Below are 66,075 nucleotides of genomic sequence, written 5' to 3'. Positions count from 1 at the left end.
AAATGTCGGCTTTTGGAATCGTGTGCAGTGGCGAGAATAAACAGCTGAGGCCGAAACGACAGCTCTTGTCGTTTCGACCTCAGCTGTTTATTTAGCCCATGACCTAAGCGTGATAAACAAAACTTTTCTAGAAGGCGTCTGCATGTGAAAAGGCCACTGCAGCCCCATCTGCTGTTGGAAAGGCTGCTCTGGTGTTATGTATTCTTGGCAGACCTCAAAGGCTGCCGTGTGGTAATGATTAACGAGGCAATATTTGCAGGATTCCAATAACCTGTTTTATAAGCAACCCTTGATAAGGAAGTGAGCTATATCAGTTTACTAAGGGAGACCTTTAGGTTGTTTTATCCTGTTTTGTAAATTAAATTCAGCAGTTTGAAATCAGGTGACACCCATCAGCCACAACATTATGACAGCAGAAATAAATAACATTGACCGTCTTGTGACAATGCAATGTTCTGCTGGGATTTTTTTGGCCCTGGCGTTCATGTGGATGTTACTTAGACATGTAGCACCCACCTAGACCAGACCAGGCACCCCCACCCCATAGCTATGACACTCCTTGATGGCAGCAGTCATCCACAGCAGCAGGATGCAGCCTGACACAGGCACATACACAAAAACAGTTTAGTAACAACTAAAAAAAAAACCAATGAAAAAGCATAAGGTGTTGACCTGGCCTCCAAATTCACTAGATCCCAAACTGATCAAGTAAAAGAGGCCCCTCCCCTCAACCCATTGGACCCAAAGACCCCTACTAACAATATTCTGTTGCCAGACACCACAGGACACCCTCAGAAGGCCCATGTCCATTCTCTGATGTGTCACAACTGTTTTGGAGGCACAAGGGAGACCTACACAATATTAAGAAGGTGGTCATAATGTTATGCCTAATTGGTGTATAATGTGCAATACTGGTTTATCGGCCAAAAAGTGATTGGAATTATGTAAATGCCACTCTTTCATTTTGAAATGTCTCTTCAGTATATAAAAGGGGATATTTTGCATTCTTCTTTCTAACCAGACTTTACTAGTAAGTATATGGTTTACAAGGTCACATGACATAGAAGCAGCATATTGTTTTCCGATCTGTGTTCATTTATTTCTCTCACAGCTCTAAAGAAAAAAAGAAAAGAGGTAATTTTTTTTCACCATCTTGCCTCCTACCTAGCTATCTAGTAAAGCTCATTCATAGTCCCACCTCCTAATCTCTAATTGATTGACTGTTTCATCTAAGACCACGAACAACCATTGATGCACACAGCACTGTTATGTGTTTTCATGTCTTTAAAATGCATGTCATGATCTCATGTCACGTCGGTCTTGATCTCTAAACCGTATCGTGTTTGGCAAAAAAAAGTTCCAGGTGTAATATTTTACATGGTGCCAAAATATCTCCACTTACTTGTTGTATCTTAACCACATGGGTGACAGTTTGCAATGGAAGACTCCATTGAGGTGATTCTGCAAGACCATAGCAAGGTCTTTCCCACCAGCAGACCACATCCAGTCCTGTCTGCCTGCACAGGGGCTGTGCTCACAGGCCTTTACGGAGTATGGAGTCTCTTTGCCATGCCCGGCTTCCGCAAAATCCCATACCGCCTCAAGGTGCTTGATATTTCCTGTTTTGTGGTGGTTGTTGTTGTTGTTGTTGTTGTTTTTTCCACCTGTTCTGACTTCAAATATCAAATGCTGCATGTGTGAAATCAAAGACACTTTGCCAAGTCAGAACATAACTTGCACGTTAATGCTAATTTGCTTATTTTGGAGCATAGTGCTCCATGTTAGCGACAAATGTGGGAAAAGAAGAAAATGGTAAGTCTATAAATCATGACAATATTTCATGAAGAACCGGACCATCAACTATATTCTTCTAATTTAAAGTGTACGTCATGCACACATTGTCTATTTCCTAAATATGATTGCTTTTGCTAATTTGTTTGATTTTCTTGTATGATGTTTCTTTTTAATTAATTTTATGATGCTTACTTACTGCTAACTGCTGTTTATCTTTCCAGTAATATAGCTCAAATAAAACATGATGTGCTGGGAAAAAAAGTGGATTTGTAAACTATGACAGATTAAACCCAGTTTACCACAACTAGAAACGAAAAAGTCTTGCAGAATTTGTAATTCAGACAGATGTTGTCCAGTTAGTGGGATATCAGACTCAATGTTATAGTCACACAAAGAGTAACTTTTAGGAGTACCTAATACAGAGACTATGAGAGTCAGATGAGAGTGACTTCATCTTCTTACATCCAGGCTTCCTGTGATGGGAATTGACGTGCTGTTTTCTTGCGTACATGTGGTCTAGGTTCCTTATTTGCCTTCCAGTAAGGATCAGACACTGAATGTTATGAAACTTCTTGAGGGGCGAACCGGTCGCTTAGCAGATCTGGGATCAGGAGATGGAAAACTGGTGAGTGAAGTGCACCATTTTTAGAAAATACCCAGATGTTACAGTCTGAATGCAACCGTGAGTGTGGCATAACTCAATACTGTGCACTGTTGTTCCTTTTTCTAGTTGTATTTCATGCAGCCTTATTTGATTTCCAGGTGTTTGCTGCCTCTTCTGCTGGTTTCCAGTGCACAGGGTTTGAGATTAACTCCATTTTAGTGGCATATGCCAGGAGCAAGGCCTCCTTCACAGGGGTCCCCTCCAGCCAGGTGACCTTTGTTAAAAAAGACTTCTGGAAGGTAAGATTTTAACGGAAATGGCTGCACCTCTTTATACCTTACAGTTGTAATTTGAGTACATGTGTGATTCTTTTCCTACAGACTGATCTATCTTCGTTCAACAATGTGACAGCTTTTCTTTGTCCAGGCGTGGTGAGTGGTTCTCCTATGAGTAATTTGTTCTTTCCCTCGCTGTAGATAGTTTGATGCAGTATAGTTAATGTAGCATTCATAACACTGATTGCTTTCTTGCCTCCTCTGTTGACAGATGGATGTGCTAGGTCATAAGCTGCTGAAAGAGCTTCCCGATGATGCACGTGTCATCGCTTGTCGTTTTCCTTTCCCTGACTGGCCACAACAATCATCTGCTGGCTCGGGACTTGACGAGACCTTTGCTTATGACATGAGCGCTGTGCGTTCACACCTGAGAAATGTATTGAACACTGCCGAGAAATAGGTCGGTGTCTCTTTCCTGCACTGTGATTCTCAACGTCTCTAAATCTTCTCATCACCATAAATACCAGATGAGGTGAAACTTAAAAGAATGGCATGTAAAGAGGTTAATCAGAAACACTGTTAAGAAAGAAATTGTTGATGTCAGTCACTTGTGAGCTCTGATCAAGAGCGATCTATCTGAAAGATGTCTGCAAGGATGAGAAGGACTGAGCAGAATGTCAGAAGGATTTTGACATCACTTTGTGCCTGCGGCATTTGTTCAATCTTTGCACTCTCAGAAGAGACCTAGTCTGTGCCATACTTCTGGCGCAGGCTAGGTTGGTCCATTTCTGTGCAAATGCTCTCATGCATCTACTATCAGTTGTCACAGTAGCTCTCTTTCTGGACTCTCTTCCTCTACAAACAATTGTACTTCTGCATTCACTAACAAAGATAATGCAAGGCAGTTCACTGGCAGACAGGACCTGAGGGAAAGAGGGGTGGAATGCAGAGATAAATGACAGTCTTCGGACGCCCAGGAACAGAGACTGAGTCCAATAACTTTCTGAAGGTGTTTAATAGCTATGCCCCACTTTTCTCTCGCATGGTTGCAGTTGCACTGATATGTTGAATTTTGTGTTTAATTACCCTCCATTTTGAGATTTTTAGGTTGCACATGGCCGTACCACAGGTTCATTTCAGTTCGCTTTTCATTTCAGTTTTATTTGTATTGTGCCACAGGTGATTTAATGTATATCTGCTCTGAAATAAGTAACCTGATCAAACTGTGGTTGCATGTAACTCTGTTTGTCTGTGTGGGTATGTCTTGGCTGTAAAATGTATATTTATAAATCATTCACTGGAAAGTCGGTCTGTTTGACAAGTTAAATTTTGGTTTGTCTCAAAATTAAGGATTTGCATTTTGAAATTAAACGCGTGGCTATTTGCAATTAACAATGTATGTCTTTTTTTTTTTGTTTCAATGTAGATATAAATGCAGATAAAAGCTGATTTTGTTGCCCCTGGGGCGGCATTTACACGCGGTATTGTCTTACCACTGAAAGTACCACGCTGTAGTCAAAAATGGGATAATACTGACACTTTGAGTTTGTACTTGAAGGTCATACAGTCGGCTTTATCAACCTCTGCAAAGAAGAACACACATTTTCCAGCGCGCTGCCACGTCCACAACCCTTCCACTCGGACTGCTGCTCACACCCTATCAGACAGTTCAGACAAGTGTCTGTATCCCTATTTACAATACAGTATGTAGTCAGACTTTGGTAAACATTAAGTTTTAAGGGCTTTAACCTGCACTGCAAATCCTGACCAAAACCTCCACCTGAGGGAGCCAGTGCTCCAAATTGAGCGGGTTCAAAAACAGGATGAGGGGAGCCTGAACAGAATACAGATAATGGTTCAGCTCTGCAGTGAACAGTTCATCAACCAAATGCACCACACTACCAACACGTTGACATTTATTTTGCACCAGAATGTAAAAGGTCCATTCACCTGACTGGATACCATGAGTAAACTATATTTAAACTACAGAGCATGACTGTCTTTATTCTTATTCTTATATTGAAGGGCGACTGGTGGTGCTGATTAAAAACTATAATCCTCGTCATCCGCACGCTTCTTTATGCATTTTTGATTTTATGTCTGTGCCCCAATCAACACATAATCGACATGAAAGGCCATCGAGGCAGACCTCATGTTCTCATTTCTCAACGTGACGTCAGAGAGAGGGTGGCAGACAGAGGGGTGGGGTGGATGCCAGAGTATAAAACCTCGCAGACGGACTCTCCGGGCTGCATTCTGAGTGCGGGACGAGACACAACCTTCCAATGGAAGTACAGAGAAACATCGCCCCCCAACAGACAAACAGCAGCGGCATGTGCGAGTCGACGCAGAGGTCCTGCGAACCTCGCCGAAAGAGAATGGATGAGCGGAGTGCACCCTCGGAGATGGCAAGGATAATCACTGATCCTGCCACGGGGAAGTGCTACTGCCGTGGAAAAGTTTTGGGCAAGGTAGCGCAAGCATTGATTCTGTATAGTCGACCTTTTGGATTTACCACTTAACCCGAAGACAAAGCATGTTTACGGTGTTTTCCTTTTTCCAGGGAGGATTTGCGAAATGCTATGAGATGACCGACCTCTCCACCAGCAAAGTTTACGCAGCCAAAATCATCCCCCATGCGCGCGTCTCCAAACCTCACCAGCGGGAGAAGGTAAGCGCGCAGCTCCGGTGCCTGTGCGCACTGGCGTAACTGGACAACAGATATCGTAAAACTGTCTTTAATGCCAGTCATGACCACTTATTTCTTTTTGCCCTTGATAGATTGACAGAGAAATTGAGCTGCACAGAGCACTGCACCATAAACATATCGTGCATTTTTATCACCACTTTGAGGACAAGGAGAACATCTACATCCTGTTGGAGTACTGTAGTAGAAAAGTAAGTCAATTTGTCACAGACGCATACGTTTTTAAACACTGTACTACCTCTGCAAATTTGGATAACACCTGCATTGCACCCAAAGCCAACGGGGCAGCACATAATGTATTCAGTGCATGTACTATAAAGAACTTTTAATTTTATTGTATAGGAACTCTGATTTTTATCTATTTTTTTATTTTTTTTGAGATTGAAGAAAGCCATCAAATATGATGACAAAGGAAAATATATATTTTCTATTATGTTGGAAAGCAGCTCTAATCATTCCCTTTTTCTGTGTTTTGTCCTTTTGCAGTCGTTAGCCCACATCCTAAAGGCTCGCAAAGTGCTTACTGAGCCAGAGGTGCGTTATTACCTGAGACAGATTGTCTCCGGGCTGAAGTACCTGCATGAACAAGAAATCCTTCACAGAGACCTGAAACTCGGTAAGGGATCTCTACGCAAGAGTGACACGCTACACTGCAGCGCATAACTTTACGCATCTGTGCAGGGAGAGAGGCTACACTTTCTTGCTACAAACCTGTTTCTCCAACCTGTTTTTCCTCAAACCATTCCTCTACCTGCAGTATTAAGCCTTTGATCCTGGGTTGAATATCAGGTGCTCACCGTCTCATTCCCTTTCTTCCCTACAGGTAACTTTTTCGTGAGCGAGTCGATGGAACTGAAGGTCGGGGACTTTGGTCTGGCTGCCAAGTTGGAGCCAGCAGGAAATAGGAGGAAGACAATCTGTGGGACTCCCAACTACTTGTCCCCCGAGGTGCTCAACAAGCAGGGACACGGCTGTGAATCAGACATCTGGGCCCTCGGCTGTGTAATGTGAGTAGAAAAACTGTAAATGTATCGTTAGGAAACTTCAATGGGTTTAGAAATATTAGTAATTATTATGAATTTTGAATGAATACCACGTTTCATGGACAGGATTATTCTCCTTGATTTAGAAATTGTCATTACATTTTTAAAGATGAAATCAACTCATGCATTTTATCACTCTATTTTGCTCCAGGTACACTATGCTGTTGGGCAGACCACCATTTGAGACCACCAACCTGAAGGAGACGTACAGGTGCATCAGAGAGGCGCGCTACTCTCTTCCCTCCTCCTTGTCGTCACAAGCTAAGCAGCTGATCGCCAACCTGCTGGCCAAGACACCAGAGGACAGACCCAACCTGGACCACATTCTGAGGCACGACTTCTTCACGCAGGTTAGACACCACTGACAGTTCCACTTGGTCCATATTTCCGTGAATATCAATGTGTGGGAGTTTAACAGTGACCTTCTTCCCACGAGCCGCACACTGACCCACTTTCCTTCCCTGCAGGGCTTCAGTCCAGAGCGTCTGCCGGCTAGCTGTTGCCATTCAGCACCAGATTTCCACGTCTCCAGTCCCGCCAAGAGCTTCTTCAAGAAAGCTGCTGCTGCATTGTTCGGTGGAAAAAGGGACAAGGTCAAATACTACGAGACTCTGAGTGAGTATTACAATATCCATTGAGTGCTTGTATACCACTTAGTGCACCCTCTGTAGCACCATCTTTTTAAATATAGTGGCCGCCAGAGGCTTCACCACTTTTTATTCCACATTTTCCTGCAAGCGTATGTAGTCACGCGCTCATTTTTACTCTTATGTTTCACAGATAAGTTAACTAAAGAAGAAGAGGAGATCTACAAGCTGCAGCATGACTTGGAGAGAACCGTCATCAGCCAACAACAAAGCAAAAAGATTTCAGAGGTAAGAGCACATCACATTATATATTTATAAGAGTGTGGGGGATTTTGCAGGTACATTATTTATGCAGCAATCCAGAAGACAAGGAGATTTGAGATATCATGTAGAGGAGAATCCAATGAGTCACTCTGATGATGTGCCAAACTTTACCGCCAAGCACAGTTTCAGAACTAACTGAAAGCACTTATTTTCAACCTTTAAGCCAGCCACTTTGCATCAGTGGGTGCCCGCTGACTCATAGTAGGGAGAGATGATCTAAACTCGCCGATTCTAAACCCTGTCGTCATTGATTCTCACCTCAGAATGGAAGTCTACTTCCGCCATCTGCCGAGAGCCCCGTTGCCCTGGCAACAGAGAGCCAGTCCCCGACAACGCAAGATACCATCCGCCTGATCGTGAGGGGGAGTCTGGGGAGCTGCAGCAGCAGTAGTGAATGTAAGTTCGCCCGCCTCGTCCTCAAAGAGACCGGAATAGATTTTACTGAATGTTCTGCTTTGACATGTAACTGAAAAATAAGTGTATGCATTACAGAGAGACTGGATACACACAGCTAGGCTGCAATGCAATTTTCTGGTAGTAATGAGACGTCATGCTAAATGACCCCCCCTCCTCCACTTTTGTTTTTAAAGGTCTGGAAGACAACACAACAGGAAGTGTGGCTGAGACTGTTGCAAGTGTGCTGAGGGGATGTCTAGAGAATATGCCTAAAGGTGAGTCAACTTACTTAGTGATCATCTCGCATAGTTATTGATTAGATCAAGTTTCATGAAACAGCTAAAGCACTTTATCTGTATTTGACCTTGAGATATTTTAAGAGACAACATGTTGTTGAGAGGATTCAGAATTCCTTCTTAAATGTTCAGTTTTTAAAGTCTCACTCACAGATTTTTTTAGCTTCTTCAGATCTAAGAAGTGCTCGTATTCTAATCCTCCTGCTCTTTGTTCTCGCCCTACAGCTGATGACATTCCTCAGGGCTCGAACAGCTGCAGTCTTCAATGGGTGACTAAATGGGTGGACTACTCCAACAAGTATGGCTTTGGCTACCAATTGTCTGATCACACCGTGGGAGTTCTCTTCAACAACGGCACTCACATGAGCCTCTTGCCAGACAGAAAGTACGCTCTGTTCTACGCTTTCACAAAATACCACCTTCAACATGCATGCTGTTAGTCAGTCACAACATTTAATGGACATGACTTGTTTGAGCTTGCTGCGATACACATAATTACTCTGCAGAATATCTTAGTGGTTTGATTTAAATTAAATTAAATTAATTTTCAATCAGAAATGTCAGAAAATTGGTGTATGTTTTGTTTTGCTGGTGTGGTTGTGTAACTCTTTCGCTTGTCTCCTTTTCAGGACCATCCACTACTATGCAGAGCTGGGCCAGCGCTCTGTCTTCCCTACCTGTGAAGTTCCTGAACACTTTGTGGGTCAAGTCACTGTGCTCAAGTACTTTTCTCATTACATGGAGGAAAACCTCATGGATGTAAGTTAATAATCTTACCCCCCCCCCCATTCAATTGTTCAGTTCCTGCAATCGTTAGTCTTTCCACGCCCTGAAGCATTACAAACAGTATCTTGCAAGTTACAGCCTGTCTAATCCTGATTTATTACTCTTTTGCTTTCTCAGGGTGGAGATCTTGGTACCATGACAGATGCACACATGCCCAGACTCTACCTGCTTCAGTGGCTCAAGTCCGACCGCGCCCTCATGATGCTATTTAACGACGGCACGTTCCAGGTAAACACGCACACTTTCACGGGAAACTTTCAGAGCAGTTGCTGGGCATGCTCAGAGTAACACCTTCGACATGTGGCAATGTTTGACACCACTTTCCTCAATGGAGTAGGAGATCTAGACTTCAAAAAATAAAAATTTAACTTTTTTTTCCCTCTTGTCTTTATAGGTCAACTTTTACCACGATCACACCAAGATCATTCTGTGTTGCCAGAAGGAGGAGTACATGCTGACATACATCAATGAAGACCGAGTCTCCAAAACCTTCAAACTCAGCTCCCTGTTGACGTCCGGCTGCCCAACTGACCTGCGAGATCGCATGGTGTACTCCCTCAATATGCTTCTGCAGAGGTGCAGCTAAACCCACGGTTTTGGACCTAAAAACAGACAAGCCCACACGTTGTGTTAATTGCTGTGCTACAGTAGAAAACAAGGATCCGGGAAGAGTCTGCGAAAGCTGGGTGGATTTCAATGATGGACTTGAGCAGAGTGAATTAACATTCCCTCACCGTTGCACCTTCATCACTCAGAGTCACTGCAGATGATGCAGTGCAGGTGAAAAAATAAAAAATAATGCAGAGAGACTGAAAGAGACTGAGAAACGTAGCACCAGGATTGTGGATCGAAAAAAAAAAAGGGCTGATTCGTGTGTAGGTTGTTTAAGCAGAGGAAAGGCAGAGTATGTTGGTACGAATGTGAATCCCCACAGATTTTTGGGGAAAAGAGAGATGTTCGGAAAGTAAAAGCAAACGCTGGGCTGGCACCGGCTTAATTGTATATAGTATAGTTCATTCAATCCAGAGGCAATCCATGAACTGATGCTCTGACTGTAAACTGAGCTAGACTGTGGACTATTGTAAATGATGTACAGTGTATGTCACAGCCAACACAGCAGTGCAAAGAAATCACTTGTTAATGTGTGGATGGTTTATCTGTATGTGTGCGTGAAAGAGAGTGGGAGTGGTGTAATGTCACACTAACTTTTAAAACTGTGATTTGTTCTCTTTACTGACAAATGGGCTCAACACATTGAGCTGGGAGCCAGAGGAGAGATGCGACGGAGGGGGGCCTGGAGGAGAGAATGAGAAAAAAAAATTGTACCGTTGATCCTCTAAGGATCAATTAAGAGCCATTATCATCTTGGTAAAAAATGTCCTAAATAACTTATTGTGTAAAAAAAGTGCAGTATTTATTTATTTAATAAATAAGAGCATTTTTTTAAAACTACAGTGTATTTGTCCTTTTCATTGAGTGTCTGTATACCCGTGTTTTATTTTCAGAAACAGGGAAGAGTCTGAAGATGCTATTAGTCGCTTCTGCTGTTCTTTACTCTGAGTGCTCTCAAAAATAGATGGCACATTTTAAGGACCTTCTAATGGACGTAGACCTGAAAATGAACTGTGTCCTGAAATTAGCGGTTCATGTACTGTACAGTGTGGTGAGAACCAGATAAAAAAAAACAAATCTCATATCTGTGCCATGGAATAAGTCAAAGCAAGTATTTTATCTTTATCTTTTAATGTGTATTTGCGACAGGAAATGGGTGCACACAGAAAGCGATGGTTAGATAGGACGGCATGTTTACAGTGAAGTTGTTTATACTGCAGTTCAAGGCTTCCAATTTAAGTTTTCCTGTGCAGTGATAAATGGAAGATGGCAGAGATGACTGGCTGTGCGATGTGGGCAACCTTGTCTCACAAACACACAGGCACACATTATTTTCTCATACAAACAAGGGCACCCGACAACACATAGTCTGGTCAGGCGGTTCGTAAATATGGAGGGACAGACAGCCAAACAGTGACATGCTGGCGACGAGGAGAGAGACCCTGATAAAACCGACAGACTCGGTCAAATTATATCAGTGATTGCATCAGAGCTTTTGAGGCAAAGTGACTACAATCATTCCTGGACATCCTTTCACGTTCACTGACTGTAACCATGGAAACAAGCAACTGCTGACCAATTTGGAGAGTCGGAAATCGTTGAAGGCTGCGTGAAAGACATCTGGCACGGCGTTCTCTCGCTGTAAGTCAGAACGTACTTGTGCTAAAAACTGTGTTCTGCTGCACTCGGTGCTGCTGCCTGCTGAACACCTCTTAACCTTTCATGCTTATGTAATGACGGAAGCCGAACATGGATGTTTGAGTCATCCCCTCAGATGTTCACTCAGAATATCTGTGCTCTTCAGAATTCAATAATGAACACCTCATGCATAAACATACCCACACTGACAGAAGCAGAACAGGAAGTAGCTTACCAGATGAAGGGGCAGGAATTATTCATGACGACACCTCCAGGTCTGAGTGTGTGTTTTGACAGTAATGGCCTCTGGAATGGATGCTTCAGTCAGACTGAAATAGACTCCATTGTTGAAGTGTTATGCCCTCCTAGGGCATTTTTACTCCAGGTCCAAACATATGAACAGAAGTGCACCATCTCTATCACATGATGCCCTGATTTGAACCAAATTAATAACAGACGACTGCTTACTCTTTCCAAGCAGGTGAGGGGGATCTTTCTCTGAGGTTCTGTCAGGGAAACATTTCTTAATCCAGTGTAGACTCAGCTTATATGTATTGTTGTTGTAGGCAAAAAAAGAAAAATTAATGATAGGTCAGGTCAGGAATGAGTCAGCAACTGATGAGCCTTTCTGGCCTCATGGGAACTTTCTAAACTTCTGTGAGCTGAACACCTAGACAAACTTGTTAGAGAATGCTGTGGAGTTCAAAAAGCAGAGGGTGCGTGCACACTTGACATTCTTAGTCTTCAGTATCACCCACACAAAGCTGCTACTCTTGGATGCCATGTTGACAGTGGGGAAAATCTTGTGCATACAGGCAAGCTTAGCGCTGGAATGAGTCTAAGCCTAAATGACAAAGGAGATCTTTATACCTCGACTTCTATCATAAAGTTCTCTGTTGGCAGAAAAATGACTCAGTTCAGTATTAAAGGTAATGGTAGGCATATTCTGCCAGAAGAAAAAAAAACATGCCTTGATATGTGCACACAGTGAGATGCACTTCGGGGATTAGAAGGCCTTTGCACATCAAATGTCAGCGCTCCTCCTCCTACTATGTAGACAAAAACAGATGCACTACAGAAAGAGCTAAGATGTTAGTAGCTTTGCCCATTCTCTGTTGCCGCCTGCAGTATCGACCACAAAGATGAGCAATGCACAGAGGTCGAACTTGCAAAGATGCCACTGCAAACTTAGTCAAATACTCCACCACGATGTGTTTCCTGAGTGTGTTCAAGCATGTAGGAAGACATGTGTGTGTCGGTGTGTTTGCTTCTCAGCACATTTGGTTTCCTTCCAGGTGTTTAAATACGTGTAATGTTGCGAATGAGTCACTAGGCAAGATGCCGTGGCCACTTACTGGCTCAAAAGTGTGACGTTCTTGTCCTCCTGCCTAATTCCTGTAATTTTCTACAATCAGCTTTCTGAAAAGGTGTTTTTTATTGGGCTGAACATGGAGCCTTGTGGACTGCTTGCATAGTTTTTCTTTCACTCATACGTCAAAGATTTGTGTAATTCTGCGTCCAAAGAATAAAGGAGGAAATGTCTTCTCTAACGCAAACATAATTCTGTAAAAAACTGCTTGTATTTATGTCCATTTTATGTTACATATTGCTTCTGTAGTTCCACTGTAGTTCAGACAAGCACAGAAGTCACCTTTTTTTAAATACTTACCAATCATATGTGTCCTTTATCTATGTATGACGCATTCTATATGAACATATCAGCTGCATACAGAAAGGTCAAGCACCTCACCCTCTATCGTCACCTGTCCAGTCCTTAAATCATAATTACTTAAATGTCTGCCCTTCACATTTCATTGAATCCATCTAATTACCACATAATTGCACGGGGGGGGGTTTCTTTATTAAGATATTCATCGCATGTGTCAGACGTACTCAGCTGGAGTGAACTGAGATAACCCGCTGCAGACAACCTACGTCACATTGCTGCTGGATTGTCGCAAACATGGATGAGCATCACAGGCCGGCCTTTGTATTTGAGTGACTGATATGTTTGTTTTTGTTTTTTTGTTCAGTTTCTAATAACGGACTGTCTTACGTCTGCCATGATTTCACCAGCACCATCCCCCATAATGTCAGTAGAAAATGTGACTTCCTCGAAATGGGGTAACGACCTGCTGATTTCTTTAATAAAATCATCACATGAGTGTGTGTGTGTGGGCAGCCTCCTGACTAAGGGCAGAGATAAGACTAAAGAGGAGAAAATGAGAAAAGTAATCCGCAAAAGATTTCCACAGTAATGCCAGAAAGAAAACATGTTTGTGACATTACTTCCTGTTGAACTCACTGAATGATTAACTGTAACGTTATTTCCATAAGGGATTATGGTAAAAATGAATGCTATGCTATATATACTTATCCAAATTTACCAGGCAAATTCACACACCACTTGCGGTTTCCCCCTTTCTCAATGTGAAACACCCCCTATTTATGCAGTATAGTGCACACCAGATCGTTCCATCAATTTGTTTCATGCATCCATAGATCAATTCAATAACACAATTAGCCAGAACCAGATTTTTTGCTTTTTGATTTTTTGCTTTTTGGTTGTAATTCCCGTGGGAACTACGGCTTGTCCGAAAGTCTTACAGCATCAACCTCCCCATCCTGTCATTATAGCATTGCAGCTTTACAGATGATCATTGAAATGTACTGGGCTGGGATATAATTACAGTTTGAGCTCTTCTTTGAAATAAACCAACCTCTGAATTCCATCCATACCAGCAAATGAAAGGTTGTGCTGTAGTGATTCTCCAAAGTTCCCTTTTCTCATATTCAAGTTATCGTTTGCAAAGTGTCAACTTGTCAGGGAATTTAATACTGGAGTCATTAAAATTTGAAACCTGCTAAATGGTACTAATGTTTAAGCAGAGTAACATTATGTAAAATTAATGTATAATAAATATTAACTTGTAAGTTAATGCTTAGGCTGTCAGAAGAGGAAAAAATATGTGTTCCTCTTTCCATCAATCAATTAAATGGACCATTACAGGGACGTGGTTCAAAGGCTACTTAAACTGGGGCTGTGTTGCCATCACTAAATGTGGAAGGCAGTGAAGTGTGGTGAGAGTTTAAACACCGCCCTGCCTTGCGGAGGGAGGAAACTCCACGGTCTTCAAAGCAGCATTTCAGCCCTGTGACTCACAATGGAGATAAAAAGACAAATCCTACACAACATGCTCATACACACACAGGTGGGGCTGCATTGCTCAAGACTTTAATGTGACTGTTCTGTTTGGCTTAATGCTGCAGCTTTCTAAACCATTGTCACCAGTAGCTGGTGCCATGATAATAATACATGCTGTCCAGTAAATCATTAACTATATATAAATATGTGTCAAAGTCATTGCTAACGGATGCAAAATTGTTGATACAAGGTGCTGTGATTCAGTGCTACACCTTCACCACATTGTCAAAACTTCCCTGTACTCGTTACTGCCAGAACACACTCACACACACTGCCTGTATTATTTTTTTTAAAACATTTGCATTTATATATATATATACACATATATAGCAATGAACCATAATCAGAACGAAAACACATATCACATATCACAAAAAAAAAAAAAAAAAAAAAAGATGTAGGCCTATATCCTACATAGGTAGTCACCTACTCGATCGTAATTAGAATTTATAGACTGGTCGGCGAGTCGATTAGGCGACTTCACGCCTGTACCATGATGCTTTAAATATCATGTCGACCAAGCCTTGATCACGTGATAATAACAACATGGACGCCTCGGAGACGATGGTTCAGGAGCCTAGTGAGTCATGGCAGCAAAAGAGCAGCGGTTCATCAAGTGTGTGGAAAAACTTGATCAAAGATGAACGATGAAGCCAATTACACCGTGAAATGCTAAATATGTAAGTTAAGCCTTGAAATAGGCTACAACAAAATACTGAAATGCAACTGAAACGGCATCCGCTAACGCTAGCAGAGGAACGGTTAGTTCTGTTGTGTTATATTAGTTGACATCGTCGATCCTTTTGATTGTTGATTTGTCCTTTATGTCAGTGAATGCACCATGTAAGAGACGGAAGTTGCGGCAGAGCTGAGAGTTTGCCGAGCGAGAGCCGCATATTAGAAGTGCCAATTAGGCTACAGCCGATAGCCCGTGTTCAAGCTTCAATAAACTTGCAGAAAAGCCTCCGTGACTGCCTTTGTATGAGACCCTACATTATACTCAGGTCAAAAATATAGATTTTATTGTTGTTAAGCATTACTTTTCTACTGTGTTGTTACAGTCATCGGCTACTAGTCAGACTTTCACCACAAAACGGTCGACTTTAAAAATTGGAAGTCGTTCAACCCCTACTCTGAACCCTTAATATAGCAAAACTTATCTATAGAAGGTTTCAAGATCTAAAATGTCTCCTTGAAATTTTCTCTGGAAAATAACAAGAGACTGTGAATTTTTAACTCTTAATTCTACAGTTCAAGACGTTTGGACTGCTGACTTGTTTGTTCAGATATTCTAACTGAAGAGTCTATGACACAACCTGTGCACCTTTGACATTTCTCCAAGCCCACGGTTACACGCCTCCGTCTGGTAAATGCCAAGCATGCTCTTACCCGAATAGCGGTTATCCCAGCATGCACTGGATGGATGCAGGGGTGGACGAGTGGACTGTGGTGCTGGACGGAGGAGGACAGGCTTCATAATGTCGGCTGGGGGAAGATGAAGGGCCAACCGGAAAAATTTTATAACAAAGTGCTGGCATTTCAGGACGCACGCAAGAGAAAACATGTTTAAAAGAGGTAATTCCAAAGAGAGGAGTAACATAGCATTTTAATGTCATTGTTTGATTTAAACCAGTTCAGCTGAAGTTTTTAATGGCAGACACCAGGCTATACAAAGCAACCATAAACAACATTTTATTCACGTTTTGTTAAATGCAGGTTGGCAGGTTAATGGATTCACAGAGGGCAAAAAAAAAAAAAAAGAGTGAATGAATGAGAGGTCCTTCTACGTAAATGCAGACGACAGTTTCACTGCAATCATATCAGTCTGTTCAACTCCTGCCCTCTCATTGTGTCTGGGTGCCGTCATTCATGAAAAATTGGTGCCTGCTCTTGCACCGAAAAAGAAAGAATGAGAGAGCGAGGAAGAGGGAGAGTGAAAATGCAGGGCAAATGGGAAACAGCAGAGTGTGTCATGAGGTTAATATGGCCAAGAGAAGCGCTTCCGGACACTCGTCTCGACAGCCCATCAATGAGCCAATCGGTGCATCAACTCTGATAATTGATCGTCGGTCTCCACTTGCTCTGCTATTGAGCTGAGTGGGAGACACACTAGTGTTACCATGGCAACTGGCATTCTCATCCTCATGTAAACATCCAGCTGCAGTTCATTTGGCAGCTCCCTCTTAGTCACCCTGTGTTGCGTTCACACCTGCTTTGTTAAACACAGTTATACTGTCATTTCTAAAACTGGTGACCAGGTCTCACCTTATATATTTGTGTCACTATTTGATTCAGAACTGTTGGGGGTGGGGTTACAATAAGCAATTTGAAATGTTTACTGTTTACTTAAAAGTTTTTATGTCAACGTAATAGCTTGATAATAGCATAAAGTGAGATTGGACCTGATTCCCGCAAACAGCAATATTTTCAGTCTTGCTTTGTCTTGCTTATTTCCTTAAGCTTATCTGCCTTATCGCTACTTTCATTTTGCACCGGTGATAAACTCTCTTTAGTGTTTTTTCCCGTAACACCCACAGGAAGTGTCCACCCAGATAAAACCTTTGCAAAGATATGTCATGTAAACATTACTGTTTGATCCATTTGACTTTATTTTGACCTTTTGAAAACAACTTAGACAACAACTAGCGTCAGACATTTAAACTAATGTCAAGCCAAAATATCAGTACTGCGAGAATGATAGGCTATTAGGTCAAATGTGTTTGACAGGTACAATCATTGTATTACAATGTCGTAGATCGGCTGGTTGTTCAGCTGCTGCTGCCATGATCACTGACGTAGGACTGATAGTAATAACCATTCCACTGAGGGACATGCGTTTATGAATAAACATTCAGCTAATGACACGGTAACTGCTGACGAACTGTCATGCCATTTACTGTTAACCAGAGGGAAGGACAATAGCCGTTGTCACTGTTTGTATTCCTTTCAGGGGACGTGAACAGGAACACATCCTACTGGATATCCTCTGTTTGGTTTGACGGATGAGATGAACAATAAACCAGATGAGTTTAGGGCTGGAAGGACGAGGAGGAGGTGGACTGCAATCTCTGGAAGTACCCCACTGAAATAATAAGACTCATGAGTGTAATGATACTAGAGTTTGAAAGTAGATAAGGGACGACAAGCTAATAAGGCGTCCTACAAATAGTCAAACATGGCCCATGGGCTCCAATAATAGAACAACACAACATGCGTTTACCAAATGTTCTTACAAAATATATATTTAAATCCATTAAGATGCAGGTGGCTGCTTTATACAGCTGATGTCAAGTATGTCTGATGTTTTAATGCAGAGGTTCCCTTAAGGGGTCCAGAGATAATTAACAGAGGGAAAAAAAAAATCACATGTTCTTTGCCTTCATTATTCCAAAAGGGACACTTGCTTTGCAGCCATGGTTGCATAATAGCTAAAATTAGTCATACATCAGTTTAGGACACAAGAAAATTGTGTTTGTCTAAATTTCAGACTGAATTGACATTGACATAATTTCTGGCCTATTTTCAATCATCATTTTGTCAACACGACTCAGGTGTACAATAAAGACGTGAACTGCGACGAGGGGGTTACAGCAGACTGTTTTGTTTTATTATGGTCACAAGCCAAAAATAAACGATCACTGTATAAAACATTTGATACGCAAATCCACTTTAAGTTTAATCACATACATCTACTTTGAAGACACTTTAACATCTATAATATCTATATTAAAATGCATCTTTACGTCTTCAGATGCTGAAGACCCATAAAATGTATCACAACACTGTCTATGTTTATATCCATATAAGGACTTGCTGCCTTCCTCCAAAATAAGTTTACACTACGTGCCTGGGAGCAGGTGTCATCACCTGCAGCGAGGCTCTCCTCAGTTCCCTTCTGTGATCTCACCAGATAAGTGCAACAACACAGACAAACAGCTTTACTCACCCTCCCATTTGCTTGATGTGATGCCTGCAGTTGTGAGTTGTGCCTGCGCATCTGTGTGTGCGTCAGCTAAAAGCCCACCTGCGAGCCCACATCTACGCTTGACTAACACCTTTTAAATGTATGTGTAGTGTCAGGTTCACTGCTGCACGGCAGGTCAGTGGATTTAAATCACATACTTGTTTACATGTTGTCCTGTGAGTGTATTTCTGCAGGCTTTCATCCCCAAGTGCTCCTTCGCAGGGCTAATACAGAGAGACAGACAACCAGTCACACTAACATGCACACCTATGGCCAATTTAGAATCACCAATTAACCTACCAAGCATGTCTTTGGACAGTGGGAGGAAGCTGGAGAACCAGAGAGAACCCACACAGACACAGGGAGAACATTAAAACATGACATGAGCTATTAAAATGCAATGCTTAATTGTAAACTGAGGGGTATATATACAGTATCTACTTCCAGTTAACCCCACCTCTGCCAACTAACATTAAAATCCTACCTACATCATTTAGTATTTTACCTAAATACCACAATACACTTCTATAGTAATGTATTTCTAGAGGGAACTGCTCATTGTGTTATAATGAATAACATAAATACAGATACACACATGCACATAAATTACATGCATTTTGCTGATAACGTGTGCCTTTGCAAAGTACCAGCTACTTTATTCACCGCTATGTATCCACACAAGAATGAGGTGGGTGTTTCTGCAGAGCCGGAAGTGTTGATTTAGCAATTGATTCATGTTCATTGTCAGCCTGTGGTTTTTTTTAAATACAATCTACAGCGCCCTTCAAGAACAATTCCGGCTCTCACAGCTGTCATAAACGTGATAAGAGAGGTAGAAAGCATTCTCCTTGACTATCCTTCAGCAAAGCAAATACAGTTTGAATGGAAATCATTTCCATAAGCAACCCTTTGCAGAAGTATGAGCAAGTCCAGGCATGCTTCAGATTTCAACCCTCGAACCTCCCATATCAAGAATGAGGAAGGTATTTTCAGCAGTTGGGCAATCGCTGCGCCTGATGGTGTTCCATTTGCAATCTGCCTCAGCAATCTCTAAGCAGGAGAAGCTGTTGTTCATTGTTCCTTCTGTGTCTTCATGTGAAGATTCATTGTCCAAAACCACTGAAAGATAATGATTTCCACATAGCATGTGGAGATGCATGTGGTTGAAGTCATGCGGCTGGCGCCGGCTATCTTCTTTGAGACATGGTGGATGAAATATCTATCAGGCCAGTGCAGTTAGATAGAGAGGGATATGTATATCGTGTGAAAGATTTTCACACAGAATAAAAAGTTATTGTCCTTCCAAACTCTATATTTTAATTTTCCAGTAAAAAATAGCAATAAAATGAGCTCAGTAATTATCATTGTTTGTTTTCCCCAGTCTGAAATTCAAGCAAAATACCACAATCAGCAAGTACTTCAAGTACGGGATTCTCAGTGATGTTATCTCTGATCTCTGATTCAGCACCTGAGAATGAAAGCTCTCATGGTGCACGTTTCCATTCAGTTCATTAAAAGATCCCACCTGATATGTTTATCGTTTCTCTAGGTTTTGAGTCGGCCCTCACACACTCATACACTCGTCTTGTAAAGTTTGATGGCGAGATAAATGACAACGGCGCATCTTTGCTTTGCATCTGACTTAAAGATGATGTCATTTCTTAACAGTCATAGGACACACACACCGATCACATGTTCACTCATCCTTTCATGGGTAGTAGACAAAATGAGATCACATGCCACGCCCCCTGCCCCCCAACCCACTGCTCCCCTCCCTCTTTCTTACTCAAGATAAATTAAATTTCCCCTCTGACACACTGGCTAGACGACATTACTCGGCTGACTTTAAGCATCAGTGCCTCGGCAGGAGACATTTTACTTACTGGGGCCTCAAGGGACTGATGTCTTTAAAAATACATTAGGCTTTTACTTGTGAAAGATTATGTAACATAGACGAGACACACTGTGTTCAGTCGCTGTACTGTGCTGTATATTCCAAGCCCTTAAGCTGTAATGCTAAGCTATGCCCGGAGAATCTGAGAAAAAGTTGGCAATACAATACCTCTGTTCATTTACAGTTGGTGTATATAATTTGTTTTGTAGCTGCGTGTGTTCACTCTCAATAAGCATAGTTATATTTATAAAACATGTGAACAAGGTGGGAGGTATTTTTCTCTCTGTTCTTTGTACTTTGTATAGTCACGTATGTAGCTACCATTCTACCAGAGGCATTTCTATAATAAACCTTTAGCATTTAAACTCTATTAATGACTGGACCGAAGCAGATCTTCAGACAGTCTCTTGATCTGTTGACAATCAGCTTTTTGTGCAGTGGCACCCACAGCCTGTTCATAGAGGTGTACTGTTTTCCTTCACTGTAAATCTCCTGTTTAACAAGGGCCCACAAGTTCTCAATATGGTTTATGTCAGGTGGGGAAGGGGACCATGCTGTTATTCTTTCATCTTTAAGGCCTTTACTGGCTAGCCACACAGTGGAGTACTTTGATGCATGCGTAAAAATCCTGGTCTTCTCGAAAGATGCACTTTTAATACTTATAAAAACTGGCAATAGGTTCGGGAGTTGATTTTGAGTCTATCTTCAACCCAAAAAGGTCCACCAAGCTCATCTTTATTAATACTAGCCAGTACCAGCACCCCACCTCCACCTTGCTGGTGTATGAGTCGAAGTGGAGCTCTGTGCCCGTCCATCTCGTCCGTCAAGAGTCTCTCCCGTCTTATCAGTCCATAAAACCTTTAAAAAAAATCTGTCTTCAGATATTTCTTGGCCCAGTCCTGACATTTCAACACATATGTCTTGTACAGTGGTGGTTGGGGTTCAGCCTTCCTTACCTTTGCCATGTCTCTGAGCACTGAACACCTTGTACTTCTGGGCACTCCGGGTAGTTTGCAGGTTTGGAATATGACAGCACTGGACGATAATGGGTTTCTGGAAGCTTCATGTTATTCTCAAATCTTTGCCATCTTATAATTTGCATATTATTCTCAGCATGTTCCTTGCCATGCTGTTGACAGTTTGCAATGAAACGTTTGATGGTTCTGTGATCACGCCCCATTATCTTGGCAATTTCAAGAGTGATGCATCCATTTGAAATACTTTTTACAATTTACAAACAATTTACAAATTATATCTCTTGTTTTTGGCCCATTTTACTCCAGGAAATGAAGCTGCCTAATAATTATGCAATTGATATATGGCAGTGAACTCCGTAGGTCACACCCACCCTCATTACACAAATACACATCAACCTGATTTGCTTAAATCCAATAAGCATTCAAGTTTACAAGACAAGATAAGATAAGATAATCCTTTATTTATCCCACAGTGTCAAAACAGTTAGAAAATATGAACTGCGTACACAGAGTACATCGAAACTTGAGGTATGACGCCGCCTCACCTGCAGTGTAGTGATGGAGTTGCAACAATTTTGTCTAATCAGTTTGAAGGTGATTATTTTCCTGAACGTCATGTGATTGGCACTGCCGCAGGAAGAGAGGAAAAAAAGAATTTAGGTCTGAAGGAGGGCTGACATCATAGTACTGTTACGGTTCTATGTGAGCGTCCAAAATAAAATGTATGACTCTTGTGGAATTGGGAGACGAGAGAACTGGTAGAAGAGGGGGCTGATTGTTGTGACTGGGTAGGGGACCGGAATGACGATGAGGAGGTGACGCAGCAGCCTCACAGCAGGATCCGTGTTTTCAGTCTGTTAGCAATCAACTCCCACAGCACAGTGAAAGCCTGCAAGCTACATTTATAGCAAACCAATTAGGGCAAAGGGTGTGTGTTGGTAAGCATATGCCTGCATGTGTGTCACTTCATTCATGTGTTGTTGTTTTTTTAGAGAGAGGGGCTACATGAAAATAATAAGAAAATGAAGAGGAGCCTTTTATGCACGTGTGGGGAAAGCCATACTTTTTGTATCTCTGAGATATACACAATACTTGACCTCAGAGATGGCAGTTTGAGATGCCCGGTGCCCGTAGGTAAATACAACCAAATGACAAGAGAGCAACCATTTGCTTGCCAAATCTTCACTGTGAAGGAAAACATTGCATAATCATGTTTTTTTTAAATCAGTGCCAGCCTTGTGACTATTAACCGAGTGCATCAAGAGCATTCCTTTTATTTCCTGGAATAGAATAGATGTGTAAGTTCACAAAAAGTGCAGCTCCGAGCAGCTCGTCCAAGACTCTGACAAGACATCAGCAGAACTGACAGCTCATTATTGAGCTGTGGGAGCACTGTTAAACTGTTGTTCGCAGCTTCAGTAGCTTTTTTTTTCTTTTTTCGTGTTTATGCTAAAACTTCTTGACTTTCCAGAAATGGGATGAGAGCTGAACTGACAGCTGACTGATAAGCACCCTTTTTTTTTTGCATTATTATCCACAGCAAGGACAAAGTACCACTTAACAAAAAAGCAATAATTTAAACATGTATCCTTTAAGTTTTCAATGATTACTTTGTTGTGACAAAGTCATTTTTTGGGTTGCCAGGTGGTAAAAGCCTGAAGGATGTCTAGTATTAACTGGTGACTTACTTCACAGCAGACCTGGTGATTCATTGCTAAATGAAAACATGATCCTGAGGCATCAAATCATCCACACACACATGCACAGATTCAGAAGAAAGAGAAAGGATATCCCCTGCTGAGTCTTAGTATTTTTTTTATTTTTTTGTATCAGCTGAAGCTACAGAGAAGGACTTGTACGCCAAAAACAGTTCACTCAGTGTTGGTTAAGCTAATTAGAACCAGGTAAATCTCTTTGGATTTTGAAGCACACCAGAATTTTAAATTCAGTTTCTGTGGCAACAGTATTGTGTCGACCACCAGTATCACATCAATCAGTAATTACTGGTTACTCGAGGCTGAACAGGGAGGCAGTGGTAGCGAAGGAGACTGAGTAGCCTACAGCAGTGGAGTATGCTACAGTCTGTGGTGGAGAAACGTGAGTCACAAATACAACTAAAGTTCCAGGAATCCAATCCAATCTATCTGGAAGTCAGGAACAGCGATAAATAAATTGATAAAGAAAAAGAAACGTGACTGTAGTAAGAAGAGGGATTATGTTCAAAATAAGAGTCAAACACAAATACACACCCTTCCGCACTGTCAGACTAATGGCAACTTCTTGAGAAATGGTGGAGGCTTTGAAAATTACAAATTTTTTAAGGCATAGAAAATTAAAACATTTCAGTTTAGTCAGGTTTTTATGTAATTTCTGTCATTTTCTTCCTGAGGAAATCATAGATGTTCACAATGGTCTCACATTTTTGTACATTGTGTCCCTCATTATCTTGATGAATAGCAACTATTCTCATGACATAAGGCTGATGTTAACGCTTGAATGCCAAGCATACTGTGTGCGTTACTCCCCATGTTGTGATCACAAGCTCATCAGTTTCATTGGAAGGCAGCATAACTCAGGGCATATGCTTTCAGTGGTATGCTTTTCTCCACTTTTTGGTCCTTCACATTATCATCCATCACAGTGCATTGTTTGGTTGTACTTAAAAGGGCCTGCAGCTGCAGACCAGCGAGTGCACAAGCAATCACACCTTTCCTTCCAGCAGGAAAGAGATGGCTGTCTAAGCACGGGGCTTCCTGCAGCCTAAATTAACCCGACAGTTCTTTTCCTGCCAGACTGTTTCCTGAGTTAATGAAGCATTGCGCTCCTCCTACAATGGAAATGTGCAGCTGCAGAGACCTTGCTTTGTGTGGTGCTTTCAGCAAAACTGCTTTGATGCGCATGAGTTTTAATGTCACTTTCCTTAAATAAATCTACTAAAAATCTGCTTGGTGATCCAAACTGAAGTGTCATTGCCCCGGGGCTGTTTATTAACAACTCACTCGCTCCTGCTTTCTATTGCAGTGTTTAGCCTAAAACCAGTGGGTGGAGCGGATTCAGCTACGCTTCCTGCACAACAGGAAACAGAGATCAGGGCAGGAGAGATGGGAAGGGTTCCAAAGAGTTGATGGATGGGCTCGTTTTTCCACCATTGTCTCCGCTTCCCTCAACAGGTGCAGTTCGGCCTCTAGTGGGACAACAAAATTTGCTTTTTGGTTAGATTTGATTTAAAGATTGAACATTTGATATGAAACATCTCTTAGTCCTTCTGCAATGAAAATGCAGTGTTCCTTTAAGGCTACCATGAAATATTAAATGAAACAGTACCAATAACAGTACTGTCCAGTTTTTCCAGTATGTGCTCAACCCTGCCATTTACCAAAGTATACTAAATGCATTGCCCGTCCAAACAGACTACCTGATAAACAAGTGCAAGAAGACGAACAGTGACATTGCATTCCCGAATTACACACAATAACATATATTCTCAGGGTTTTGTGGGGTACAAATGTACGCGCAGACTATTTAGAAATGTTCCGAAACCATCAATAGTAAGTATGTTTATTTGTGTTGACCTTTTCGAGAGCAGACATCACAAAGAGTTCTTCACAGAAGAAACAGGAACAGAAATAAAAAGGCAGAAGGTACATAATAATAGTAACAAAAGAGAGCGTGCCTTTGTGGCTGAATCTCAGACGCACAATCCAAACCTGAAGATGCATTCAGGCTGTCGATGTCAATTTAGCTCTCCTGCTTCAGCACAGGACAGATATTTGTATTTGATGATGAAGCTATGGTAACCAACGGCTTTATTCAGACTTTAAGGTTAATACCACTGCAATTCTCGGTCTGATAGATTTAGGGCTAAATGATGCATGTTTAATTTAACATTTTGTCAAGGTACCCTTAACCACAAAAGCGTAAAAGAAAAAAGAAATGCGTAAATGCGTCCTTTAAAATGTCTTTTAGTTGTTGCTTTGTTGTTGTTCTGGCTTAGACAAATGTAACCGTAGTAAAGTAATGGCATTAAAATCAGCCCTGTATCACGCTAGGTTGTTTTTGCGACTTAATTTTCAAAGTGTCTATTATCCCAAGACTTGTTCCAGCACATCAGGAACTTTGTGGTTGTTTGTGATATGTTACCTGTCTTGTAACAGGACCAGGCAGCTGCTCTGCTAAGGCTTAATTTTGAGCTGCAGCTGTGGAAAATGCCCAGGCATGTCTGACACGCAGTGTGAGAGTAAACGCCAGAATGAAAGCAGGAATGAATTCTAACTCTGTGTCATTATGTACCATATGTTATTATCTCCATAATAAACTGTCCCGAGATAAGCTGAGATATAAAAATGATGCAAGCTTGAACTGAAAAACCTTTTAAAAAAAGATATTTAAATGCAATTTATGTCCAAGTTCAGAAAACAGTTACTTTAAATTAAAATCATTTTAACACTAGACATTTGACACCTACAGTAGTTTATTGAAGCGAATGTCGCATAGTGTTTCTTGTAGCTTCATTATTGTTTTGAATGCCTTCTAACTTGTTCATACCAGTCATCAGTTGCTCAATGGCATACCAGCAATACCAAGCCTGACTCACTTGCTTCTAAGGCAATTAAATGAGAATTATGGTGAGGATGCGTCGAACTTTACTTGCAACATGTTTGCTTTTTCAATGAGAATACACTTTACTGCTTCTGAGCACAATAAATATACAAACCATCTAACCATTCACAGTAGCTACAGTGCAGTATTGTATTTTCCCCCGCAAATGACAAGTTAATTCAGCTGGCCAGAAGTGTTGCTTACACTCCAGGCTTTGTGCAGGGAATAGTTTGGGAGTGTAATTTGTCCTAGAATGTCACCGCACTCTCACAGGACAACAGCTCGAAATGACTTTGTCATGGTGCTGTGTTTGGAAGGCTTTGTGGGAATACAATGAGAAAGGGGGGAGAGAAATAAGTGCTTTGATTGTTTAGTGTTCCAGCAAATAAGTATAGCTAATCTAACAGAAGTGATGTTGGGGTCGTGCAGTGCATGGAGGCAGTAGCCTAATTCTGCTGCTGACGCAAGTGTTCATACCGTCTTTGTGCATGCCATGGATGGACCCAAGACTGCTTTATAATCAGAAGCACAACATGCACAGCCACAGGAGCACCACTTGAACTCAATGACAAAGTAATAAATGCAGAAGAGTAGAAATATTACTGAGCGGCAAGGTAATGAAGTTTACCGTGTACACTGCATTTATTTCTCAGGGCAGAAGTAGAGGAAGTTGGTTGAATGAGAGGTAAGTGGTAAGCTACTCTGGGACATTCAAAGATATAACGTTTAAGAATATCATTAAATCTATGTTTTGGTACTACTACTGAGTGCATTTCTTTGTATTTTGTGTTCAATTTTCATTTTTTCTTAGTGCATTTGATGGTTCATATCATGCACTTTGAATTGATTTGCCTTGATACTGAAGGTTTCATTCTTAGCACTGACGTCTGCTGATACTCTGTGGGGCTCACATTGCCTTCACACAAGTTTCACATGCCTCACGGTTTACTGTTCACACCCATATCAGAGCTGCATTGGTGTTAATTCAACATTTCCCACTGTTGCATGTTCACAAGAAGTACATTCAGTTTGTTAACAGTGTGTAGAGGCTGTGGTGGCACTGTGTGCAACTTGTGGATAATACTGTAATATCTTAAATACAGTAGTCATGGAAACAGCCGCTGATGTGATGAACATTTTGCTGTCCTGCAGTCTTAGCTAGCATAGCTAGGACATTTTCCACCTATGTCTTCAATGCCCTCTGACCTTATTCAAAACACCTCTTTATACAATTGTTATAACGCCACTGCTATAGAAACCATCAACAACATTGCATCGTATCTCATATAGCAAGATGAATGCCATTACTAAAGCGAGAAACTCACCTAAAACAATTCAAAAAGTCTCCTCTCAGTCACTGCAGCCAGCGCTGAGCTACAGCTGCGCACCAGTGCCACATCATACGTCAAATCCAGCAGAAACATCAATGATGACCCAATAAAATGGCAAAAATATACATAAAAGATGCAAATATAATTCATTTTACTCACCAGAACTTAAGAAACAATTTAGAGTTCTCCTGGGAGCCCTTAGACCAAGGGTAGCGCTCATAGTCGCTGTCCTAAAAGTTTTCCTGGCTAGATCAGGCTAGCTAGCTCCAGGATTGGGTGGCCTTTCCTCACAATATCCAGCTTTTCCTTCAAAGTGCGCTGTGAAAATTTCTAAGAAGATCTGCAACAGATCTCCTTCCACCTTAGTGGGTTAACAGGAACAGCTCGCAAGAGATGACCGTGAATTGCTGGCTTAAACGGAGCAGCATACTGAATATTAAAACGTAAGTTAGTGATTTTCATAAAGTGATTTCCATAAAGTTAAGGCTAGCAGAGAAGGCTTTGCTGGCCCAGATGGCCGCTACCACAATAATTATATTCATTGTTTTAGATTTGTTTTGTTCTGGGGTTGTGTTTCCTCTTTTATTTTGCAACATGTCACCTGCTTGTGTTTCTGTTAGTTTTACTTCCTATCCTTCTGATTGTTTTCACCTGTGTCTCGTTACCCCATCAACCCCTTTGTGTCCATTTTTTGTTCTCCGTTCTTTGTCTCTTGGGGTCTTTTTTCCAGCAGTTTTCCTTTGTGGAATTCTGGTGGATCTTCTTGGTGACTTCTTGGTTACCATTTTCTTCTACTGGACCATGTTTGGACTGATACTGTTTTCTCTATGTTGGATTAAACTTTTTGCTGGACCCAGTTTGGATTTATCCTGCCTTGTCTCTGCAGCTCCTTTTATTCGCAGTAAGTTTCAGAAACTGACTTTGTTATTCATCTAATTTGTGTCATGCATTTTTGTCCTATGCTTCCAACAGCTGTGTTAGTAACATTGGGTTTAGATTTTTAGTCATCGGCAACTAAGTGATGAAACGGCAGCAGCACACCACTGTGCATCAACATAAGGCACAAGTACTAGTGGTATATCCTCGTGGTGGTGTCTCTATAAAACAGTTTGAGAAGTGGTTGATGACGGTGGAAAGCAGAGAATCAGAGTTGCATGCTGTCATATTTTTTCCACTCTTAAAGTTGGGTGTTTAAGCTGGGTTAAAAAAAATTTTGCCATATGACTCAGGGCCAGGTTTAAAAAAATAGATTTTTTGATTCAAATTGATCTTGATTTGAAATATACAATAATAAGAGAATGCACGCACAATGAGCTTAGTCCACAAGAGAGGGAGATTCAAAACATGACAAAAGCTACAACTCTGAGAACACCGTCACACCTGAAAGCTGATTGGAAGCATGATAACAGAGAAGAGCCTTCGCAAAAGCAAAGCCATATGCAAGATGTGAAACCAAATCTGTTGAACCAGTGACAACATTCATTTTAGTTTTAAGTAAAATAGTTTTGAAACTGAAATATATCTCTAGTGCAGTGATTTTGGTTCAAACTGGGACCCTGTCAATTGGAATCGATTCAGGAAAATCATTACTACATGGGAGGCATTGTCAAACCAACCAGGAACCTTAAGGCCTTTCAGAGCTTAAAATGATTCAGTACTCGTCTGAGCAGCAGACAACTTGCGAGTGACATACTGTATGAGAACTGTACTGAAAGAGATGCATGGAGTAACTGACTGAGATCACATATGTGTGATGACGGATTGGACATCTGAAGAAATGTTTGGACTGTGAACTGATGCCCCGTGGGGCTACGGGGACAGAGTACGCCGTGTTGTGTTCCATATTTGTTCTGCATGTCTACACATTGTCAAGACCTACGACTGTTCTCGGTGATGACATCAAACCTCCAACCCTATTCAGAGTGATGACCTGAGGGGCAAAACGGCCCTTGACAGGCAAGCATTGAGTCATGGATGCTGCAGCAGCTCTGAAATGATAACATTTTTCAAGCTGAGGAGCTGAAGCACCCTCCTCGGCTTGATTTGGCATTGAAGTGAGAATTGGCAGATTCTGTTACACTGAATGTCTTGTAAATGTCTTTACAAATGCCATCTGCGTTACTAAGATACAGCAGTTATTCAGTGAGCTGCGGCGTAGTGGTTGGAGAAGCAGCTTTCGAACCGAAGGGTCACAGGTTTGCGTCCCCCACCTGTGTCCATTACTGAGGTGCTTTAAGCTAGCACATAACCCTGGATGTTACACAAGTGGCTGCCCGCTGCTCTGAGTGTAGCTGCCAGTGTGTGAATGAACAGATGGGTGGTATGCAGAGAACGAATTTCCCCATGTGGGATCAATACAGTTTAAATTATTATTATTATTATTATTATTTAGTTAAGGTGGAGTAACAGCATGAGATTCGTCATTCATCATGTACTTCTGCTAACCAGTAAAGTCGTTTTGATAATAGTGCTGCTGTTGATGAATAGTGTGCTGTGATTTTCGAGATGCTGTGCAGAGCTGGATTATCTATTTCTCTCTTTTTTTCTTTTTTTTTTGCTTTGTCATGCTGTGTTGTGTGTCGTGCTGCTGTAGAACGACACTGTGCTGTGTGTTGTGCTGTGTCGTGATGTCTTGGGTCCGTGTTGTCCTGAAGGACTTATCAAGGCAGACAGTGAGACAGGCTGCATTACAGCTCTAATGAAATCTGTCAGCACCGCCTGCACTCAGGGGCAGCTTGCCGTGCAGCAGCAGCAGCAGCAGCACTGCTTACCTCCACTCCACACAGGAGGAGGACAAAGATACAGAGGTGCATGGGGTGTATGGGATATAGAGATAGGTAGAGATTTAGCAGAGACTTCACGTGTGAGGTTACGTGTAATTAAACACTGATGAATAAAGCGTTCTGCCGTGCTGGGGTGCCTCACTCCAGTGGCTTCAAACCAGAGGAACAGACACTCACAGCCTCCCTGCTCAGACCAACTGGGACTGAACAGAATACTAATGTGAACAGGAGGCAGAGCAGAACAGGAGAGATAGAAGAGCCAGAGTGGTGAAGCGAGCAGAGACAGAGGAAGAGAGGAAAATCACAGGGTGGGGTATTAAGCACTGCGTACAAAGAGAAATCCTTTGAGAGGACTTGTGAAGGTTTTTTAGGAAGGGACTGGTTAAGTCTAGGAGTCATGGAAGTGAAGTGTGATTCATAAAAAGATTAGAAGTAAAATGCCAAGCATGAGCGAGTACAGGAACCATCAGAGCAGCATGCACGTGATGACGTATGGCTGTGTGACTGCTCACAAAGGCCACATCTTTCTTGACAACATCAGCGGCAAATGGCACTACAGTCCAATAAAGGCATTCATTATGGTGTCTGCGTCAAAGGAAATCTAGTGAGCATTAGTTAGAAAAGAAGAACATTCGGTTTGCTGTACACGTCAAAGATATATCTATATATTTTCTGACGTTTCCTCTATAAAAGCTGCCACGGCAGATGAAGTAATGTATGGTAGATGGCACAGATACAGGCGCAATTGAATGAGAACATGTGACACTAAAACAACAGCCTGGGACAATTCTGCCATCTCTCTCCGTCTGCTCACTTTACAATGTCTCAGCAGATGACCACTGAACGCAGTGCAACTCAATAACAAAACACATGGATGGTTTCTGGTCATTTTGCATACAGTGCTATGAATAAATGGCGCGTTAATGTTTTTTTTTTTTTGTGGCTCACACCACAAGGAACATTAGCATGCCATTCATTATCAGGATGTCATTTAAAAACTTATCACTACAGTGTAAAGCTGTCGAGCTGCATTCCATGAATACCAAGGTACTTTCTGTCGTTCATTGATCCAAGTATCATCCCCGGTACAGAGCGTGTGGATGATGTGACATTTTCTCATTCCAGATGAGTATGCAACATTTTTTTGGTGATTCACTAAATCCCGGGCTGCTCTGACATTTTATGCCCTATTACGAAAAGCAGCCCTTTGTTATTCATTAAAATGTGTGTGGCTGTATAATACAGCCGGATCCACTTTTCATTTCTGCTTTCAGGCCTTTTGTACGAGTTGCGTCCCCTTCGTGCTCTTGTGGCGATCAGTGCCCACCTGGCTACATTACTGTGACGCGCATTATGTAACTACTGTTTGTGGTCTTTCCCAAGGACCGGCCGATGCTTTGACATTCACATTTCCAGACACCCCTGAACTACGAATGTTTCATTTCATTCACCATCATCGAAGGCTGGCATCACTGTAAATTGTCATGAAAGGACACCACACAGGACTATAAGGGAAATTAAATCATGCCGTTTGGAGAGAATGTTGATATTTATCTCTGTTTGGACACAGTTGAAACACCAACATCAAGATTTGCTAAAGGGCACGGCTGCAGTATTAGACAATAAGCCCTTGATCCAAGTCACACTAAGCCCCTGCCCTCATCCACGGAGCACTTCTGCTGTCAGAAACTCAATGACTTTTCTCCTTACTGAAGCCTGGGTATGTTTCTTGGGTAATAAGGTGCTAAAAATAACCATCAGCGTCATACGTACTTAAACATATGTAACGCTAAATTCCATTATTTACGTCCTATTCTAGGGTGAGCTATTTATTACCAGAAGCATCACAGTGTCTGATATTATTTATCAGACTCTCTGATGAAATAAGTAATCCATTATGTCTTTTTAGCGCGTCATCTCATCGCTATGCAGCCATGTAAATGATCAGCAGAGGCAATTTACAGAATATCAGAGCATACTCTCAATATGGATTGAATTGTAGTGGAAAATAATCTCGTGTTGAGTACTCACCAACTGCCTGTTGCTGTGGCCAAGGGAAGAGTATTCCCTGTTATTACTCAGTCAGTGTAAAAGTAGTTCCTAGTGACTTCACATAGGTGGACAATGAAATTGTTGGTTTGCACTGAAAACACGATTTTGTGTTTGTTGCTGCATTTACAGACAAAGTTCTAACACTATTTGTCAATCGTATTTGGAGTCCAAGAGGATTTAAGGCTAACCTGCAAGAAGTCATGTTTGGAAACTTAGAAAGGGTTGACACCAACTATCACTTCCAACATACACCTATCCAATAGACCAACAGGCCACAGTTTCGAGGAGCTTTGAAAGCTGGCTGTCAGTATTCTTAGCTAAGTAGTTAGCATGTTGCCACCTCACAGGATGCTGATCGGTCCACACCACTGTGGAGCCACAACAAACATATAGATTAAAGCTTGGCAAGGTGGACTGTCCAGTGATTCTGTCAGTCCACAAGTCTTGCAAACCAGCTGCCCCACAAGTTAATTCTACCATTGCCTGGTGATTACCAAAAGTTGAGAGCTTAGCAAAAGTCACGTAGAATCACTTTAATAATTGTTTAATTTTGAAACTCACATGAATGTGTGTCTGTATCTGATAATTGCTTCTTCTGGTTTCTAAACATTGCTGCACAAATGTGGCTCCAAAGAGCTGTAGTTGCATTTGAAATACCAGGCTGTGATGTCAGTGCCCTTTTTTGAAAACAAAGCACCATTCATAATAACTGTACGCCGCGGTCTGCTCTTTTACAGTGTTAAACGACAACAACAAAACCCAATTGTAGGCAAAGAGAAAATTCTGAGAACTCGGAGGGCAACAGTACCTGGAAAACATACTCCACTCGTGATAGACAGCAAACTCACGGCATCATTAGAGTGAGACACCGAAAAGTAAAACTTCATCTAACAATGCCGTTAAGCCTCACCGCGCATCGCTCCGCAGCTTGTTACCATGACAAACTCCACCAACGTAAGTCACATCACCGTGCGTTAGTTTTAGATCATCATAACTCAGGTTTGGCTCGGTTCCTGTTGTGGTATCCATGGCGACACGCACACACACGGATGATGTATCAAGGAGACGTTTATTCTTAAGGTCACCCCGTCAAGTACAGCTTCCCCTGCTTACTTAATTCACTGCCGGTGCTGGCACTGCAGCATTTTAGCACTTAAAATGAAATAAAATACAATATCTGCTTGGAAAAAATGACAATAACACAACATGGAGAAGATGAGGAAAACTATTTAGACCCCTTATTAGTTTGTGAAACTGGAACAATCATTATAGCGATGATGATTACGTAATATATGAAGAGACTTTTAATAATATTGTGGAGATGTACACCGACCAGGCAAAACATTATGACCACCTTCCTAATATTGTGTAGGTCTCCCTTGTGCCTCCAAAACAGTTGTGACTCATCAGAGAATGGACATGGGCCTTCTGAGGGTGTCCTGTGGTGTCTGGCAACATGATATTGTTAGTGGGGGCCTTTGGGTCCTATGGGTTGAGGGGAGGGGCCTCTGTGGATCATCCCACAGATACTTGATCAGTTTGGGATCTAGTGAGTTTGGAGGCCAGGTCAACACATTGTTTTTTAGTTCCTAAACAAGTTTTGTGTGTGTGTCTTTGTCCGACTGCGTCAGTGTTATTCACTTCTCCTGTCAGGGGTCATACTGTTATGCTTAATTAGTGTGTAAAGAGAGCCACTGTCAGTAGTTCAGTGATGGCACGATGAAGAGGGAATATTTTCCTATGCCATTTTCTTTCAATGTTGAAATTTACAATAGTGCATTTTTACTAATTACAAACATTTTAAAAACCACTGTAAAAGGTTTATCCACATATGAAGCAATTTGCTTGTTGCCCATTGCTTTGTAGCTGATGGTGGTTTGCTTGTGTATGGACGATTCTGGTTCTTACTGCCAACACTGTACTTACTGAAAAGACGGTACCATTCATGCTGATGCTTGAAACCTGCTATCAGCATGGGGAATTTGGTGGTAGGAACAAAAGTGGTGGATTGTGTTTTCTTAAATATTTGGGGAACACAGTCAGTGTGTCGTCAGTCAGTCTGTATCTGTCGTTCCCAGCGATGAACACTAAAATTCCATGGTCACCACATCCCTGTTAGTCTCTTGCAGTGCAAGATTTTGTTGTTGAAGTGCAACCTGTTTTTGTAATATTTGTAATATATAATACACGAGGAAGTCATATGCATGAAATGCTTGCCACGCATGTGGTAACATCAGTGAGTCAAGAGATCAGCACTGCTGGTTAAATATCTGAGTCTAGAAGCCGTCAAGCAATGCACTGACAATTAAACAAGCAGGTAACTCAGTGGATGTAGTAAACTCAAAGTCATAACATTTGGGAGGAATTTCAAGGACAGTGTCCACATGGAGTCTTGTGAACTTGATAAGCTCAACCCCATTTGTATTGTGTTTGTGTATTGGTGCTGAGAAAGAGAACATTTCCCATGTTTACATCTTTGCGCAAGGCCTGTGTCTGAAAAGTTCAGAATAAGAATTTTGCAATTACCGACAACTCCACTGTAGCCTTGGTCCTGGCAGCCACATAGATACAGAACCACACAGACACTTTGTCAGGAATCATCATGTAACACCAAGCAACACTAGCCACCCTTGTCCCATGTGGCCATTACTTAACACTTTTGGTTAGCATGCGCGCGTGCGCACACGCACACACAAACACAAGCACAAATACGCGGTGACATTCACACATGCCCAAACACACCAGTTCACAGATGCATGCTGCACACACATCCACAGCATGTCCTTGTCCCTTAATCTTGCTTTTTTTTCTTTCACTGAGACCCAGACACACAAAACACAGAGGCACAGTGATTGCATTTTCACTCATCTACATTTGAAGGGGAGATGTTATATATATATTTACTAAATAGTTTACTGCCATAAAGCTGAGGAAATTGCCAAAAAGATATGCCCAAGACAGAGATTTAACTTCACATAACTGTGTCTTGAACAAAACCGAAAACCCATAGATAACAGGAATGAACACTTTAAGACTGAGCACTGCTTACTGCAAGCACATTTTACTGCCAACTTTAATTGCAGACTTCAGGACTTTTACATACACACACACATACACAGTGTCAGTCACTCCCACTAACCCCACTCCCCTGCCCTTGCTGACTGCTCTCTCCTCTTATCCAGATGGAGTAACATGTAATTACAAGGAGTTAAGCTCCCAGAATCCTCTCTGACTCTTCAGAGAGCTTGAAAAGAGTGTGCTTGTCTATTCAATCCACTGTCTAAAGGCCACACACTTTGTTCTCAGTCCTTTCTTTCTTTTTTATCTGACTTTTGCACACCTTCCCACAGCACAATTTCAAGATTATGACGACCTTCCTAATATTGTGTAGGTCTCCCTTGTGCCACTAAAACTGTAATCAGAGAATGGACATGGGCCTTCTGAGGGTGTCCTGTGGTGTCTGGCAACAGAATATTGTTAGTGGGGGGCCTTTGGGTCCTATGGGTTGAGGGGAGGGGCCTTTGTGGATCAGGCTTGTTCCAGTGCATCCCACAGATACTTGATCAGTTTGGGATCTAGTTAATTTGGAGGCCAGGTCAACACCTTGTGCTGTTTTTCATGTTTTTTTTTTTGTTTTTTTTAATTGTTCCTAAACCGTTTTTGTGTGTGTGCCTGTACCAGGCTGCATCCTGCTGGGGATGGCTACTGCCATCAAGGAGTGTCATTGCTATGGGGTGGGGGTGCCTGGTCTGGTCTAGGTGGGTGCTACATGTCTAAGTAACATCCACATGAATACCAGGTCCAAAAGATTCCCAGCAGAACATTGTACTGTCACAAGATGGTCAATGTTATTTTCTTCACCTGTCAGTGGTCATAATGTTATGCCTGAGCAGTGTACACTCACTAGTCAGTTCACTGGGTGCACTCTAATATAACAGTCCTGTGCTTTTAGCTGCATGAATGTTATGGTATTAAGCATTTGTTTAAAGTTACTGAGAGAACTACTGATTCTGTGTTTTCATTGTGGAGGCTCTGGTTGTAGTAGTACTTTTGTATGGTATTATGTTAAAGTGACACTATTATTTTGACAACCCCATTTCAGTCAGTGCATGGGCTACGCCAAAAAACAAACACATTATATTTAATTCAATCCAGTTTATTAGCACCACAAAGTAGAACCTCCAAAATGATCATACAATTGAATTACCATCCTTATGAGGCTGTTTCACCATAAACAGAACATTATAATACTCATTAAGAAGGATTTAGTGCTAGACTGTTATAGTAGAATGCATTCATTTTCACTAGTGTACCTAATATTTTGTCAAGTTTGTGTATTTCAGGAAGTTTAATAGAAAACTTCCTGAAATGTGTACAACATGTGTATTTGTCAGGTCAGTGGTCCTTGACTTAATCAGTGGCTTTCTGATGGGGTGAACTTTCCAGCACTTGCCACAGGGTTCAGGACAACAAGCCCCCGTGTGTCGTCTAGCCAGCTGCACTCCACGCTTTAATGAGGACACATGTAGCTGGGTAAACAGAGATGGGAGCTAGATGATGGGTTGAGGGTACGGAGGCGGCTCTCTCTCTGTAGTGCGTGGGTAAACACGATGGGGAAGCAGGCCTGAATAATGCAGGCTACATCAGGCATGGTCGCGGACAAATATTTACAAACCCAAGCTGACTCATTAAGCAAAGAAACTGGTAAAATTATACAACTATGCGTAATCTGTTCCAGGGATATTTAGCAAAAACAAACAAGCAAAGAAAAAAAAGTATTTTGCTGTGTTTCAACTGTATTTTAGGCATTATGTCTTCAAAAGTTCACACTCTGGCATGCCGCTAACACTGAGTCTTGGATTCAGCATGCAGATCAGACACTTCTGGGTAGATGATGCAACGTGTGTTAGATTTTTGCAATGATTTTATGAAACCTGCATGCCCTGATGCTTCAGGGTTTATGGATCCTTTCTCTGCAAAACTCTTTTGATCCTGCCACGCTGGCTCACAGAGATGATGCCATATTCCACCGAGGGACTGGAGTAATTTAATTTTGCGTGCTGTGCACAGAACGAAATCAGCCTGTGTTAACAAAATTGCCAGTTGCAGCCAATGAATAAGCACGACAGACTGTAGAGAATACAACAATAACAGAAAAAGTGACAAGGTGAATAAAAAACACACACTTCGCTGCTGGATGCAGTGAAGTGCAAGTGCAAGAACATTACACCCCCTCCCCCCCCTTCTCACTTCTCTCCGTTTCTCTCTCTCCTTCATAGTTATGCTCGATGACTCAGAGTGCACCGGAAGCTCAACGGGATACTGAGGGATAATGAGGAGAACAACGACGGTTAGTAAGTTCTGCTTCAGGCACTTGCGATTTCACTGAACTCTATGGCCGGACGTGTCAGGAAAAGAGTAAAAAAACACATTATTTATTATGATAAGTGTTTGGAACATAAAATACACACATGCAGCACATTGGCAAATGCATACACCTTTGTTTTTTTGTTTTTGTACTCCTCGTCCAACAAGGGACTACAGCTACAGCAGGAGCTTCGTGAGGCTGCCCTCACAAAGAACAGCAGTGCTTTAAACTAAATGGTAACACATTCATAAAGGATTTTCTCAAAGGGACATTTGTTAGATTGGTGGAAAAAAGTAGAACTGTAAAACTCTCAAAATTATGAGCAGAACGTGAAGATAGAGATCTGATGTTGGCATGCTGATCAGCCAACGCCTGCCCGTCATGTCATGTAATGGCATTTTGCCAGAGATGGGGAAGCAGATGTTGCGGCGCCGCCCAGAAACTGCAATTTAATATTGTTCTTTCCCCGCCTGTTTCATCGAGGACGCACTGGGAGGCAACTAGTGAGGAATCTGCAGCCAGGTATCTCAGAATGCATCTGTCCTCCCATGTCCACCTGTCCAAGTTCGAAGTTTGCGTGCTTGGTATTGATAAACGCCCCATAGTTTTTCCGAAATAAGGATCCACTGTATCCACCTGAAGGATATACCATCTAACATCATGTCAGTCATGAAAAAACGGCAAATGCATGAAGTCTGAAGCTTTAGGCAAATGACCTTCAAAAAGCAGAACTGACTATGGTTTGCTTTCCTTCTAGCATGGACCTCTGCCCTCTCTGAGGCTTTACAATTTCCATATTTTACCCTGATCAAGATACCAGATGGCAAGTTACCCAACAGGGGGATCGAGCATAGTAGGACCACATTTCACAGCAATATATATAGTAGCCCACGGTTGTCAAGAACTATCAACCTGGACCACAGTGGTGAACTGATAAACCAACCAACCAACCAAACACCAGGCCTTTATCTTAGCTGTGCTAATAGAAACTGACCTTCAAGTTAATGATTGCTGATGTCACGACAGTTTCACGTGATGGTTACCCTAACCCTAACCCTAGCCACATCATCCCGCAGGTGCTACGGCGGCTTTCCTGGGGGAGTGGTCATGTTTATGACTTTCACTGTGTTTTGCTTCACATCATTGTTTTGCTCCTCCAGCTGCACACAGTGGGAACCAAGGCCTGCGAAGTCCTCCCCTTCCTCTCCTCCCGCCCTCTCTCTATTCGCCATCCCCATCCCCCTTCCTCTATGTTCAAAACATCCCTGGAAGATTGTTTTTTTTTTTGCCTGTAAGAGTTACCTCATCTATTGTTAATGCTGCAACACTTGCTTAACTCACTGAGACACTGGATGACGTCTACCTTGAGCTGTACACAGTGTTTGTTGACAGAAACACAATAATGCCTGCAACACGTGAATTATTACCACTTCAACACTGGACAGTAGGTTAAGCCAAACTCTGTGTGAAGATATTTATGCCAGGAGATAATCCAGAGGCATTTATATATTCAAAAAGATAGGAATTACCTGCTTGCAAATTTAACCTCAGATGTCGCTCTCTTGAGAGGAACAGTTTCCAGAACGAAACAAATCCTCATCCTGTTTTGTTTCAGACCTCTCTGACCTCAGCTGTTGCAGACGTACGTAAGGGAAGTGGAAGTAACAAAGAGATTTAGCAACTGTGTACATTTTGTGGGATGAACGTTATTCGGAGACTGACCGAAATGTCAGCTACAGTTTGTAAAATTGGTAGCCTGTGATTGCTAACAGGTCTGTGTGTAGAATTTGCAAGTTTTCTCCACGTAAGCTCTCATTTTCAGTTGACCAATAGTGCAAATGTCAGTCTGGGTGAGACTTCTACCGCTTGCACTGTTTAATACGCTGTCTACCATGTGCCCAAGCATTGCACCTACAGTATAATTGCTGGTATAGACCTAAGTCCCTAGACTCTGACTAACAATCAGTGGATGAAACATTTTTTTTTCCCAGTTACCACAGAGGGGATATTTCCACCATCTAGGATCCAGGTTGCACACAGTTGGGAAACTCGCTCTGAGGACTTGAAGGCTAATTGTTGTTTTGAGACAGGCTAATTACATCCCAGACCAATCTGTGCTGCGGCATGAACCCGATACCGTATCTTATCTCACTGTGTGTTGGATGGCCAAAATAGTACATTTCCTAAAACCTCACATAACGGTGGTTGTGCACGCCAGAAGCACATTCACAGTATGAAGTTTTGATAGCTGAGCAGGGCCCCACCTTGTTTACTGTTGTCATATAATCACTTGCTGGCAATGGTAAACATACCCTGCGGCGGAAAGAATAATACAGTGCAGTAAAAATGCATTTAAATCTAGCCATCCGCCTGTTGCTCCATCAGACTCTTTCTTTTGATGCAAACTGTGGAGCTGTACTTGAAGTAGTTATGCGGCTCTTGTGTTCTTTTTCCTACAAGCCTGAACATTCATAATGAGGCCTTTTTTTCTTTTAACTAGCTAAAAATAGAAAACAATTTTCTTTGTGTAATTTCAAAGCTCTACACTCGAACAATTTTCCACAGAAACTGAATTCCGCGCACAGGCGTGGAGTCATTTCGGACACAGCTTATGAATGTCGGTACACGCTTCCTGTTATAACAAGTAGTTCTGCATTCTGCAACCTAAGGAATGTTGCGCCACTGTATGTACTGGAATGACACAATCTTCATGCCATGCAGAGGTGACTCTGCATCAAGTTACTCAATGGCATGAGGGCGGTGAACCTGATGCTCATTCAAAGAGCAGAAAGGTATTTTTAATTTTGCATGGGAAATTACACAACCCTATCTGCATTACTAAAGGTGATGTTTGTATATTTTATGACATGACAGTATTTTTATTTACTTGCTGATGCTTCAGGCGCTATGTTAATGCTGACTAAACTATTCTCAAGCATGCCGTTATCTAAGCATGTCCTTGAGGTTTAAGGTGTCTTCACTCTCCCACTGATTATTTCCGGCTGTCGTGTTCAGCGAAAACTGGTGACGACATGAAGGGCCTTTACAAACACTGGCTCTCTCCAAAGACATACACAGGTGTGGAAACTGCGTATTCACACATATGGCGGTTGTGCAAGCCAGAAGCACATTCACGGGGACATTCCCACACAAGTGCGAAAAATCCTCACAAGTGTTTCGGAGAATATGGAGTCATGTTTGAGATACGCCAGACGTGGAGACCCGTAGTTTTTTAAAAATGGGATTAATTTTTCTGTATGCATAGGTTTTCTTTGCAAAGAGCAACACATGCTTAAAGGCAAGACTTTAAACTTTGTTAAAGTTTATATTCCACAAAAATTTAAATGCTACTTCCCCCCAAGAGCTGGTGGTACTCCCTACTTTCCTGTCAATGACTCTGAGCTGACAATTTGGGTGATTTGCTGCGAATTCAGGTTTATTTCTTCACTTTAATGACTCAAAATTGGTTGTTTTTCACATCCAGATGTCCTTATTTTCCTTTCTACGGTGCAGGTGAACATTCTCCTCCATTAGAACGTTTCCTGTCGCTCACCCATTCACCTTGCGGGAGAGGCTTCCTCTCGAGCTGTTTAAGGGGGAGGCTTCACCACCCTCAGTGTTCACGGGATCCCGGGCGATGATTCACTTGGCTTGCATGGTCTCGAGCTAGTTATCCTCGCCTCTCTCTGCCTGATGCGAGAAACATTTCGCACTCCTCCTCCTCTTCCCCCTTAGTCAGAGAGCGTTCCTATTTTTTTTTGTTCTTTTTTTTTTTTCCAGTGAGTCACAAGCAAACGCACAGATATAGATGGCCTGTGTGGGCAGATGGTGCCCCCCGTGCTTAACTGCTGTTATTGCATCTACGAGGCTCATCCACCCATCTTTGGAGACTATGAAAAAAAAAAAGAAAACTCCCCCACATTGTGCTCATTGTTAGAGAAATATGTTTCTCATGAATTGTCTGCAGTATGAAGTTTTGATGTTCTCAAAGAGCATCTGTTAATAAAAATACTTTACATGTTGAATCCCTACATACCAGTACACTGATTTAACTTCTTAAACAATGTGGACTGATCCCTTTACTATTCACTATGGGTGATGTGGCATAAATCGAGGCTTTGTCGCATGGGATCAAGCTTACTGGAGATTCTGCTTTGTCTCAGGTGGAATCAGTTTTTCATAGTTCTGAGGTTTCTTTGTTGGTCCACCCGTCCCTTGCACACACAAAGCTCATATAGCATCCACGCTCATGGAAAATGTACAGGCACACACCCCTGACGACCATACAGACACACACATGCCCCTTTGTACTCCACAGTGAGATACGATGAGGACTTAATGTACGAAACTACACATTAATACTTCACACCCAATCCGGCTTCACCGTTGAACTTGACAGGGCCGAGGCTCTAAAGCGAGGAAAGGGTGGAACCCTCCAACTGGAGGAGGTGCAAGAGGCATCCTTCTTTAAAGGAAACACATGGAAGGTGTTGAAGAGGAAACCAGCTTCTCCGGAGAGTAAAACAAAGGATGCGGAGAGGAAGTCTAATTAATTGCAGGAATGTGAGGGGTTTATTTGCATTCTTTCAGACGGCTCGAACACGACATGTTCCTTTTGAGTTTGCGAAAAAGCGGTGTTTGAGGAATATTAAATAGCATGTGGCAAGATTTTTACTCAGAAGCAAAGAAAAGTGAAGAGAACACTTGATTAGATTACTCATTGGCATTGCTCATCATTTAATACTTGCCAGTAAGAGCTGCCTAATTTGAACAGTCTACAACACCGTTCGTTCTTTGTTGCGGTTTAAATATGAATCTGAGGAAAAGGGTTATTTTGAGTCGTGATGGTTTATATTTAATGAGCCTGGTTGTATTTCGTCAGCCTTAGAAACTGACGTGGGCAGACAGGAAGTTCCATCTTGCTAACCATATATTTCTACTTTAGATTTAAAATGTTCTTTAAATAAGACTTGCATAATATGTCAAATTGCCAAGATAGAAAATGGGTACATTCACTTTAAAGCTTATTTATTAGGACACGAGTGATCAGACGGTGAGAGGTGTGACAGAATAGTGCCAGTGTTAATTAACATCAAACCACCTACTGAAGTTTTCAATGGGGGTCATTAAAATGATGTAAAATTTGTCTCATGCCTCTTGGTATGTTTTCATGGGCTCCCTCCAGATCCTTCATTTTCCTCCCACACTCAGATCAGAAGGAGTGCCGTGTAAAGAGCCCACAGGTAAATTACAGGGTGTATGTCGGCCTGATGGATTAACAACATGTCCAGGGTATTTTCCAGACTCCCACCCAGTTTCCTGTGACCTTGAGGAAAGTGGGCCAAGTGAGGACCAATATCAGAGCAATTACTGATGTCAGTCATGGGAATTGGTTCCAGTAAGATCCAGCATACAGTGGGCATTTCCATCTAATTGTTGCATGAAATGCAGAAGGTTAGCTACAGGATGGCGTGTCACGCGTTCTGCTTGGATGAGTTTTGCTCAGACACGTAAAGCCAACAAGATGCATTTGTCCTTTGTGACAGTTTTATTAAATATTGCATATGATCTACTGTTTGTGTGCTCTATGTCAACACAATCCGCAATAAATGAAACGTGCCAAATAGCCAAGGGATTATCAGAATAGCAGCACAGAAACAATAACCGGCTCAGATAAGATGTCCAACCAGCGGTATTATCTATGATGTTTTGAACATGCAGCGACCCCTCGGTAAAATCAAGGTCATCGGGTGTTTTCTCACGGTCGCCTTTGTGCTTTGCTATAGGCAAGAGTCTCAGGTTCCTTGTCATTCTCACGCTGTGAAAGAAACAACATATAGGGTGGCATAGAATTAAGCACTGTTGGATAAATCAGGGGTGCAAATTAAAATCGGAGAATAAATTAATTTTTAAGATTTCCATCTGATTATTCAGTATAATCATGGGTTAATGTGTCGTACAATAACGACAGACATTTCTTGTGACTGAACTTCCACCTATATGTTGTAATATCCTTCGAGTAATACTTGCACACGTACACCTTATGCACAAGCAGGAAAGCCTACATGCTCATGGCTTCATCCCATAATCCCCGGGGGTCATCTTCACATCAGAGAGGGTCATCCTGAACCCTGGCCGAGGGGAAGCGCGAGGGAAGAGGATGTGTGTTTACAGTTTTGTGTGTGCGCGTGTTTAAGTGTGTGTGTTTGTGATTCAAAAAGCCCTTTAGTTCGCAGTGCTGGGAACAGCTGCAGGCAGGACTTCCTGTTCTGCACAGGAAACAAAATGGCGGGGAATGGGAGGTCTGGAACAATGCTGTGAAAGTCAGCCACCACCCAGGTTACGGGGTGAAGCGCTTGTGAATCACAGAGCAGAGAGGTGAGCGGAGCACGTCCCATTAGAGCGGCATAACCTCATGATGGACCACCTTACCCCCCATGGCCTTTGTTCAGCATTCAAAGCTGGCTGTTTCCATTGCATGTAAACATTAAAGTAAAAGTGAAACAGTCAAACTAAAACTTAATTTTTTACACTCGTATCTATTGTACGTTGTGTGATAGATGGTTAAAATCATGCATTTTGGAAAATAAGCATAACATGAAATAAAAATAAAAGCAATTATGTTCGACTATGTTGATATAATTTAGATTTAGATAGTCGAAATGGGAACTCAGGTATCTGTCTGTCTATCTATCTCTGCACATTAAAGAATAACAATGCCTAACTAATAATAGCTGACATAATAATGATGAGAAAGAGAAAACGGTCACATACATTTGCTAACAACTTCCTTTCACTGCCTCTTTGTGTCACAGAGAATTCAGGCTCTCTGCCAAGACGACTTTTGTCATGAGCATTCTCACGTTTCAAAACTGATCAGAATAGCACGGCGGATGGAAGTTTACGGTCTTTGTTTTCAGGATGTCACACAGGCACTATTTTTAGTCTCTTTGGGATATAACAATCTGCCTTGTGTCTGTAACCCTCGTGGATACGGGACCGTCTTCCCTATCTGCCAATTTTCTCCGACTGGAACACCAAATAATTAACTGTTGAATTTGAATCCAAAGCATAATTAGAGTCTTTTATATCCAGTGCTGCGTTAGTGACGGTGTGGAGGAAGTGATTGTGGCAGTGGGGAGTTGAGATAAAGAAAATGCAGTATGTAGGCCAAGTTGCTGCACAGAAAGCTGAGCTATTACGTAATGTAACACTAAATGCTACTCCACCAGAGAGTTTTAGTTTTTTTAGTTTTTTTAGTTTTCCAATCTAACCACCTACGCTCTCTTGATAATGTCCTCAAAAATAGAGACGTGATAAGATCACAAGTGGAAAACTCAGGGGGTGGTCACACATTTGGAAGAGTGTCTTCAAAGACTCTCTATTCTTGAGAGTTATCAATGAGTTGTCACTTACAAAAATAGAACTGCACTCTTTGTTAGAATTTCTCTTTCTTCACACAGTCTTAAAAGCTTAGAGATGATCGACTGGTTTCGTTCTCACAGATCTTGAGCCGCAGTCTAGGGATCATCTTCCTCTTTGTGGTTTTACCAAATTTAAAGCACAATATCTTTTTTTTTTTTTTTTAAAAAAAAGGTACTAGGACCTAATATTGTGTGTCCTGTGGTGTCTGGCAACAGAAAGTTGTTAGTGGGGGCCTTTGGGTCCTATGGGTTGAGGGGAGGGGGCTCTGTGGATCATCCCACAGATACTTGATCAGATTGGGATCTAGTGAATTTGGATGCCAGGTCAACACCTTGTGCTGTTTTTCATGTTTTTTGAGTTGCTCCTTAATCATTTTTGTGTGTGTGCCTGTGTCAGGCTGCATCCTGCTGGGGATGGCTGCTGCCATCAAGGAGTGTCATTGCTATGGGGTGGGGGTGCCTGGTCTGGTCTAGGTGGGTGGTACATGTCTAAGTAACAGAACCTTGTATTGTCACAAGATGGTCAGTGTTGTGGCTGATCAGTGTATGTGTACTGCAGTGTTGTCTCCCATGAGATATGTTTGTAAGTGAAATAATGAAACAGCACAAAAAAGTGCTGCACTGTCTCCCTCGGTTGAGAAACCCGTGGGATAAAATTTTTCAGGTGAGGAGAATTAGTTATAGACACGTTTTTTTTTTTTTTTTTGGTCCGTTATCACAATTCACAGATGGCTCCTACTTCTAGGCACACACCTGTGGGTACAACTTCACTTTCTTTACATAACTGGCCCAGATAAAAAGATGGTGAAAGGCAGCCCCATTCATTTATGTCATGTGCCACTCTGAAGATAGGAGCGATTCTTTCTGATTCCTCCAAAGTCAATTTAATACATTTTTCATATGTAACTGATAAGATAATAAAGAAAATTAATAATTTCAGGGTGTTATATCATCTAAGTTTATTTAAGGAAAAGTCCTCCCCCAGCTTGGCTTTCATCCCTTAATCTTAATTTATACACAGAGAACCATAGCCAGATGGACAAACCTCAAAAGTTACAGCTAGCCAGAACTAATTGGGCCAAAATTAGGTCCTATTATTTTCTTCCAAGTTCAGCTTGCATAACTTCATCCTAAATTTGTTTCATGGGTAGGTTTAGATAATCAATTAATTCCTCAGTGGACTGATCTTATGACTAAAAAGTTCATTGCGATCGTACAGTACAAACTTAAAGACTTTTGTTTCGTGCACAGTTATGGTAATGAGTTCATCACGGTCACGGATGCAAAGCAGCAATAAATACTTTTAGTAAAGAAATGTGGACGTGCAATTATGTGTGCGTGCCTGCGAGAATACATTCGGGGAAAGTAATTAGCATCAGAGTCTCATAATGCTGCTGGAAGCAAAACAAATCAAACAGAACAAGAACAGAAAAGTAAAGCAGGCTGTAAAACCAAAATGATGCTGCAAACTGCTCATGTAGCTAAGAACAACTGCAGAGCTGAGTGATCATCCCCTGTGGGTCCATCACTACAAACAACCCTTTACACATTACACAGTATTTTTCCCCCCTGTTTGTAACATAGAAATATTGATTAGTGCTGCTTTTGGTTGTTAAGTGTTACAAAGCAGAAGTGCATTGAGTCTGAGGTTTTTCCTCTTTATCTAGCCACAGTCTTAAGACAGGACTTTACTTTAAAGTGTTTATATACTGAGCATGTACCTGCATGTAACCACATCCAAAGCAGATTTATTTTTTTATCACAAATGCAATAATTTCAGAAGTCTACAAAGTCAGACTTCACCGGTCTCGTTCATTTAGTGTAAGAGTTGCATGACAGGTAATAATTTGAGACAAATCATTTGTTCCCTCAATCAGAAAACCAACAATGTCCTAATAAGCAGGACACAACTGTTCAGCGTTTGATGGCCCGACTACTGTAGAAAACCACATTCTTTTATTTCTTCAATCATTTCTTTGAGCCCGTGTGTAGGTGGCTAAGAGCGACAGCACCCCTTTGTATTTTGGCAACTGTAAGAATGTGTCTGCAAGAATGGGAGTTGTACGTGTGATATCTGAATTAATTGTGCACTCAAAAAAAAAAAAAATAGAGAGAAAGAGAGAGAGAACATTTCCCAAGTTTTCAGCCTCTACGTCTTCTGTTCTCTTCCCTTCACAAACTGTTCTTGTGGCAGAATCTTCGGTTGCCACGGAGACAGAATCACCCACATGTCTCGTCATGAGGAGCCTCTTATCCATGACAACACAGCTGTTTCTCCTATCCTTCACATTTGGTACGTTGCTCATCGCTTTGCATATTCTGCTCAGTACTCAAATCAAAGGAGCTTTAGACGACAGCTTCCTGCCTAAACTGCTAAAACCTGCTAAACCTTCACCATTCTCAGGAGTGCCTCTGAGGACTGTCAGCAGCGTTCAGTCATTTATTTATTTATTTGCTAATACTACTACATGTTCACAGATGCAGAATGAAGAATAGGCCTGCTTTCAGGAGGTGTACAGATATATGAATGAAACATTGTGTAGGTCTGCACCTCTAGGTCTTGTTCATTTCTTTTTCATTACGCCTAAAAGTATACTGTACAACATGTGCGGTGGACGAATAAATGTATTTTTGGTGGTTTCGAAACTCCTCACATCTTTTAAGTGTTTATTTTTGCGTCATCGTCTTCACAAATATGGGCATTTCCACAGATGCTGCTGAAAACAAGTCATTCACAGAGGTAATCTCGCATGAAACATGTGAGTTCACAGCATGACGCAGGCTATGGGTATATACAAACACCTACACAAGTACATACTGCGTCTGACTACAGAAACAGAGGAAATTGCGTTGCCCACTCACTGTTACTCCGCCTTGAAGAGAGCTGTTCAAGCTTTTACAAAAAAAAAAAAAAAAAACTGAACACACACAGGCTGGACTGCCAAGCTTTTACTACAGGGTTTAAACAGCATTTCCAAGCTCTTGCACTGGCTGTGCGCTGATAAACAGTGTAGTAGGATGGGTTTTAAAAGACATTTTTTTTGTTGTCGGATTGGATAAATACATGCATCTGTGCATCAGTATTCACACACATATTGTATAGTGCATTATGTGACTCCAAGTAAGCCAGTAAGGTGTAGGCTCTGGTGCTCAGCATGGGGCTCGGGTGAGAAGGGGCACTGCTAATACTCAGACTCTCGGACATCGCATGTTTCAAACTCACCAACCCCAGCATCACCTGAGGAGATATAACCGATCCCCAGCAGACTGCAGAAGTTCGTGTACCAGCTCATGATGCCTGCATTAATAGAGTAATGGTGATGAGTGCTTTAAGGGCTGGTTTAATGAAAAATCGCTCAATCATGCAACACTCCAGGCCTGTGCACTTAACAGTGAATGAAATGTTCCAATTCACACAAAGTGTCAGACAGGTGACTGACTTAATGCCAATAATAATAAAACAAGGAGGACAGCCATTTGTGAGATTTATGATCATGCTATTTCTGTTGAGGATGTTTTTTTGCAATTACCCCTGAAACCCCACTGGTACCTGTGCCTGCCAACCTAGCGAAAATCATTTAGAGAGCCTGTGATGCAACATTTTATTCTTGTCCTTTTGTCCAACTGTGCACTGGACACCTTTTGGGATTAAGAAAAACAGCATTGTGTCCCATTTGAGCAGTAGTTTAGATGTTTAGTGAAGGCTAGGTAGACTTAAGAGCCAGTTAGCGTAAGGAGATATTGTCCCGCTTCTAAGGACGCTCAATTACTGTATCAATCCAGTAGAAAGTGCAGTAGTAAGCGGATCTTGTTAAAAATGCCCTTTGCAGAATGATCAAGGTCTTGCATTAACACTCTTGAACATACAAGTTCTTTTTGAACACCTTGTGATTTGTAGATGAGAAAATGTTCCAGTCTAAAAACAGCATGTCTGCACTTGTATTACACTGTCACATTTAAATAATGGGAATACACTGGGCACATTTGCACCATCTCTGACACACATTTTTGCAGAGATGGGCAGTTAAAAGTACTCCAAAATCTATTTTAATTCCCATGCAATCCTCTTCGTGGAGAATTGCACTTGCACAACCCCAATAACCTTCATGTACTGTATGTTCCCACTGCTGCTAATGTACCAGAAAAAGAAAACTCTTCAAACACTGAATGAGTGCATTTAAAACGAATTTGTTTTTGGGAGTTTCACTTAACGTTGTCCTTTTTGCAGTGTCCATCGTTTATGCTTATTTCAGATACATGTGAAATGGAGGAAAATTATAGATTAAATCACATCATTAAATATGCTTTTTGTGCAGCACATTACATTTTGAAATAGGTTTGATGCTTGAAGTTGCTGCCTGGGCACTAGGACGCCGGAAAACCAGTGACAGCAGCTGGTAAACAATATTCTGCAATAAACATCTCCAAATCTTAGAGAGACAGATGCGTGTTATTGTATTACAGCATCAGTGAGTCAGTTTTTCACCTTAAGAATAAATTATTAAACACTCAAGGACCCAAAAGAAGAAATGTTGGCGCCTAAAAAGCCTCTGGGCCTCATAGTTAATACCTGCTTTCTGTACCACACATCCACGTGTTATTTGTAACGCACAATATCACGGCTTTAAAGATCATTGCAAAAAGGGAATGATTACATGCCACACAATACATTTTCTAAAGGATTACTGGCTCAAATGCAATTTCAAAATGATCTTCTACTATCTTATGCCCTCACTTACCTTCACCTCTAAAGGACTGTTTTGACTGTAATGTGCGGTGATGCGTGTGCAATGACTAATTTAATCCTCATCTTCCCATGAAAAAAAAACAAAAAAAACAACAACATTTACTGAACTTTGAAATGACGCATACACACACACACACACACACACTAAAACTGAAGGGTTAGGGTAAATGGGCTGCTAATGGGGCTGTTTTGTTACTAACAGCTTACTTGCATCTCATGTCATGACCACTTCGTTTCATAGCGTAATATAAACACAAATACGTTATCAGTTTTCCAGGAATACTTGGAAATCACATTATACTACGGTGTGATTATATTACTGACGAATAACATAAACCTAAAAATGGCAAAGCTTTTTGGAGAGGTTTGTTGACACTGCGGGACTTGCTCTGCAGCTGCTGACTGTTTAGTGAGCCGAATGTGAGGATAAACACTTGCAATCACACAAAGCTGTGCAACTGCACTGCAACTGTGGAGTTTTACATGATTCACCCAAGAATATCAACATACAGAGTCCATACAGTCATTGTTGCAGCCTGACTGAGGACGGGTGCATTCGAGCTCAGAGGAAATGGTAAAATGCTATGGCTGAGTCAAAGAACCCAAGGCTATCTCATATTGCCACCTGGTGGTGTGTATATTTCATAAAGGGGCTGTCTCACAATGTTCATGAAAAGTACACAGTGTATTATTTCATTATGCTGACTTAGGAACATTAAGACTTGGTGGCTGTAGTTTTGCCCCTCCTTCCTCAATGCCATGAGAAATTGGTGATTTTATGTGAATTTGCTTATTTTTTACACACAATTGTTCAGTCTGTTGAGGTATGATCCGAAGTTTAACATTATATACAGTACATCTCATATTTTTCCAGTGTTATATAGTCTCATATTGAAACGTCTTCCCAGGATTCTGTTTCCTTCTCCTTACATGTGCAGGGAAGCATGATTCAATAATGACTTATTCGTGTTCAGCAGCAAAAGAATTTCCTTGAAGGATTAATTAAGTGTTCTGATTCTGATTCTTATACCATCAGCAACAAAAAATCAACAAAACACTTTTTTCCCCCTCACAGTTCAATCCTCCAGTGACGTCTCGCGTATAATTATCATCAATACACGTGCAGCCGATGTATCCGTCTGACCTGAAATATAATCGTAATTATGAGGAAGTTATTAGTATTACAATATACTCCATGGCACATCGGCTGAGTAGGCAGTTGCTGGACAATTGTAAAACCAGTGTAGGTGTGTGCCAGCGTTAATCAGCAGCTTCCGTTTTACACCGTAACAATGGACGGTGACCCTTTGTCACCCGCCTCTCCACAATCTACGTCAGAGGATAACTTGTTGACCTGACAGTTTCACTCATTAGGTATGGGCCCACATCTTCCTGTCTGCATTGTTCTGTAAAAGCAGGCTTCAAATGGGCTTTCAAATTAGTATGGTAATCATAAATCAGCTGTAGCGGCGAGCGAGAAAGGAGACTGCTTTTATTTAACTCCACTTACCTGCAAACATGGCCAACCATGGACAGTGGAAACAAACGGGTACTGTTTCTATTCGTAAGAAAAAATCTGCAGCATTAGGAGAAAAGCGTATATGCTCTTTTTTGGCAGTTATTCAACTCAAATGTTAATTCTTTACAATTCTATAATTGAATGTTGTTTAACTTTATCTGGTGGAACCTGGGGTTCCTTATTATGGTCCAGCTTATCTCCGACAGTTAACAGATGTGGCCCACAGAGAGATGTGTTGGAAAATAGTGACTCATTTGTTTGCAGAGTCCTCCAAATGAAGCCCACACTTCTCTTCCTACGCCTTACGGGGGTTTCTGTTTTCCAAACATATAGGTGTTTACTTGCTGTGACAGGTTTGAAAAGCGTAATCCAAAGGACGAATTAAATTTGACTCATATGTAAACAATAGCTTGTGATTCCTCGGGTTTAACTGAGTTCAGGCCAGCCCCACTTGCGACCCTCGAGTCAGCAGACGTACTTACTCCATCTGGGCTGCATCACAAGATTAAGATGTGTTTATGCAAGAACAGTTTATATCACTTGCGATGTCTTTGAATGTGTATATTAATGTATACATTTGCATTTGCATTTATATGTTTGAATAAGGGGTTTTTAGTCTAACAAGACAAAAGCAACACCATTAATTCATCAAATGCGTCACCGGTGCTGGCAGCCGTTATAAGCACACTCAAAGCAGTCAGACCCTCTTCTACCTCTGATGTGAATATTGCATTGTAATGTCCAATAAATGACACGTCATTCCTATGGGACCTCCGCTGAGGCAGAGACTCTTCTAGCATGGCCTCACTGGCCTACACTTTTGTGTATGAGCTGAATGCTCAAACTGTGCAAGTGGAAAATATGGCGTCATACACATTATATTACCCTTTTAAAGATGAACTCGATTTACAATCCCTGTGTTCCCCAACATGTTACATGAATAAATGCAATTCATAGCACACATGCAAAACAAATGTAATTTGTTGACATGGCAAAAACTCATGGATACGTTTCTGTTATGCTGCAGGGAGGTCATCCACTTCCTGTCTCTGCATCTGGAGAGGCAGGAAGCAATAACGCTGACAACCTGTGTACAGACATCTGCAGATTTTCTAACAGAAGCAGCTGGTGCAAATCTCGCCTTGACCTACCCTTGTCACCTTGCCTGAGAAACTATATCAACACCCTGATAATGCACATCCAAGGACCAAAACAGTCATGGGGCAGCAGCAGAGTAAAGTCTTGGGAAATTTGGATTCTGCATATCGAAAACTAGGTCTAGGTCAGCGTATAACCCAGCATGCCCCAACTGTCCAACCAATTTTAACGCACCATTATATATGAACTAATATGATGAGAGGTTTCAAAGTCATCCAAACCAGGAAAAGGGGAAAGAGGAGGAAAGGATGGAGTGGCGCTCAACTGTTACAATATGCTGTGCTTTTGCCCCCTGCTGGTCTGTATACAGAAGATACATTTATTTCACTTTCAAATTATAATTCTGAAAAAAGTTAAATAAAAAAGTAACTGTACACAACTTTTAAACAGCATCATTAGTTGGTATGATCAACCCTAACCTGAGGAAGATTTAATTTTTGCTCAGGAGCAAAACTAATGGAAGAATATACACTTCTTGAGCTGTCTCTCAATCGCCATTTATGAAATTGCACATATAATATGTATTTTTAAAGTTTGCATTTGGGGGTTTATAAACAAACAAACAAAAAAGTAAAAAAAATAACATGAAAATGAAAATTTGCTCTCAAAACAATCGATCAAAAGCCAATAATGTTAGAAGTCAGCTGAATAAATTAAATGCATTATTTATTTTTATTTGTAAACCCTGAAATTATTGATTTACATTTAAAAATGTAATTACTTTAAAGGTATTGTACTAGCATTGGTGTTAGCAGTAGACTGTGTGGTAAATAGCTAATGTCATAGAGTGTGGGAAATTGCTATCCTAGTACAAAATTATTCAACTTTAGGTATCTCATCATTTCCATTTAAAGGAAGCATGGCCAAACTGAGACGTTGCTGCCTAAAAACTGTGTCAAAAAAACAAAAATACTGATAAAACTGGGCTCCAGAAATGCAACACGGTATTAGGGAGAACAGGAAATCAGCTGGGATGTTATGAGAGCATTCAAGGAATGTTCTAGCAAGCCGCCGCTGTATGAGGAGGTGTCAACAGGGTCAACGCCGTAATACTGATACAGGGCATTGGATTTACATCCGCAATTTTATTTTTAATTGTGTATCTTTTATTTTCACGCCGTGGGCTCGCCGTTTCCATATGATTACCGTTAGGCTGGTCTGTGGTTGGTTTGAACGGCGTCACGACTAGCACGGTCACCTGGAGCTCTGATTGGCTCAGAGCGCTGATCCGGGTACTGCGCTAGAACGAGCCCATTAGCTAAAGGTACCAATATGGCGGAGGTAAGAGGGAAAACAGGGGAGAAGCAATCGATCTTAAATCGATATTTTTAAAATTTGTGTGTTGTATTTTCCATTTCTATGTTATCGATTGGAGAAACAATAAGTTTTGCCTTCTATATAGCGTGTTTCGTGTCATAATTGTCATTTTTATTCCTCTAAAATATGCTTGAATGTCTGGACGGATCCTTCACTACCAGGCCTCTGCGCCTTCGCTCTCTCAGCTGCTTTGGTGTAGCGGCTGTGTAAATTGATACGTAAATTTAACGTTAGCTTGCTGGTTAAAGGAAATAACACACTATATCGCGTTGAATGGAATGGAAATTAGTTTTTTTCCCTTTTAGGTTGAATGAGCGACATTTGTGTTAAAAGTATCGCCAAACCATATCGATTGCAGTGGCTCGCAAACGAAATTAGTGTTTACATTTTTCGATGCATAACGTTAACATCAGGCTTTGGGTTAGCCGGCTAGCTAACTGTTACTGGAGCCGATATTGCATAAAACGCACTGTCCTCTTTAATAGACGCCTTTCTTTGTACGTCGATGCTCTCGGGAACCTTTTATTCACAGTCAGAAGCTAAAATTTCATGCTTTTCCTCGGTGTGCAAAGCGGCTAGCGTTGCAATTAGCCACCTATGCCAGGTAACGTTAGCGGCAAATGCATCTCTCCTGCAAACTATTTTCCGTGACCATATTAGAGCCCATTAGATGCATTTTTCTCTTACTCTGTCCGATTAATTACTTGTGCTTAAAGTACATGATTAAATCTTGAACCTGTTTTATTGTTATTGCTCTAATTTGTGCTCTGTTTTTAATCTTTTCAGGCTTCCCTAGGGAGTTCAAGTCCAGGTAATAACATATTCACTGCAAATTAAGGAAGGATTTTGCATAACATAACTATAAAGATTTAATTATGTAATTTGCTTTACTTTAAGTGGTTGTACATAGCTTAAATGTGTTATACTGACATGATTTGTCAGTCTTAATAAAGTAAACAGAACTTCGTGTATGACACTGAGACATTTATGATTCTTCATATTTTATTTTTCTCTCATCCAGTTGGCTCTTTATCGTCAGAGGACCATGACTTTGACCCAACAGCCGAAATGCTAGTCCATGAATACGATGATGAGAGGACTCTGGAGGAGGAAGAGTCTCTAGAAGGTGGAGGGAATATCAGCTCTGAAATTGCAGATCTTGAAAAGGTAAATTAATTAAAATTGCAAAATATCCCGAGATGGCATTTCCCCACATTTATGCAGTTATTTTGAATAGTCAAATCTGCTTTGACTCATTTGTATGGCAGTTGTTTGGAGTGAAGGATTTTTAATATTTTTGATCTCGTGTATCTGTCCGGTCGGTTCATGGGGCTTTGTTGTAAAAGTGCCTCAATTAGACTAAAAACTAGTGTCATTCGGCTATCGTCTCTTGTTTACAATGAATATATAAAGTTTACAGATTTAGTTTTACCTCTGTTTACATTTGTTTTATTTAAACAAAAAATTGCGTTCACTGAAAAAAAAAGAAAAAGCAGAACATGTACCATTTTCCAAAATAAGGTGCTGTTGGTATTGAAATAAAATAGTGAAAATATACGCCTATATCATATATACGCCTTTATTTTTCAGGAAGGGAACATGCCTTTGGAGGAACTGTTGGCCATCTATCGCTATGAAGCCTCAGCAGGCTCCAGTATAGACAGCTCTTCTGGAGACCTGACTGATGAGCTGCCTGACATGACGCTGGATAAGGTAAATACCTGCTGTTATGTGAAATTTACACTTTACAATTAGTTACTTATTAGTGTATCCAACAACGGATACTCTGTTGGTGTCCTGTGTTCTGCCAGAATGTACAATGGATATTATTATTTTATCTCTAGGAGGAAATAGCTAAAGACCTACTGTCTGGGGATTACGAGGAGGAGACACAGTCTTCAGCTGATGATCTGACCCCCTCGGTCACTTCCCATGAGGCCACTGATTTCTTCCCAAGAACACTTAGATGTAAGTGAAGGTTTACAAGCTCTAGAGGACAAGCTCATCTTAAATATCTCCAGTTTAAAGATAGGAGGACAGTTATTTTCATTGCGTTTCTGTTAAATCTTAACAGTCCAGCACTCCAGCATATTAAGTTTGCCACCGCGTGACGCAAATAAAATCGGCATACCGGCATTACATTGCTGTATTGGACATATGTTGATTGTCAACCATACATCTCAGCAATATTGAACATTCCCACATGTTTATTATTTGGTTGAAAGAAATGCTAGTTTATTTATATGAATATGAATCTGGAATCAATTCAGAAGATTTGACTTTTTTACTATTTAATTACAGTCAGATAAAATTTAAAATGAAATTATTTACACCTCACAAGATATATTCAGAACGTATTTTATTTTTGCTTAACGAACAACTCTCAATTTGATCAATTATCTTTTAAGATGGGCATACCATGAAACTGTACCCCTCCAAGAGGTTATGGTGAAGTTCTGGATTATATAGGAGATTATTTTCAAATTTCGTGCCTATAAATGTATTTATGAAATTTGTTTATTTTCAGCTAATGCTATCTCTGACGGTGATAAAGAGTCAGAGTGTGACGAAGATGGCCCAAGTCCAGAAGACTCCAGAAAGGTGAATAATACATTGTATTTTTAAACGCATTAAGAGACGCTAAGGTGTAAACTTCATGTGTTACATTTGATTGATTAGATTTGAACATGTTGTGAATTGTCCACTGTTTCATTTTTTTATAACAGGAAATAATGGTGGGAACAGAGTACCAAGCAGAGGTTCCTTCTGGCCTCTGCCACTACAAAGATGGAGAGAAAGGTGACTGCTGCTTTTTTGTTTTCATCGCACAAACTCCCGTATTTTTTTAATGTGGCTGCTTATAATGTTGATATCCATTCTTTGAGGACAAAATAATGTACACAATGTGACTAATACTGGTATTTATTTTGTTGTGCAGTCTATGAAGATGAAGACGAGTTATTATGGAGCCCAGGTATATTGACGGAAAACAAGGTTAGGGGTTTCCTGTCTGAAGTATTGTCACGGACAACAGATGAAAAGCCACCATGTGACAAACCAGGGATGCATGTTCGAGACAATGAGCAGGTCAGTCATGGCTTCATACAACTATCCTTTTCATGTTGAGATTCAGTGATGACTATGCATGTGTGTTTTAAATAAGTTTCATATATCACGTTATAGCGTAATCCTACAGGTTATTTCTGATTCCTTTAGCTTGTTGTTTTTAAGGCAGTGATGTATTTTGTACGATATTGTAATATTAACTATTACGATCTTTCAATATAGGCTTTGCATGAGCTTGTCAAATGCAGCTACAACACCCGTGAAGCACTAGAAAGATACTGCAGCCATGTGAAGTCGTCGAAAGGTAAGCAAACAAATGGCATGCGAAGACAGCTCATAGTGTTTTGGAAACCCTAATTTGTAAAATGTTAATCGCTACGACACAACAAACCAAATACAATTGGTCTGGTATTATGTAGGGTAGATTTGTTAAATTAGATTGTCCATGATCTCAGGAAAGTTAGTGAAGCACTCCACAACGGGCTGACCTCCATCTAAGCCAAATAATTTGTGTAGTTTGCAGTTAGACGGTCAATAACAAAACATTATATTAAATTAGCCATAGGGTGTTTTTCTTCTTTCCAAAATAAATAGTTTTTGTGTTATCTGTAATATCCACAGAAATAGTCTGCTCAAAATAGTAATTTTTGAGATTTGTGGATTGAGCGCAAGTAGACGGGTGAAGGAAGTCGGAAATCTCGTGTTTAAAAGAACTGAAAAGAAATCTCTCAACTTGGAAAGGAGGTTAATGGGCGGTTGTATGTAATGGCGGCAAGAGCTGTGATTGGTCCGCTTGGTAGTAGCATATTTCCGCTTTAGTATTTCTGGCTGCTCCTCCCTCTCTGCAGTTTTCGATTGATAATTTTGGATCAATAAAGATGGAACATATTGTTGAAAGGTTAACTGAGGAGGTTCGGAGATATAAACAGTTGTCTGACTCGTCCTCGGCGAAGGTTTCACACGCTATTGCTAAGAGTAAAGCAGGAAGTAGAAGAAACTGGCAAAAAAAAGACACGGCGCCGGCTAGCGTTTAGATGACGTTTTTATAGAGGGAGCCAGACTGATGAGCAAACAAGTAGAAATGGCTCACGCCAGTGTAGGCTACATGCGTAGGTTATGCTGTTTATGTCCAGCTGAATAACTGACCCCGCTGGAAGCCATCAAACTATTGGTGAACTAGCCCTTTTCTATTTCCATTATCTGTTTATACTGGAAATCCCTTCAACCCAGACAGACTGTTAATGCTAATATTTTGCCCAACTAATATATGTGGAGAAAATTCAAAAGACTGACAACAGTAAACTAATACCATACCTGTGTCTTTTTTTTATTAGCTTTGCATCTAAATCTTCTGTGTCTTTGTCATTTTAACAAACTATTTTGATAATTGCTAACTTCAAATTTGAGTTGAATGTCCACCTGTAACCTTTTGTTTACACATTTGAGGATTTGTTTGAGGATCATCATTGAAAGAATGGATTTTTTTATTTCAGAAAAATCACCTCCGTGGTCAGAAGAGGAATGCAAGAACTTTGAACACGCTCTGCAGATGTATGATAAGAATTTTCACCTCATACAGAAACACAAAGTGAGTCCTACTTCATGATATCTTGCGTGCATGACCGTAAAAGATAGAAAAAAGGCTGGATGTTTCTCATTTTTTGTACTGACTTTTTTCCTTCCTGTCAGGTCACAACACGAACAGTAGCAGAATGTGTGGCATTTTACTACATGTGGAAGAAGTCAGAGCGCTTTGACGTGTTTGTGCAGCAGAATCGGTTTGGGAAGAAAAAGTACAGCAGCTATCCCGGCGTAACGTAAGTGGCACAAAAATAGACCCATATCTTTTTGTATGTTTTTGCCCAGATGTTTCAGTTCAAAGCGACCTGAGAAATTGACTAACCCGTTGTGACACGCTCCTGTGTATTCAGTGACCTGATGGACAGGCTGGTGGATGAAGCAGAGGGACTAGCAGTGGACAGCTCCTCCTCTGTGTGTTCGGGAGCTGGTGGAGGAGGAAGGCTGGAGAGCACCACAGAACAGCAGCTCAGCTTGCTCAACTCCATCACTGCCAGTGACCTCACAGGTTAGAAATGGGATTTGGAATATAGAATTACTCAACAACTATATTATTTTGGATATTTTGCTTCCAGTTGTTCAGTGTTAACTGAGGTTCCTGTCTCCTTGCAGCTTTGAGCAACACTGTAGCCACAGTATGCAGTCCTGCAGAGGTTGGTTGCCTGGATTCCTACAGCTTTCCTCCGCTGGAAAGTCTCCATCGCGGATCCCTGAACCATGAAGAATCCCTCGGGTTCCCTTCGAACGGCGCAGACCCCGACTGCCTCAACATGCTCGACGCCGGCTTCTACCACTCAGACCTGGGCCAGCTAGGGGGAGTGTGCGTCAACAAGGACTGCGAACGGCCCTCCAAGAGACTCAAGATGGCGCTGCCTGACTCCTTTATTAATGACGTGTCTGTAGGTAACCTTGGAGTGGACTTTGAAGCGCGGCGGACAACAACGCACCACCACCGAATCACCGGCGCCAAAATGGCGGTCTCCGTCACAGACTTTGGGAGCTTGGCCGGCAGCGGTGAGCCCAACGGGTTTCTGGGAGCACACGCGCGGCACCACACACAGCACACTGCAGCACTTCAGTCAGAGTGATCTTCCTCATCTTCTTCCCTTTTGAAACCCCTTTTCCTGCCTGTACATAAGACTGACCTCACTGGAAAATCCAATTTGTTTAAATTCTATTATATATATATATATATAAATACACATATCTATATATATATGTATATGAATATACTTTTGTTTTCATTTTTGTGTAATATGACATCAGTGATGTCTATCATATAGAACTAAAATCTTGATTTCTCTCAAGAGTTTATATAGCCATTTATTTTATTTTTGTGTTACGGTCTTGAGATGTGTAACGTCCATGTACAGTGGGGCCCAGAGGCTGCAGTAGGAGAGTTGTGTATCTTCCTCCCTGACATCTACACACAACATCTTCGGAGCTACAGTATGTTATCCTGCCATTCTTTTCAGCTGCCAAAAATGGCTTGTTTTTTTTTTTTGCCTGTTGGTGTTTAGTTGGCTGTTTTTGTTGATTGAAGTGGTACTTCTTTTTTGTTTTTTTTTATATATAAATAGTGTTTGGTTTACAGGTTTGATTCAGTAACCAGACTGGTGCAGATGGTTTTAGTTGATCCAGAATACACCTGGGTACATATCGTACGAAGAGCAACACTAGCATGGAGATCAGCTTTGAGACCAGGAAGCGTCGTGGCTTTAGCTGCTAAGTTCCTCCAGTTTAGTTTTCCTATTTTCTCCTGTGGAAGTCCGTAGTTTGCTTTTGTTCAAAGTGGCCAAACTGGAACATGAGAATGTTTTCAGCAGTTCACTTTCTATCCCATGTAGTCAAATTACAGGCCTTTTTTATTTTTATTTTTTTTTTATATATACACACATACAGGTGGTAAAGAATACCTGTGACATAATGGGATTCATCTTGTTTTCTAGGAAGAGATCTGCAAAACATATGACAGCAATATTGAAATACAAAGATGTTGCTTGGGTTAAAAGCCATTGAAACACAGACACAGTAAACTAAGTCTTTATTGCATAATCTCGTACCTTTCTGAGATTTCATTTAATCCTTTCAGTTCATGCTTCCACTCATGTTACCCGTAGGCAACCTGTATATGTTTTTGTTACCGTAAAATACGTTTCTAAATCAAGTAGCCCCATTCAGACCACTAGCGAGCTTGGGTAACCCTTCTAGCAGTATTATTATCTTTATTTAAAGCTTCTCTGATTTTGTATTGAACCTCTGCCTAGCCTGTACTGACTACAGATGCCTTTTTCGAAATCTGGTCAACAATTTCTAGTAGCCGAAATGGAAGCGTTTACGCTTGACTGAAGTCCATAATTGTGAATTGTAAAATGTTTAGCGAGTCGGCGTCGGTTGATTGGATGCAGTAGTAGTGTTTACTTAATTTATCTATGCATTGTGCTATGAATATTTAGTTTGTTTCAGGGGTACATCATGTTTGTCATGTCCACAGAGCTACTATTTCACCATTGTGTGTTTGTGTGTGTGAGTGTGTGTGTGTGTGTGTGTGTGTGTGTGTGTGTGTACAGACAGGATTCACGCCTATTACCCATTATTAAGTTTGATCATGTAATTTCGTTTCCAAGCCCAGCATCAGAGGATATTCACGTCTGCGTTTCATGTAAATAATTAGCAAATAGCCTTTAAAAAGTCTATTAACTGACCTCTTACACTTGTGAATCTGTGTCCATACAAAGGTTTTAATTTGATTCCTTGTCAGAAAGGCAATAATTTGTAGATATGTACAGATATTTTGGGTTTTTGCATTTTACTGGTTGACTGGGTGTTTTCATTTCTTCTTCTTCTTCTGTTCGGAAAGTCACGATACCCAGACACCGGGGACACAGCTGAAACCACGCATGCCAGCTGTGCCTGTCTCTCAAGTGTACCACTGAAAACGGCTTTACCTAAAGACGTATTGATGTTACTCAATGTTGCAGTTTTGCATTTGAAACTTGCAGCCATGTGTAAAAGACACTCATCTTTCTTTCCTTGGAGAAAATTTTAATCTTTTTACATGTCGTCGTCTATATTTGTCTTGATGGTAAAGGGATGGCTGCTGCTCTAAGTATGTGGAGAGCTAGTTTCCTCTTTAAATGCAATGTGCATAATGCAGTAGGTCCTCCGAGCTCTTCTAGCTTTAGCAGTGCAGTGATATTTATTTCACCTGTGGTTTGTACAAAGACTCAGAAAAACTGTCAGAATGTAAAGGCCATTAAGTAGTAGAAGTAGGGTTTTTTTTTTTTCACCACCCTGTGAACTCTCGAAAATGTGATATTTTATTGATATCTCTGGTATGAGACTTGTGTGTGCAAGAAAGCACTAAACAAATTTATTTTATATTTTGTATTGTGTTTTGAAGTTTAAAAAGAAGAAAAAAAAAATATAGCAGCAGTTGTGGTTTTGAAAAAGAAAACTCCAGTCCTTTGATGAAAACGAAAACACCTTTGTGAATAAAAAAAAAAAAACCTACAAAACTTAAAAATGTATATCCAGAAATATAGACAATCAAAAACTTCACTATGAGAAATGTTCAAGAAGCTATCTTTATTGTTTATAAGAATTGTACATAAAACATTGAGTTGTTTTTTTTTTTTTCTTTTGTTAAACATTATTTTGTATTTTCTGTTGTACTTTAATACCTTGTGTACAGATCCAGAAATAAAGCTCTGGAAAAGGTTCGGAGATAATCGCATGCTCTTTATCGTACGGACAGATTGTGCTTTAGGTTTGAGTTGTTTTTGTGAGAAACCTAAAGACTAGGGACCAAAATGATGACGGCAACGGTCTCGGCTCAGGATCCACTTGGTCGTTTGTTCTGGGGCTTTCAACCTAAGATTCTCTAACGCAGTCTGAAGATGCAGTCCATTAAAGCTGCTCCTTATATGAAATGGTGTACCCTTTCTGTCTCTAAGTGGGTGTGGTCAGAAGTCTGAAAGTCGTGTGGTGAGATAATCTATGTTTTCTTTTGCTAATAGATATTTACATAGCCAAGTGCCATATTTAGCATTGTTAAAATTAGCTAGGGCGTTAGCATTAGCTGTTGTTTACGTAGTTTGGTTGACGCTAGTTTTGTGACATCTGGTTTTGAACAATGTAGCTGGAGTGGAAAATAACAGAAATCCAAAATAAATGGAAACACGCATTCTTCAGATATGTGTGTTGCCAGATACTGCAGAAATCTGCCTCCGAGACACAATCAGATCGCAACGATTTTGTCAACAACAAAAAAAGGCTGCTTTGGTGTCGGGATGTTTGGAAGATATGTGGCTCTTAGAGATGCGCTGAATATTTAGTTTTGGTGAAAGACTGTCTCGGGCTCTGTGCTCAGGTTCTCAGGTGGTCGACCCAGTGTGACACAGATACGGGAAATGACTGTTAGTTGTTACTGAAGTCTGTTTCCGTTTGGTCTTAATCTGCATTAATATAATGCAGAACAATGAAGGGACAGTGAGGCAGTGTGGATCTTGAGCCGAGATTTGTTTTTGTGCCAGTTCTCTTACAGGTATAATGGACTCATTCAGGGTCTGCTGATAAAAACTATGAACTGGATTCAAAGAGAGAAAAAAAATGTAACTTTTAAAATATCATTGTTCCCTTTTCCATCATCTAAGCTGGCCGTTTATTACCTCGGTCTTTTCAGAGGGATGGGTAAAGTCAGAAAGTCCTCAGCCAGAGTCACTTCTACACCACTGTCCTGTAGCGCTCCCTCCGCCTGCCTCTTGAGCTCCGACACGTCGTCCTCGTCTCCCTCCTTCAGCAAGGAGCTCGGCTTGTAGCGCTGACTGAAGTGGTACAGCACCAGCCTCTGCGCGCAGCAAGCCCGAGCCACCGCCGCCGCCATCTCCGGTGTGCTGTGCCCGTGGTCCACCGCTTTCTCCCGGTGCTCGTTCCCGAGCGTGGCCTCGTGAACCAGAACGTCTGCCCCCTTGCACAACCTCAGCGCTCCTTCCCCGAGCACTGAGCTGCAGTCCCCGAAAACGCAGACTTTCCTCCCTGGAATAGCTTCCTCCGTCACCTCGGTAGGTAGAACCACCCGGCCGCTTTCCAGAGTTACAGACTGTCCAGATTTGAGACGCCCATAGAGAGGCCCTGGTTTCAGACCTGAGGGCCACAAAAAGTGTTTACTATTGGTGAAATTTCATTTAAGGATTTTATAACTACCCAGTTAACTGGGATTTAGTGTTTTTTGTTTGTTTGTTTTTACCTAGCTCCTTTAGTAGCTCTGTCTTTAATCTTCCTGGTCGATCATGCTCCTGAACGCAAAAACCAAAAGAGGGGATGCGGTGAAACAGCCTGAAGGCTTTGACCACAAACTTCTTGTCTTCAAAGAGCAGATAACAGTCGCTGGAGACGTCCAGGGAGATCGTCCTACCCAGCTGTTCCTGTGGATGGAGAGGGCTGTGCTCTGCTGTCAACTAGAGCACACACAGAGTGTAGACAAATCAGTACACGAGCTTAAAATGAAAGAGTACACACTCTTGGAATAATAGAGGTGGAGGAAACTGTTGTGACTCTTGGGTAGGGGAAATATATTAGATTAAATGCAAATAAAGTGTCTGAGACTGTCCCAAATACCCCAAATCTGCTAAGACATAAAACGTTGATGTTTTACTACAACGGAAAACCGACTACCTACCTCCTGGCTGAGCTGTCCCTCTTCTGGACTCTGGTCAGGCGTGTCCTCCAGTTCATGAACTGCAACAACACACACGTATCATTTTAGAGAATTCAATAGAATTAAGCAAAAGAAAAACAATTAATAGTATAAGAAGTGACTAAATCAGCCAAGAAATGGTGACACTTGGCTAAAATACAGCAAAAAAAGAGGCAGCTCAAATGTCTAGGTGCTGTAGACATTGAAGGCGTACAGGTAGAATCTTCTATTCTAAGAGAAGATAGCTTCCAGTTTGTGTGGAGACATTTTGGACCTGCCTGCGTAAGGGAAGAGCAGCTGGGATCCCGTGAGGCCGAGGGTAACCCTGAGGAAGTGCCGGAGGCCCCGGGGCCCGTAGATGTCCACGCGGTTCACGTTCTGCTGGGGGTCGGAGTTGGCGTTGAGACTCACGGTGCAAAGGAGACCAGGCAAACCGAACAGGTGGTCTCCGTGCAAATGGGAGATGAAAACTTTGGTGATGCGACCTATGAAGAAAACAGGACAATATATTACACACTGCAGATGTCACAATGTGGAAAGAGTGGACGTGTTGGAGTTTTTTAAAGTTTTTCAACAGTTTTACTTTAAAGTACACAAATCATTTCATGAGTGTGAATACATCTAATATAAAGTCTAATATTATTGTGGAATTTAAACGACTTTCCAATTTAGAAAGGCAAGCAAGGATAGATAGTTGGGGGCAGTGGGAGGTGTATATGTTAAAAAAGGTTTATTTAAGTTTTCCAGAACCTTCAAGAACGTGTTTTAGTCTGTTGTGGGAACACCCAAAGGGGAGGCAGACTGTGTGAGGAGCTGGACTGACTCACCTGCTCTGATCTGGCTTTTCATCAGTTGTGTCTGGGTTCCCTCTCCGCAGTCGAACAGCCAACACTCCCCTTCCGTCCGCAGCACCAGAGCCGAGGCACCGCGGTGAGGAGACGGGTAAGCCGAGCCGGTTCCGAGGAAAGTCATGTCCATGGACATCCTCCCAGAGATACTGAAAAACTGCTAAAAAACACTGTCTACAACCTGCTATCACACAGCAGGAAGGATGTCATGCTCCCTCAGTAAACACTGTCACACGCTGATGACGTAAGATGAGCGACGGCGCTCCGTTCAGGGTTAAGTCATTTGTGGTAAATTTGAGTTTTACACTGGTAGCAAAAATAATTTTTACTGACTTACTTACCAAGTTATTGTTTAGATTTTTTTTTATTTTTTTTTCCCCCTGTCAGTTGGCAGCAGCAGGTGGGGGAGAGGAGGATGTTGGCTAAACTGTCCAACATCAGGAACAACCCCTCTTATCCCCTGTATGAGACAGTAGGGACTTTAGGAAGCTCCTTCAGCCAAAGACTGCTGCACTCACAGTGCAAGAAGAAGGAATGCTTCCGGAGGTCTTTTGTCCCCTCAGCAGTCAGACTCTTTAACATCAGCATTTCCTAGCTCTGCTGCTGCTGAGCTTCTTTTCAGGACCCACACGAGCACAGTATATCCAAACTGTCATTATCTCATGTCTTTCTAGTGCAATACTTGGTCCAACTCCTATTGGAGCTTGTTTTTATTCATTCATGAATGTCAATATGTATTTTTAACCTCCTTACCACTTCAACCCTCAATGTACACAAGTTGGTTATTTCAACTTCTGATTGCCACTGAAAACCTGATGCAATATGTAAATATTTTTTGTACCATGACATATTTACTTTTTATATAGTTTCTCTTGTCTGCCTTATTCTATTTTTTGTATCTTTTTTGCATCTTGCACTGTTGTTCCCTGCTGCTGTAACACCCTAATTTCCCCACAGGGATGAATAAAGTCTTATCTTATCTTATCTTATCCAGTAAAAATTAAATAAATGCCTATTTTCACTAGCTGTTAAATCAGATGTGTGTGGATGAGTTTTATTTTATTTTTTTCAAATGATTTATTTGAAACCAGCAAAGAACAACAAAAGTCAGCATAAAATGGGTTTTATTCTGGAGTTTTAACACATCAAGTATAATAATGTAGCACAGTTATGCTGCTTTCTGCGTAAAAACGCTGAGACAATATTACCAAGTACCAAAAACAAACTTCAACAGACTCAAAGGGCACCGTGCTATATGAACACATACTTCAATGAAAAATTTTTTCCTGGTGGGAACGCCAAGAATCACATTTACCTGATAAAACACAGTAAAAACACTGGGTGATCACAGTCATTTAAACACACGCACCTGTATTTAATGTTTTAAAAAAAGTTTATTTTAAATAAAACTATTGAAAAATGTCATGAGTAGAAAACTCTGGCTTATAAAATATAGTAATATATAGTAAGTGAAACAAAGACAAT

At 41.3% G+C, this 66,075-nt stretch overlaps 4 protein-coding genes across 4 annotated transcripts; 3 read left to right on the top strand and 1 right to left on the bottom strand.

Annotated features, from left to right (window-relative positions):
- Positions 1-91: 91 nt before the first annotated feature.
- Positions 92-4,062, top strand: LOC311492359 (ATP synthase subunit C lysine N-methyltransferase). Its single transcript, XM_084550620.1, has 5 exons — positions 92-1,605; positions 2,315-2,419; positions 2,557-2,697; positions 2,779-2,829; positions 2,945-4,062. Exons 1-5 carry the CDS (start codon positions 1,438-1,440, stop codon positions 3,131-3,133), a joined length of 654 nt encoding a protein of 217 aa, XP_084406746.1. The 5' UTR covers positions 92-1,437; the 3' UTR covers positions 3,134-4,062.
- A 749-nt stretch (positions 4,063-4,811) lies between these two features.
- plk2b (polo-like kinase 2b) lies at positions 4,812-10,264 on the top strand. The gene is made up of 14 exons (XM_084552406.1): positions 4,812-5,144; positions 5,237-5,344; positions 5,455-5,571; positions 5,867-5,996; positions 6,204-6,387; positions 6,575-6,773; positions 6,891-7,038; positions 7,204-7,298; positions 7,598-7,730; positions 7,925-8,005; positions 8,252-8,411; positions 8,656-8,785; positions 8,930-9,040; positions 9,207-10,264. The coding sequence occupies exons 1-14, from the start codon at positions 4,959-4,961 to the stop codon at positions 9,396-9,398; spliced, it is 1,974 nt and encodes a 657-aa protein (XP_084408532.1). The 5' UTR covers positions 4,812-4,958; the 3' UTR covers positions 9,399-10,264.
- Positions 10,265-53,354: 43,090 nt separating this feature from the next.
- On the top strand, positions 53,355-61,765 carry mier3b (mesoderm induction early response 1, family member 3 b). Its single transcript, XM_084551509.1, has 13 exons — positions 53,355-53,364; positions 54,187-54,211; positions 54,422-54,567; positions 54,991-55,113; positions 55,245-55,368; positions 55,928-56,001; positions 56,127-56,199; positions 56,339-56,487; positions 56,689-56,770; positions 57,960-58,054; positions 58,156-58,283; positions 58,398-58,552; positions 58,657-61,765. Exons 1-13 carry the CDS (start codon positions 53,356-53,358, stop codon positions 59,130-59,132), a joined length of 1,659 nt encoding a protein of 552 aa, XP_084407635.1. The 5' UTR covers position 53,355; the 3' UTR covers positions 59,133-61,765.
- Positions 61,766-61,902: 137 nt separating this feature from the next.
- Positions 61,903-64,745, bottom strand: elac1 (elaC ribonuclease Z 1). Its single transcript, XM_084551510.1, has 5 exons — positions 64,570-64,745; positions 64,021-64,227; positions 63,725-63,783; positions 63,293-63,503; positions 61,903-63,189 (listed from the first exon to the last, which is right to left on the bottom strand). The coding sequence occupies exons 1-5, from the start codon at positions 64,724-64,726 to the stop codon at positions 62,711-62,713; spliced, it is 1,113 nt and encodes a 370-aa protein (XP_084407636.1). The 5' UTR covers positions 64,727-64,745; the 3' UTR covers positions 61,903-62,710.
- Between the last annotated feature and the right edge of the window lie 1,330 nt (positions 64,746-66,075).

The sequence above is a fragment of the Chelon labrosus genome (genome assembly GCF_963514085.1).
Source record: "Chelon labrosus genome assembly, chromosome: 9".
NCBI lineage: Eukaryota > Metazoa > Chordata > Actinopteri > Mugiliformes > Mugilidae > Chelon > Chelon labrosus.
The sequence above is the reverse complement of the archived record's forward strand: the minus strand, read 5'-3'. Positions and strand labels throughout refer to the sequence as shown.

Coding starts and splice junctions, on each gene's coding strand:
- elac1 (XM_084551510.1), bottom strand. CDS start 64,726: ATGTCCATGGACATGACTTTCCTCGGAACCGGCTCGGCTTACCCGTCT. Junction 63,504..63,724: donor AGGGACAGCTCAGCCAGGAG/GTAGGTAGTCGG, acceptor TGTGTGCTCTAG/TTGACAGCAGAGCACAGCCC. Junction 63,190..63,292: donor AGAGCTACTAAAGGAGCTAG/GTAAAAACAAAC, acceptor TGTGGCCCTCAG/GTCTGAAACCAGGGCCTCTC.
- mier3b (XM_084551509.1), top strand. Junction 56,200..56,338: donor CTACAAAGATGGAGAGAAAG/GTGACTGCTGCT, acceptor TTTGTTGTGCAG/TCTATGAAGATGAAGACGAG. Junction 56,771..57,959: donor CCATGTGAAGTCGTCGAAAG/GTAAGCAAACAA, acceptor TTTTTATTTCAG/AAAAATCACCTCCGTGGTCA.
- LOC311492359 (XM_084550620.1), top strand. CDS start 1,438: ATGGAAGACTCCATTGAGGTGATTCTGCAAGACCATAGCAAGGTCTTT. Junction 2,420..2,556: donor GATCAGGAGATGGAAAACTG/GTGAGTGAAGTG, acceptor TTTGATTTCCAG/GTGTTTGCTGCCTCTTCTGC. Junction 2,698..2,778: donor TTAAAAAAGACTTCTGGAAG/GTAAGATTTTAA, acceptor CTTTTCCTACAG/ACTGATCTATCTTCGTTCAA.
- plk2b (XM_084552406.1), top strand. CDS start 4,959: ATGGAAGTACAGAGAAACATCGCCCCCCAACAGACAAACAGCAGCGGC. Junction 5,345..5,454: donor AACCTCACCAGCGGGAGAAG/GTAAGCGCGCAG, acceptor TGCCCTTGATAG/ATTGACAGAGAAATTGAGCT. Junction 8,412..8,655: donor AGCCTCTTGCCAGACAGAAA/GTACGCTCTGTT, acceptor TCTCCTTTTCAG/GACCATCCACTACTATGCAG.